The sequence below is a fragment of the Myotis myotis genome, unplaced genomic scaffold (assembly GCF_014108235.1).
Source record: "Myotis myotis isolate mMyoMyo1 unplaced genomic scaffold, mMyoMyo1.p scaffold_m19_p_10, whole genome shotgun sequence".
NCBI classification, from domain to species: Eukaryota; Metazoa; Chordata; class Mammalia; order Chiroptera; family Vespertilionidae; genus Myotis; species Myotis myotis.
In genome coordinates, this window is record NW_023416314.1 from 9,253,502 (window position 1) to 9,325,590 (window position 72,089).

The 72,089-nt window shown below is 40.1% G+C and overlaps 3 protein-coding genes across 9 annotated transcripts in view; all 3 read right to left on the bottom strand.

The window, feature by feature from the left end:
• Window positions 1–9,820: 9,820 nt before the first annotated feature.
• Window positions 9,821–22,569, bottom strand: LOC118664384 (caspase-12-like). Of its 2 annotated transcripts, none has more exons than XM_036324424.1 (12): window positions 22,437–22,569; window positions 20,838–21,086; window positions 18,839–18,895; window positions 18,598–18,675; window positions 18,323–18,400; window positions 15,199–15,293; window positions 14,652–14,825; window positions 13,326–13,560; window positions 12,751–12,897; window positions 11,052–11,161; window positions 10,576–10,675; window positions 9,821–9,990 (listed from the first exon to the last, which is right to left on the bottom strand). In XM_036324424.1, exons 1-11 carry the CDS (start codon window positions 22,441–22,443, stop codon window positions 10,577–10,579), a joined length of 1,329 nt encoding a protein of 442 aa, XP_036180317.1. In that variant the 5' UTR covers window positions 22,444–22,569; the 3' UTR covers window positions 9,821–9,990; window position 10,576. The 2 variants fall into 2 exon arrangements, with proteins under 2 accessions (XP_036180317.1, XP_036180318.1); XM_036324425.1 differs by lacking the exon at window positions 22,437–22,569 and adding an exon at window positions 21,753–21,878.
• On the bottom strand, window positions 22,478–57,302 carry LOC118664385 (caspase-1-like). Of its 5 annotated transcripts, none has more exons than XM_036324427.1 (10): window positions 57,190–57,302; window positions 56,154–56,420; window positions 52,857–52,970; window positions 44,516–44,631; window positions 43,488–43,661; window positions 42,089–42,323; window positions 41,113–41,256; window positions 39,478–39,587; window positions 34,518–34,621; window positions 22,478–22,613 (listed from the first exon to the last, which is right to left on the bottom strand). In XM_036324427.1, exons 1-9 carry the CDS (start codon window positions 57,194–57,196, stop codon window positions 34,523–34,525), a joined length of 1,266 nt encoding a protein of 421 aa, XP_036180320.1. In that variant the 5' UTR covers window positions 57,197–57,302; the 3' UTR covers window positions 22,478–22,613; window positions 34,518–34,522. The 5 variants fall into 5 exon arrangements, 4 of the variants coding, with proteins under 4 accessions (XP_036180320.1, XP_036180321.1, XP_036180319.1 ...); XM_036324428.1 differs by lacking the exon at window positions 22,478–22,613 and adding an exon at window positions 28,844–28,978; XM_036324426.1 differs by lacking the exon at window positions 22,478–22,613 and adding an exon at window positions 31,853–32,080.
• Window positions 57,303–70,961: 13,659 nt separating this feature from the next.
• The window catches only part of LOC118664387 (caspase-13-like), a 20,307-nt gene continuing 19,179 nt past the window's right edge, over window positions 70,962–72,089 (bottom strand). For both annotated transcript variants that reach the window (XR_004970311.1, XM_036324432.1), the window contains one exon: window positions 70,962–72,089. This exon is cut by the window's right edge and continues 110 nt beyond it. The gene's annotated coding sequence lies outside the window, so the exon portion shown is untranslated.

Below are 72,089 nucleotides of genomic sequence, written 5' to 3' on the forward strand. Positions count from 1 at the left end.
TATATTTTTCATTCTACAAATTTAAAATACAAAGGAGAAAGGAATAATGAAATCATGAGGCTCTCAACATAGCAAGCAAGTTGGAAATTCTCCAGTTAGCAATAATTTCAGACTCAGCACTTACTCTACACTTGAAATAAATGCCTCTTTAAATAAACTACAATTTAAATATTCCTCATAAGTACAGAAAACAACAGTCTCAAAAGGAAATAAAATAAAAACATACTGATAGGCAGCTGAGGTAATTGCTATGCTCAAGTTGTCATGTATATTTTTGTTGTTGATGTTGTTAATCCTCACCTGAGGATATTTTTCTATGGATTTTTAGAGGAGTGGAAGGGAGAGAAGAAGGGGGGGGAGAGAGAGAGAGAGAGAGAGAAAGAGAGAGAGAGAGAGAGAGAGAGAGGAGAGAGAGAGAGAGAGAGGAGAGAGAGAGAGAGAGAGAAATCTGAGAGGGACACATGACACATTGATTGGTTGCCTCCACCACCACATGGCCTAACTGTGGCCAGTGATCAAACCAGCAACCCAGGTACGTGCCCTTGACCAGGAATCAAACCCATGACCCTTCTGGGAGTGGGCATATGCTAGAACCACTCAGCAACATCAAGCAGATCTGTCATATATTTTTACATTAAATAATGTATGCCCACTTTTTGTTCCCATCTCCAGAAATGAAACACACACACACACACACACACACACACACACACACACACACACACATTTTTGCATTCTAAATTGAAGCCACGCTCACCTACTCTGAAGATAGTAACAGACACTTAATATCTCATAATATTGGGGAAAATAGAATAAATTCACAATAATTGTAACATAATGTATCTGTGTTAGCATATTCTCTGTGAAAAAAATTTAAAGGATAAATATGCATAGCTAAATATTTTGGCTGTTGGAAGGATGCAAAACTACATATATTTTAAATAGTACTTTATTTCTTATTATTTTTTCATTCAATAATTTGATAAATATGTAAGTTGGAGCCTTTATATTTTACTTTTTATTTTTAAATAATCAAGGTTTTATAGGAAGTTATGTTAATATGTACACAGTGGTTATCAGTTGAAATGGCACAGTAGGGAACTCCAAAAGACTGTTTCACCAACACAAGCAATGAATAAACTGGTATTACTGTTAGAATCAACTTTTGTTAAAAACTTACACCAACCAAGAGAATGCTCAATTAAGAAATTTTAAAAAATGCTGAATCTGAGTAAGAGCATTTTGCAGCATTTTAACTTGCCCTGATCTCGCCTTCTGATCCCCAATTTGATACACCAGCATGCATTCCTGCTACAAGCGTCTAATACCCAAGGGAGTGGAGTGGACATTGCTCTCAAAGAATTGCAGTTGTTCACTTCACCTGTCTGGGGGCTCCCTGAAGGCCTGGCCCAAAGGACTTGACCCTATTCTGTGAAACTCAGTTCTCTGATAGGGTTGAGGAGAAAACCCTCAAAATTACTTAAAGGCAAATGCAATATTGCTGCACTGGGGCAAGAAATAATAAATGGAGCAAGAAACAGAGTAATAAAAAAGTTTACCATAGAATTTTCACTCCTGGGTAATTCCCCAAAGATTTGAAAACCTATGTTAAGCAAAACAAGCACTTGTACATAAATATTTATAACAACATTATTAATAATAGCCAAAAAGTGAAAATAACCCAAATGTCTATCATCTGATTAATAGAGAAACAAAATACATACAATAACATAGCATTTGGTCATAAAAAGGAATGACGTACTGATACCTGGTGTAACATGGATGCTAAATGGAAGAATCCAGGCATGAGAGGTCACATAGGGTATATCTACACATGGTACAATTCTATTATATGAAATGTCTAGAATAGGCAACTCCATAGAGACAGAAAGGAGATTAGTTGTCAGGTTTGGGAAGGGAGAAATAGGAAGTGACTGTTTAATGGGCATGGAATTGCCTTTTAGGGAAATGAAAATATTCTAAAATTAGGTAGCAGTGATCATTTCACAACACCGTGATTATTCTAAAAGCCAATGAATTGTATGCTTTAAAATGGTTAGAGGGTGAATTTTATGTTACATGAACTTAATCACATATACATGCTCACAAACACAGGTACGTTCACACAGGTGAGTTGCTCTGGACCATGGGTGAAAACACAGGCTGTTCAAACTATTCACTTCTCTGCAGTATTTCTGGTCCATAGGGACACTGGCTACCCTAAATCTTCCCTTAATCTGTGCCAACATGCAAAGTCCCTTACCTGTAACTTGTCCTTCAGTATGCATTTGTGTTGTTTAATGTGGTTATTTCATTTGTCTTTATCTACCACACATAAGTCTCATACAAGCTATTGGACACTGAGTTTCCACATCAAGTACTCACTGAATAAAAGTATATGAAATAAGAAGGGAAATGTACAAATATATTCTGTATACCCTTTACCCAATTCCACACAGTGTAACATCTTGTGTAATTGCAGTACAATATTGAAATAAGGAAATTGACATTGATAAAATCCATACATTTTATTTAGATTTCACTACTCTCAACAAGCACTAACTTTATGTCTAAAGTTCTAACTTTAATATATGTGTAGATTTCTATAATCACCAACATTATAATAATGAACTGTTAACTTTTTGTATTTCCTTTCCTTTCCTTTCCTTTCCTTTCCTCCCATCTTCTGTTGACATGTGTAAAGCCTGTCTGATAAATGCTACCTCTCAAGAACACATGTTAAATATTCTTTCTCATGTTCCTCCCAAAAGTTGGGAGAAAATTATCAAGAAAAAATTTAAGGAGCTGAAAACTGAGTCGAATCTTCAATGAGAAATTATTTATACAATATTTCCATGGACGAGAGGGCTAATAAATGAACTAATAGCCCGGTGCACAAAATTCGTGCATATTAAAAGGGAATTAATTGCCCTAACCGGTTTGGCTCAGTGGATAGAGCCTGCGGACTCAAGGGTCCCAGGTTCGATTCCAGTCAAGGGCATGTACCTTGGTGGTGGCCACATTCCCAGTGGGGAGTGTGCAGGAGGCAGCTGATCGATGTTTCTCTCTCATTGATGTTTCTAACTCTCTATTCCTCTCCCTTCCTCTCTGTAAAAAATCAATAAAATGTATTTTTTTTAAAAGGGAAATAATTAGCGGAGATATTTTAATATTGCTATTTGCCCTTTCTCTATAATAGAAGTGTGAGAGATGAAAGGAAATTAGTAAAATGTATATGAAAAGAATATATAAATTTATTAATAAATAAACAGTAACAAAAGGATATAACAACAACAGAGGCATGATATAAAAATGACAAAAACATGATATAAAAACAACAAAAACATGATATAAAAACAACAAAAACATGATATAAAATAACAGTGATGCAAACAATGACTGATAAAGTGATTAAACTTATTCTAATATCTCCCTGTACACTACATTAAGAGTGAAAACACTTTCAGAGTGCTTGATTAATTTCCCTTGTGATGAAGTATTTAGAACTTTAACAGTACCACCGCGACCTCTAATATAATGTATTAAAACTTTATACAGATATGCAGGTGAATAGGATTCCTAGCTGGCAGGCACCTGACAGCAAGCTGGTCACATGCTCTTCAAACTCGAGAGAAAGCAACATATAATTGACCATGTGTCTACTCTGTCTAGAGTTTGTCCTTGTGATTTACTAATAGTCATTACAAATGCTGGCATCATGGGAAACTGTCGTCAAATCAATTTAAATGGGAGGCCAGTGTCAGATGGGGACAAATTAATTCTTGGAATAAGAACAACCTCTCCCTCTGCAGATTCTGTTAATACTTCAGCTTCGATAATGTTAGGTCGTAATCTTTTGTTAATAAATCTGGTACCATTACAAAGACCCCATTTACTATTGAGATTTCTCAATAGCATGATGATCGAACCCACTTTCAATTTTAATTTATGACACAACATTCCCAAAGGAGTACTACTATTAAGAAATTCAATGGGAAAATTTTCCTTTTCAGCATCATCTGTGGAATCAATGGAATCATCACTCAAATATGTGTGAAAATCTCCATCAAGTATATCCAAAATTTCTTCATTTAATTTTTGAACGTGCTCATTTTTTTGGACAAAGAATTGCATGTTTAGATATATTTTTAATATTATTTATAGATATAGTATTTCCAAAGGTAGCTTCAATAATAGATCCATTACAAATTATTTCACAGGGGATTTCAATAATATTCATTCCTAAATGAAAACTGCTATCAAGTTTGCCATCTCCAAGTTTTACTAACCATCCTCTAAAAGCAGAATTCTCTGATCTCATATCTGTTGTAAGAGACAACTTTCTGAAATATCCCCAAACATTGCAGTACTTTAAACTCATTTGTACTATAGCCAATCCCATAGCATGTGGTACAATACTGAGACATTGTTGAAAATGTCCTCCAAGAAGGAGAACTTTCCCACCAAATACAACATTAAGATTCATAATTTCTCTTAGTAATCTGTCTATGGCGTTTATAGCATGACTAGATGCCATGGTGCATTCATTAATAATGAGAAGTTGGGCCTTTTTAATAGTTTTAGCAAGTTCACTATTTATATCAAGTCTAGAAATTGAAGTTTCATTTAATGGAATCAGTAATTTATATTAGGAATGAAAGGTTCTTCCACCGAGAAGTAAATTTGCAGCAATTCCTGTAGACACTGTGGATAAAACAGTACCACCATGACCTCTAATATAATGTATTAAAACTTTATACAGATATGCAGGTGAATAAGATTCCTAGCTGGCAGGCATCTGACAGCAAGCTGGCCACCTGTGGATTCCGTGAGGAATGGGGCTCCCTCCTCCCTCCTGTCAGGGTCCAGGGCACAGGTGAATGGGGTTCCTGGCTGACAGGCCACTGACAGCAAGCTATCCAACAGAAGATTCTGTGAGGAATGGGGTTGCCTCCTCCCTACTGTCAGGGTCTGGTTTGAAGGCTGGCCACTCCCCTGTTGGACCAGACCCAGAGTTCTACCACGCTGTGGCCTCCACCTCAGCAACCGAGGACTGACTGCTGCTGGGCGCTCCTGGTGTTTCAAGGGTGGGTTCTTCCCTCAGGCCTCATGGGAAACAGATCGGGGAGGGCGCAGCCCTTGGCAAGGAGACCCGGGACTCAGTACTTCCATGCTCCACTCCGAGAGCGGGTTCCTGCCTGAAACCTTGCCCTCCAGGAAACCACTGGGGAAGGGCACAGTCGTTTCCAAGACAACCCCTGCAGGACTGACTTTTTTCCGGTTGGTCGCGCCTCCGGTCGTGATGTTACACCCAGGGTTTTTATATAAGTAGATATTTTTCTCATGCTTGCTCATGTTGCTACTCCTAGAACTGGGTCAATTGGCAGTTGCATTTTTAATTTTTTTCAGAAACTCCATATTATTTTCCATTGTATCTGCACCAGTCTGCATTCCCACCAGCAGTGAGCTAGGGTTCCCTTTTCTCCACATGCTCACCCTCACTTGTTTGTTGATTTGTTGATAATAGCCATTCTGACAGGGGTGAGGTGATACCTCATTGTTGTTTTAATTTGCATCTCTCTGATGATCAATGACTTGGAGCATGTTTTCATGTGTCCTAAGAATCCTGAAACATCAGTCAGAAAGAACATATGCACCCTTATGTTCATAGCAGCTCCATTTACAATAGCTAAGATCTGGAAACAGCCCAAGTGCCCATCAGTAGGTGATTGAATAAATAAGCTGTAGTACATTTACATCATGGAATACTATGCAGCCATGAAAAAGAAGGATCTCTTACCCTTTGAGACAACATGGAGGGACCTGGAGAGTATTATGCTAAACAAAATAAGCCAGTCAGAGAAAGACAAGTATCACATGATCTCACTTATATGTGGAATTTAATGAATAAAATAAACTGATGAACAAAATAGATCCAGATACACGGAAGCATGGAACAGACTAACACATCTCCAGACTAACACATCTCAGAGGGAAAGAGGCAGGGGGGCAGGGGGAGGCAAAGGAAAAGATTAACCAAATAACTTATATTCATAGCCCATGGACACAGACAAGAGTGAGGTAGTCCTGGAAGGGAGGTGGGGGGCAGGGTGGAGGGGTCGATGAGGAAAAAAAGGGGACAGGAGACATCAGTAATACTTCCTGAAATAAAGATAATTTTTTAAAAAGAGTGAAATACAAGGCACAAATTGAGGGCAGCTGGGGCGAGGACATGGTGGACCTCCCACCTCACCACCACCAAATCAGCCCTAGATCGGCTTTCCCCAGATTTTTAGGCTTATGCTGTTTATATTACGATGATTTACATCTCTGCTACTCATTTTAATCCTAGGCAAATATTTCTTAAAATGAAAGTCATGCAATAGCTTGTACAGTATGTTTCTAAATATATATGAAGAGAGAGGGAGAAAAACAGCAAGATGAAAGAGAGGGAACATAAATCATTCCATGGAACACAGATTTTCATTTTTTCTTTATAGCTTTCAAATGTAATGGGGTATTTTTACACAGTCTTAATGCTCTCAAGATTAAAACAAAAGCCTTTTTAGTGCTTATACAAATTGGCTTTCATCTACAGATTGAAAGTTAAAATAATGAATACTTACATGTCAACATGGTATATTGGTAATGTTTTAAAATGTTTACACTGATCATTTTTAAAAGCTACTTTTGAGGAATACATCCAGATTGGTCTTTATATGTGTTTTTAGGTGAACTTATAAGTGAGCTATTGGATAAAACATTTTTAGATATGCTAGGGTTCATTAAATATGATTTATAGTTCATTGAAAAATATTATTATAATTAGCCTATAGCCAATTTAGAAATAAATAATTATAAATCAAATCAATAGAAATTAAATAAATGACAATCCAGTTTATAATTTTGGTCATTCTAAATCAATATTAGCAATATTTAAAATAGAGATTCAATGAGTAATTCTAAGTTACAAAGAAAATTTTATTCTAAATATATAATCATTGCTTAATATCAGGATACCTGTGACTGTAATATCAGTAGTTCAAATAGAAAGATAATAACTTTCTTTTTATTTACTATATTCAATGTAAGGGCTCAAAATAGTATTCATTCCTGAGAGGGAGATGAACCATATAAAAATAACAATATAAATGTACATTTTATTATAAAAAATCTACCTTTGATCAACAGGAAATATAGTTAGTTATGAAATACTGTAAGCCTTTCCATTAAAATAATATTTAAGGATGCCCAATATCACTGTTTTAATTGTTTTATTTTATCTAAAGCTATATGATAAATATAGAGCTTCATAAATATAAAATAAAATCTGTGGATATTGGCAAGGAGGAGACAAATCTATGATTTGAAGGTGATGAAATTTTATATGTAGAATTTTTAAAGAAAAACTAAGAGAAAGTTTTCTAGGTTAGTAAATGTTCAAAATGGATTCTGAGTTAAGTTCATATATATTCTTATCTAAAAAGTTAATGAATATATATGAAGAAAATATAAACCTTTGCTTAATGATTTTAAAAAAATGCGGCGTAATGATTTTATAAAATATGATTCTAGGTAACCAAATGAACCTATTTACATCCCATTCAAACCCCATTTTAATTGTCAGAAAATGTATAACATCATTCTAAAATTCACCTGGGAGCATGTACAAAAATAATTAAGGCAAGTGTGAATAAGGGAAGACTAATGAAGATTATAAAACCACAGTGATTAACAGTATGATGTGGCATTGCCCCGAACATTAAATCAGTGCATGTAACAGTAATGACTTCTGCCATAAACAGTTGCCCATTATGTGACAGAGAGTGCAAAAGAGAGCCATCATACACAGTCGGTCACACCTCCTCTATAGAGTCAAGTGTTAGTGTACCTACTTTGTACCTAAAACTGGTATCAGAGAAGTTAACTAATTTATTTTAAGAATGCCACAATTCCTATTTTATAAATAAATGCAAGCTATAAAAGAAGAACTCATTCCACATTGGAGATGCTATTCAGAGAGAATGATTTTCTTTCTATTTTTGTTTTCTTTTTAAGGGAAAATCAGATTACCTATTGCATGCTCACATTAAGGTTGTTGTCTTGTCTGGGGTGTTTTTGATGCTAGTTTGAGTGGACTTTAATCCATTACAGTCAAAGATTCTCTAACATATATACCAAAGTCTAGTATCTTCATTTTACATCCTTCATAAACAAATAGCCAAGAGAACATCCTAAACCAGAGGTGGGAACCTTTTACTTTTCAGGGCCATTTGGATATTTATAACATCATTTGATTAAGATAATTCACTTAATGTAAATTTATCTTGCTATGAAAAACAAACACACACACACACACACACACACACTCCTAGATCAATTGAATTCCAAGTCCTGTCTGCATTGGCCTTGGCAGGGCCAGACCAAATGATGTCACAGGCCTTACATACAGGACAGGTGGGCCTAATGGTCCTCACCCCTGTCTTAAACTAATGTTAAGTACAATATTACAATCTATAAATATTAAAAAATGATTCATGTAGTATATCTTTCATATCCATTGGAAGATATAATGTGGCTTGTAATACTGCAATCAATAATATCCTCAGTATGAAAACCCATAGTTCACAGCAAAGAATTTACATATATTTTAGAAAAAGATTTTTAAAAATCTAAATACAATGATAGGAAAATATAGATGGAGTAATACACTATTTAAGTTTGAAAAATAGAAGCAAACTGAAATAAATGTAAGTGAATTACTAAAATTGTGTGTTTTATATAATATCATACACAACATTTGTTATCAAACAACTAAGAAATGCTTGCTAACATATGACCATGAACTAAAATGTTATTATACAGAAAGTATTTCCACAGTTATTAAGAAAAATACACAAAACTTGTAACAAAATAGAAAGATAATATGAATTAATAATTCACATTAAAAACTAGCTAGTAAAGGTATTAAAAGTCCAGTAATAATAATAACAAAAAATAATAACTAATGAAATTGACTATTTTTCATCTATTATATTAGTAACTTTATTTAAAAGGGACATTTAATTTATTTGTCAGTAGTTATCTTAAATTTCTTATATTCAGAGAAGTGGGCATAAAATTTTGCCAATAAAAAGTGTAAAAATATTTACACTTGCATCTAGAAATTCCACTTTTGGGAATATATTATAAGAAAATAAACCTAATATTATAAGAAATAAACCTATACTTAGACAAAGTAAAATCTTAAAAATATTTATCATCACAGTGTGCAGGAAATCCATATTAAAAAGGACATTAAAAGTAAGTAAAAGTTTAAATAACATATAATAAAATGCCTGATGGAATATTACAAAATCAAAAATAGTATTTAGGGTATTTTTATTGCTATTAGTGAGGGTTATCACAAAATAATAAAACAGAAACAGAATTGATACAAAATCAAGGAACTTTATAAAATTAGCAGGTTATTACAAATAGAGTTAAAAGAAGGTTAAGAAGTATTATTTGTTTTTTTAAAGATATTTTCTTATTTTTTTTAGAGAGAGGAGGAAGGGGGAGAGAGAGAAATATCAATGTGAGAGTGATGCATTGGTTGGCTGCCCCAATAAGGGATGGAGATACAACAGGGTCAGGTGCCCTGACCAGGAATCCAACTGGCAATCCCTCAGTGCCTGGATGATGCCCAACCAACTGAGCCACACAGGCCATGGCAAGAAGTATTATTTCTTCATTAAAAATATTTTTATGTTTCTCTATACTTAAAATTTGTTTTACAGTGAGCATAAATTACCTTTATGATAAAATGAGAAAACAAGCATACTTTTAAAGGAACTTTATTGAGCATTAATTCAATAACAGTAAGATTGTGATTTTAGCCTGGCATTTGTAAAGGGTAGGCAATTGAATGTTTGGTACAAAAATATTCTTCATGAAAAATTGACCTTTTAAAGTAGAAGAATCATAGAGACCATAATGTCTCCATTTGTCCTGGAAAAAGTAGAAAGAGAATGTTGTTATTAGTAACTAGAAGTAAGATATAAATAGAACTAATTTCTACTATGAGACATATCTTCACAAAAGGGCTATGTATCTATCATGCCCAAACAAGACAATCTTTACCAGGGCCTCACTGCCTCAGTGTAGATTCATCAGCAGTCAGTTGACACTGTGGCACTATCACGCCTCATGTCAAACAGAGTAGGGATATGACTCGGCAAAACAGGTTTTTGGGGAAGGAAGCCAAAGCACCAGCTATATGTAACATGTCCCATTTTTTTGTTTCGTGCATGCATCAGAACTAAATATTTCCTACTTACTGAGTAGATTTTTGAGAGAAGTAAGGACTGAAGAATTGTCTATCTGGACTTAATCATTTCTTATGCAGTCATTTTATTTGCATTTATTATGCAAATAAAACCAGGGTTCCTCCAAGGGCCATTAAAAAAGGGCAGATAAGGTGATCCTTAGTGATGACTGGGCAGCAGCACTCTATCATTGCTCTCCATTCTATCTAGACTTTATGTAAAGACTCTGAGCAGGAAGCACCCAAGTCCACTTCTTGGTTACACTTACCTTAGTTCCCAGGGAAGAGGTAGAAATACCGTGTCATGGATACTCTTTCAATCGTTGGCATCTGGGCCAGTTCCTTTGGTGTCTCAAATGAATGTTGAACCTAAAGTAGCCAAGAAAGCCTTTAGAGATTTTTGAAAGAGGAAATTTGAACTTTTCACTTAGGGGTCAGGCTAATTTTTACATGATATAAACAGAAGAAAGGCTATTTTTACATGATATAAACAGAAATTTTAGCATCCTTGGATATAGTGCATACACAATGAAATTAGTACCTTCAAAACCATTCCCTGAATGAGCAAGGCTACTAGAATTGGAGAAACTCACACTGGTTCTATGTATTACTTCAAAAAACAAAAGTAAACTTGGAATACAGGAAAGAGAATCAAAGGGACTTACGGCTTCAGGATTCCTGAAAACATTTTGTAAATGGTTCTACAAAATGTTCTGGGACATGGAATAAAAGGAAAAGATCCTACCTTTCGAAAAATCTCCTCCAAATGATGACACCAAGCATATTCCTTGAAGTGGTAGATAATTTGGGAAATGAAGAAAGAGCCAGTTTTGACCCCTCTCCAAGAGCTATTATCTGCAAATAAAAAGTATAAAAATACTGAGTTATGCAGATATTGTTTAAGTATGAAAGCCTCCTAAAGCTGTAGCTTTTAGACAAAGTTTGATTTTAATGCTTTGGAGGAAAGAGAGAGGCCAAATCTGGATAAAGCTAGGACCACAGGTTTTTATAGCAGTTCAGAGAAAACCACCATGGACCCTCAATCATAAATCCCCTTGACTTTATTAGTAGCAGGGCCAAAGATATACTATTTTCTACACTTAAAGTTTTGTTGTGTGAATATCTATTGAATTAACACTCCTCTTTACCACTGCAAAGTGATCAATTATCTGCTATCATAAAAAAAGCAAATATTCTAATTGTCAGTTTATCTGCAGCTATCTTTCTCTTTCTCCTTTCTTTTTATAGTTAAGTTTCTCAAATATATCTCTACTCACCATCTTCATTTTCTCCCAGCCTCTTCACTCCTGTCTAGCTTCTCCCTCCCACACTATATTTACCAAATGACTTTCTGCAAGGTCACCCACATCCTCCAAGTCATTAAATCTAATGGTAACTCATTGGGCCTCATCTTTACCTGAGCTCTTATTCACATCAGAAACTATTGGTAACTCCAACAGATTCTTTCTAAGTAACTCTGACAACACATACTCCTAGTTTTATTTTTTATTCTCTGACCCTACCTTCTGAGTTGAATTTTTTAAATATATTTTTATTGATTTCAGAGAGGAAGGAAAAAGGAGAGAGAGAGAGAGAGGGAGAGAGAGAGAGAGAGAGAGAGAGAGAGAGAGAGAGAGAGAGAGAGAGAGAGAAACATCAATAATGAGAGAGAATCATCGATTGGCTGCCCCTTGCATGCCCCACTCTAGGGATGGAGCCCACAACCCAGGCATGTGCCCTGATTAGTAATCGAACAGCCACCTCCCAGTTCCCAGGTTGATGCTCAACCACTGAGCAATGCTGGCTGGGCCTGAGTCTAATTTGATGACTAATATTTCTAGCTCTGATCTTGAACTCTAGGGTTCTTCAAGTCTCAGATGTAGGATTCCATCTCATCCTGTTCTCTGTTTCTAGATAAGTTTATCTATTTTTAGAATATTAAATATCAACCTTAAGTGAGCATCTCCCAAAATTCTAACTCTCCTCTGAAAAATACAGCTAGGTAACTCTTTAAATAATAGGCCAAGAGATTCTAGGATATGTAGTACAATTATTATAATTTTCTTGGTTCGCTCATTTAATTGCTAGTACATGATCAGGTAGGCCAAACTATGAGAAGATGATACATTTATGTGCCTGGGTATATAAAAAACAAACAAAAAAACACATAACACAAAACAGAAAACAACCTCTTACTTTATTTATAGTTAGACTATTTTAAGTCTGGATCTTCCTTGACCTTCTGTGTAGTTTGAAAATTTCCTTCAAAATCAAGACTTGTAACTTTCTAGTTATGTAAATTTTAATATTTTAAATATATCTTCCACCAATAATATCCCATTATAGAGGAAATGTTCTTAAAATAGTGATAAAATATTATCATGGCCTAGCCTGTAATCTAGGAACTAATAGGTTGAGAAAGTGTTCTCTATGAAGTCACTTACGTGGAGTTGATGATTTGAACGCAATGAAGTCCTTCTCCACATGGGTCTTTGTAACAGCATCACTCCAGAAACAACACTTCAATGTACGGTTATTGCTACATGCAGAGGCTTCTCCCATGTCTGGCACCCAAACAATCCCATCCCCTCCTGAGAGAGACATCCATGCCATATGAAAGATGTTATATTCAAATACATACATAGGCATACACACAACATATATATTTTTTTTACCATTATACTTTTACTTCAATACATTTTGCTACAGCATTTATTAAAAATGAAAGTATCTTCTTACTGTTAGAAAGACTACCTCACTGACTGTGAACCATACAAAGCCCAATTAACTTTAGAGTAAACTTGTTGATGATATAGTCACAAATGATCGGGGCATTCCTAATTAGGCTACTTATAATTTCTTTAGGAATAATACAAACTTAACACAATTCTGGACTGGGCCTGAGAGTAGTAATGAAATGTTTTTTTCTCACCCATCTCTGGGAAAAAGAAGGCTAGCCATCATACGAATAGAAAAAAAATGTAAAGCCACTCCCTGATTTCCCCCAACTCAGACTCACTTCCTCTGCAAGCCTGCATGATGATGATCTTGGGTTTGTCTCTTAGACTCTGGCAGTTACGGTTGTTGAAAATTTGGAAGATTGTATCATCGTGAAGTATATCTGGTTCTTCTCCTCTGTGTTTTGTCCCACAGATTCCTTCCAGGACACCGTGTGACATAAACACCAAGATTGTACTGTCTGAGGATCGGTGCTCTTTGCGGGCAGCAAACTCACATAGCACTGCTACCATTTCCTGAAAGAGACTCCAGAATCACGATGAAGGAGCTCTCCATATATAGTTTGCAACTGAATAGTAGATGGAGTTAACAGAACGGTGCAGGCAACAAGGGATCAGGTGATTTGGACTCTAGGACGATGCTGGGAGATGAAATAGGACAGCGGTTCTCAACCTGTGGGTCGCGACCCCTTTGGGGGGTCGAATGACCCTTTCACAGGGGTCGCCTAAGACCATCAGAAAACACATATATAATTACATATTGTTTTTGTGATTAATCACTATGCTTTAATTATGTTCAATTTTTAACAATGAAAATACATCCTGCATATCAGATATTTACATTATGATTCATAACAGTAGCAAAATTACAGTTATGAAGTAGCAATGAAAATAATTTTATGGTTGGGGGTCACCACAACATGAGGAACTGTATTAAAGGGTCTTGGCATTAGGAAGGTTGAGAACCACTGAAATAGAATGAAGGGCAAGTGACATGACTAGTCTCCAATAGGAAGGCTTAGTTTTCATCTGTTTCATATGTTGGAGTTTCTGTAAGTTTTCATTAAAAAAGAGAGTTTCCTATTGACAAAAATTATAAACACTTAACAAATTCACTCATCATGGAACAACAGAAAGTTAGTTTTACATGGATTGTCTAAAGTTACCCAGGATATTTTAGGCAGAGCCAGAATCATAACTCTGTGTGTGTGTGTGTGTACGTGTAAACTTGTTTTTTGCTACATATGTGCCTTTACATTTAGACACATGATATTGAAATTATAAAAATCTCATGAGCTCATTCTGTAGGTATCAGGCAATTTTAGGGCCCAGGTCTTTTGTTTCACCAATACTATCAAGTAATAGATTTTCTCTCAGATAGAGACCTTTAGAGAGATACAGAATTTTTAGTGAGATACTACTACTAAAAGGTACTCTGAACCTTTGCTATGTGACTGCACTTGAGGAGGCAGAAATCCAGGAGACCCTATTCTTGAACGAATATAATTCCTATAACATATGCGTATTTTGTTTGTATCGCTGCTAAGGAAGAAGTTCAAAACTGTTTAGAATGGTAGGAAGTTTGTCCCACTTTCTTGAGTTCTTACCAGGGCTGTAAGATTCTCTTTTACAACCACTGAGTATCCAAGGCTTTCTAGCAGGTCTTGCATCCCCAAAAGGTCATCTTCAGAACCCCATCGTTTACAAAGATGATCAAAATCTTTGTTGTGGATGATGAGGGCCAGGCGTGTTCTGCCCTCTTTCTCCATCACTGGATAAATCTGCAATTAACAAACACAGAATTAGTTGTCCCAGGCCTCCTCATTTTTGCCTCCAAAGTGCATAGAAAACAGACCTTTTCCCATTACAGAATGGATGGCTGAAGAGCTTAGGAATGGAACTACTCTATGTCCTTATGAGGAAAGAGGACCATAGACTGAACACATGTAGCAGGATCTTGGCATTGGTTAGGAGTTTAGAATGTGTTCCAGGATGGAATGGAAGAGACAGGAAAGGTAATGTAAGGATCACTTATTAGAGAGCATGATTAGATAACATCCTATGATTTTTTACATGAACTAAAATTCCCAGTATGTCTCCAGTATCTTGTTTAAGTGGGCAAATTGTGTTTCTCCCTATTCCAAAGCAAAATACCTCATCTGCCTTTGTTGTCTTCAGTCTCTGGAAATGATCAGGAGGACAAAGTTTCAACTTATGAATGGGTTGGGAAGACTGGGTTTCCTGAGGAGCTAAAAGAGAAAAAGCAAAACAAAAACAAACCCTCATTAAGCAATAATGTCCACTGCTTTGCAATCATGCATCTCTGTTAAGTGGGCTTTCATTCTTAAGAATTGCTTAACCACCATCTCACCCAACAGCTTAATATAATAAAAATGTTTTCTATTTAAATTACTAAAACAAAAACTTAAATATTCCCCCTCTTTTCTTTCTGCCTCTTAGTGACCCCCACTATATATTTCTGTTTTTGTTAGTGCTCACAGCATTGACTAATCTTTAAAAGCCAACTCATTGCATTCATATAAACACAGTACCTAAGATTTAGAAAGAAACCTAATGTTCATTTGGCCTAGTCAAGTTACCATTCAGATATTTGAATGCCACGTACAATACCCCTATTTATAACTACCATTCTCTGAAATACCTCTACTAACAGGTAACTTAAAACACTCTAAATAACACTCTAAATCATTATTGAATAGTTCTGAATATTGTAAAGTGAGAACCTTCTAAGTATTGTTATGTATTTCCCACATTGTTATCACAAAAAAATCTAATTCCTTTCCCTGTGAAAGCCCCTGAATTCTTCTATGACTTTAACTTATCTCCACATTATTTTATATAATTGTCCCATCTAAAAAAAATTATTGTATTTTACCTTGTGTTTATTGTACTGTAAGCTTAAGTAGGATAGGTAAGTGTCTGTAATCTTTGTATTTCCAGTATCTAGCAAGATAATCTGGCACACATTAATGATATCTGGCAAAGTTTATAACTGCTTGTTAATGAATACAGTAGTTATCGTCAACTTGAAAACAGCTACCAAGTATCTCCTGGTTTCTTGTTTTTCCTTAGTATAACAAACCTCTGTTCCTTTTAAAAATTTCTGCATAAAAATGATTTCATTTTTAACCAACAAATCCATCAGTTCACCTACATATCTACCCACCTACTCTAATTTTCCTCCTACTGCAAATAAAGACAAGTTCTTCCTCCAATAAGAGTGGTACCTCTACTTATGCTCTGAGTTCCATTCCCTCTCACTCACAGGCCTTAACTCAGGCATTTATTTAGCTGTGCCTTCTCCACCATCAACTTCTCTTACTCTTCCCACTGTGTTATCCCCATTGGAATAGTAGCATGCCTTCATATCAAGTTATCTGTTAAAAACTCTTACCCTTGACCTCACTTCCCCTCCAGCTCTTATTGTCCCATTTCTCTTCTCCACTTCTCAGCACAGCTCCTTTTAAGGCTTTGTCTATTTTCACTATTTTTATTTTTTCAACTTAATTTTTTCTCCTGTATTCAATATAAACTGGCTAGTATCCTCACCACTTAAAATACTTGTTATCAAGGTTACCAAAAACCACTTTTTCCCTTTCTCATCATTTAACATCTTATTTTTTGAAAGATGTTTTCTGGGCTTCTGGGATGCTGCATTTTCCAGCATTCTTTCTAAATCTGTCCCCACTGGTGACTCTTCCTCTTCTGCCATACGTCCAAAAGTTGGGTTGTTCTATGTTGTTCTCTATCAGCATTTCTCCCCAGACGGCCTTTGTCAGTCCCACCACTGGAATTCTATCTACCATTACATGCTGAAGAATCCCCAAATGTATTCCCATCCCTGATTCTTCTGCAAAATCCTGTTTACTCAACACCTGCCTTGGATATAGCACATTTCAAACTAAACATGTACTAAGGGCTCCTGATATTTGTCCACTCCTGCAAATCTGTTTCTCCTGATTTTACTCTGAATCACAACTTTCCGCTGTCTCAGTAAGTGGTACCTAGTTGTCCAGCCAAAAACCTAGAACCACCTTTGATTCTTTCACTTCTTTTATTAGCCCACACCCAATTCATCTATAGTTTCTGTTGATTCTACCTCCAAAATAGATTCCAAATTTAATTCCCTGTCATAATCTCTATTACTGCAGTTCTAAACTAAAAGCTATTATCTCTTAACTAAAATATGCAAATAGTTTTCAAGTAGCTTTTCTGACTCTATGCTTGTTTATCCCTCCTCTTAAAAACTCCTTTAAATGTTTTCTATTGCAAACAAAATCCAATTCTTTCCACTCTCTAAAACACCCCAAAATGGCATTGCAGCAATAGTCTGACTCCTTTGCTGCTCTTCTACCACATTCTAGCTAATTTCCTGCTCTTCAGCCAGATTGACCTTTTCTATGACAAGATCATTCCAGACTCAGAGCCCTTGCTCTTGTTTTGCCTTTTCATGGAATGTTTTAGCATTAGAGTTTGGCAAAACTATTGCTCAGGTATGTACTGAAATAGCACCTCATAACTATCCGCCCTGGCTCATGTGCCTTCTACCTACCCCAACATCTCTTTCTATGGGCGAATCCTCTTTTCTCATGTATGTTCCCTGAAATTATGCTACTTCATTTCTGCATGTTCATTATATATCTGCCTTCACTACTTTGTAATTTCCATGTAAGCAGGACCTTTATATTGCTTATTGCTATAAACACATTAATTAGAATAGCATATTGTAGGTTTTCAATAAAGAGATGCATATATGTAATATAAGAATAGATGTAAGAATGAATACAGATTATAAAGTTTTTATTCCTTTGTTTGTTCAGAACTTCTGAAGATCTAATACTCAGAAGACAACACTATCACTACTCCCTTTCTAGACATTGTCATTCTTTAATGTGGCCTCATATATCATCAGGTTCTTTGGTGACCACATAGTATGTGTGATTCATACTGTTTTGTCTTTCTAATGTACTTTTCTTAACCACATCCTTATTCTGTTTTGTGCAGTTGCTAGTTGCTTATATCTTAGTTGCTTTATGAATCCCCTTAAATATGTTATTAATCCCATTTAAAAATTTGAACCTCAGAAAAGCTGAGAAATAGATACCAGAGAACATGTTTAGTTGGTGGCAGATGGACTTAATGCATAGATTTTTTTTAGGGGGTGGGGGTGGTTTACTCCATTTCTATTCCCACTATGCCAAAAGGCCTTTTTATATGCCCTAGCTCAATTAGTGTCCTTATATGTCCATGATATTACCTGTCAGAGGTAGAACCAATGCCTGAGACAAGCCAGCATGCTCCTCAGTTTCATCATCTTCATTTTCACTTCTAGATTCTTAGAATTAAAGAGAGGAATGCAAGTGTTAATCTTACTTTTGAGGGACTTTGTTAGGGGCAGAAGGGGAAAATACCTGATTTCCTGAACCTAAATTCAGTGGTCTTTTCACTATAACATAGGGCCGCTGTATAGCTGCCTTACGCCAAGTAATGTATGAGGGCTCCCATGAGCCACTGGGTTTTGATGGCAGTTACCTGTTGGAGGGAGAGCCAATGTGTGGACTGATTCAGCTTTTTCCTCATCTTCATCTTCTTCACTTTCATTTTCAGATTCTGAGGTGAAATGAACAAAATGTTAAGCATCGATGCTCTACTCTGAAGGTTATTTCCAAAGACGAAAATTGATTGAGAACACGGGTTTTCTAGGTCTTTACCAGAATATATTCTGACGACACTAGAAGTTTTCACCTGTGAGGTGAAACTTGGAGGCAGTTACCTGTTGAGGAAGAAGACCCACTGTTCTCAGATTCACTATCCTCATTTTCACGACAAGCTGCCAAAATAAAATAAATATGCATTAGCGGAAGTAAGTTTCTAGGGCCTACACACTTCAAATTCTTCACCTAGCATTGACAAGGAAATTACTATGTTCAGCAGATGGCATATGAAGCATGGAGATTTGGCTCATTCTTTAAACTCCAAATTTGTTTTAGAGGACTGCAACCTTCTACAAAGTGAAGGAGGAGGCTGAGTTTCCACAAAATAAGGAATAGGTCATTATCTTCCTGTTTATTTAATACAAGGAATCATTAAATTATTTAATCAAGGCTTTTCTGCAAAAGCATTTTTCATTTCAAAGAGGAAAAATACATCTCTATAAAAATTCATCTTGCGACAACAGCAACAACAACAAAATAATCCCTGAGGGATGTTGGAAGGATTTGGAATATATACCCATGTGTATGTTTTATGCTAGAGTAGGAATCAGCAAACTATGCCCTGCGGGCCCTACTCAGCCCTACACCTGTTTTTGTAAATGAAGTGTTATTGGAACACATCCACACTCATTGTGTACTTATTGTATATTGCTGATTGCATGCCACAACAGCAGATTTGAGTTGTGTTCTGGCAGAGACCACATGGTTCAAAAAGCTTAAAATACTATCTGTCCTTTCAAAGGAAAGGTGTGGCTGACCCATGCTCTAGAGAGAAAGACACATGTATGTGTCAAATTGCTTATCTCCTTTTTTAACACATATAAATACAGGTTCTTAGAGATATATCTTTTGGGATTGTGGACGAAAGGGGCCACATGCTGACCTGACAAGCTCAGGGAAGGCCTGCATGGCAGTCTTGCAAACTCAGAGATGTAAAGTAACCACAAAGATGGTCTGAAATTAAACTTTAAAAGCTGTAATGGTGGACAGTAACATCCTAGGCCGGTATCTTCACTGATAAGGTCAACCTTTACCTTAACTGAGTCCATCTGTCTTTTTGCAACTATGATAACAAACCCTTGAAATGTCTGGGTAATTTGTAACTTCCCTTTTTCTGGAGCCCCTAGGGAACAACCAAATGTGCTGGGCACCAGGACAGAGACCACAAATCCCTTCATTACCATGTTAATTGTTCCTGCACCCACCTAAGTGTGTGTCCACCATTTTACTTTTTATCCAATCCCAGGGGTTTCCCTGCTTTGCTTTATCCCTCCTCCTTAATCTATCACCAATGAATTTCATGTAACCTACCTATGTCCCTCCTTTGATTGCAATGTATAAATACAAATGTAACCCCGCCATTCTCTGGAGCATTATCTCAATTCGTTGAGGTTCTGCTTCCCAGAATATGTCGACAATTTGGCTCAAATAAACTCACAAAAATTCCTTACAGGTTTCAATGGTTTTTTTACATTAACAGGCATAGACCACCGCTAAGCAGAAGATAGTGGTTTGTTTTGTGTTTTTTTTTTGGGGGGGGTGTTTCCATTGGATATTCTATATCTGGGAATGACTCTAATGTCTATAGTGTATGGCCAGAGTAGCACAGATTAGCTAAAAGCTCTCATTAAATTTAATACAACTCCAGCACCATTGATTGATTCATTTAACAAATATTTACTCAGCACCTATCAGGTGCCATTTCTGTGGATTGGGATATATTCTTAAACAAAGCAGACATACATGCCTTATGGAGTTTACATTTCAGCAGGGAGAGAGATGCTATAATAAATAAATAAATAAATGTATGTTATGGAATGATTGAAGGTGACAATTGCTAAAGAAAATGTGCATCAGTGCAAAGTGATTGGGGATGTTGGAACAGGGACAGGAGGAGATCAGGGCATTTTGAAATATTAAATGAGAAAATCAGGCAAAGAAGGTACCAGATATGTGGACAATTCATGCTCCACATGTGAATAGAAATGAGAAAAGAAAAAGCGTGTAATGAGAGTAGATAAAGAACTAGTTACTTGCCCTTAGGTCTGAGATACTCACTCAAACTCAGAAGTGTCTTGGGGTTGAAGATATGGTCCATAAGTATTTTGCCTGTCATTTGGGTTTTCTCAGTGATATCCTCAAGTAGACTTTCAGTCTTGTTCACAATGATGTCTAATCCTTCTCCCAACCTTTGTAACTCATCCTTATTTATAACATTTTTTTCTGTCAAATCATCAAAAAAGCTATCGACCATGTTCCTGGCAATTGACTTCGCCTTATAGATGGGATCTTCTTTCTGTCTCTTGTCTGTGAAAACAATACAATTTTAGATATAGACAAGACCTTCCATAGGCAGTGGTTCTCTAATGTAAATCAAGAATCTGAAAATCTTGATAAGCAAGAGCTGCCTATACCCCATTCACAAAAATTCTGATTTCATAGACACTGGTCCTGGGCAGCTCATTTGGTTAGAGCCTCATCCTCATAAGCCAAGGTTGCAGGTTTTATCCCTAATCAGGGCACATACAAGGTCAGGTCACATACAAGAATCAACAAATGGCCCTTGCTGGTTTGGCTCAGTGACTAGAGTGACCACCTGAGGACTGAAGGGTCCCAGGTCCGATTCCAGTTAAGAGTAGATGCCCAAGTTGCAGGCTCAATCCCCAGTGGGGGCATGCAGGAGGCAGCTAATCAAAGATTCTCTCTCATCATTCACGTTTCTATTTCTCTCTCCCGAAATCAATAAAAATATATTTTAAAAAAGAATTAACCAATGAATACATAAATAAGTGGAATAACAAATTAGTGTTTCTCTCTCTTCCTTCCTCTCTCTCTCTCTCTCTCTAAAAATTCTGATTTGATAGATCAGGGTGGATCTATCAAATTTTCGTTTTATTTTATTTCATTCTGTGAATTTTCATTTCTAACAGCTCCTGAGGTGATTCCACAGACCACACTTATAATAGCACATACCTTACTCAAGCCTGTGCCCTTTTATAGATGAAGAAACTGACGTTCACAGACTTGAAGCAACTTCACTACGGAGATCCATGATAGCTGACATGGGTCAGTTTTTGTATCATCCACCATCTATTCACTTCCTATCACATTTATCAATGCTTAAGAACACGTGATATTCAATTTGTATAGCAGTAAACATAAACATATTATACTTGTAGAAGAATGCATTTTGTTTCCAGGGGCAGGGCTGAAAGCAACTTTGTTTGTGGAGACTGAGAGCACGAACCACAGCTGGTTTGCTTGCTGAAAACGAAACATGGAGGAAATGCAAGTTCCTGTGTTTCACAGCAGGGCCTCTCACTCAAACAAGAGGACGCTCTAAACCGGGCAAGAATTCTAGGGCGGTAAGAGCCCAAAGAAAAGCCTAAAATCACAGGAAAGATTTAAGAACACAGATCCAGATTTTTTTGGAATTTCCTATTTTTCCCTTAAGAAGCTCTAACATATTAACTAAAGTACTTTGTGTGTTAGCACAGTCACTTCTGTGACCCAAGCTCCCATCACCCACATCCCAGAGTAGAATAGTTTTGTCTGCTGAGTGCCCCTTTCATGGCTCTGCTCCTCTCCCACAGCCTTCCTCCTGAGCTGTAAGTCCCCCAAACACAGCCATAAACTGTAAAAACTGGAGTCACTCACCAGCCATTGCTGCGCGGGCTCCCTGGGCAGGAAAAATCTTAAAAATGAAAGCAACTTTCCTCTCTCATTGGACACGGATGTGTTTACTGGTATTGCTTAAGTGGAAACTGCTGCTTCTCAAATTCTCTTCTTCTTTGCCAGGATAGGATTGGACTCCTGTGATTCATAGCTTCTTTCCTTTGGAAAACAGAGCAAAATCTATCTTTTAAGTTTGATATAACAAAGTCAGTGGGAGAAAATACACACACACACACACACACACAGTTTCTGTTCTATTTTCCATTTTATTTTTAGCACAGTTAATAAATCAAATTGCCCCTTCCTTGTCTCTGTGCCACCCCTTAACCACTAATTAGAGGGAAGACCAACTTGACTGATGGCTGTTCACCCTTGGAAGTGAAGTGTTAACGTGGAAGGCTCGAAGGGAGCAAGAAACTGACAACTGCACACCTTGACAGGAGCATCCCTTTCAAAACCCAAATAAGTCATCTCTTTTCCTATCTTTTATATTTTAAAGAAAACAAAAAATAACTTTATATTGCATATTGGAAAAGTTAACTTCCATTTTAGTGAAATGTGCACAAGGATTATTGTTCAGTTTAAATACAGCAGTAGTAATAAATAAAAGGAACCTTAGAACTATTACACTGGATTCAAATTCAATGGCATCTGCTGAGCAAGAATAGTGGAGTCTTCAAGCATCTGTGAGAAAAGCCCAGTACTCAATTTGAAAATAAATGGTTAGATTTAAGGAATTCAGTTTAAATTTATTAAGCAATCTTATATAATAAAAGCCTAGGTGGCGTCGCGTTATGTTGTCACAAGATGGTCACTCCCATATTGTCACAAGATGGCCACCACAAGATGGCTGGCAGGGAACCACAGTTGTGGGCAATCAGGCGGGCAGTAGAGGGCATTTGTTGACAACCAGACCTGCTGGGGAGGGCAGTTGAAGCCAATTGGGCTGGCAGAGGAGCAGTTAGTCAATCAGGCCGGCAGTCGGACATCCCTCAAGGGGTCCCAGATTAGAGAGGGTGCAGGCTGAGCTGTGGGACACCCCCCCACCATGCACAAATTTCGTGCACTGGGCCTCTAGTCTATATATATAAAAAGCCAGCTCCCGGAACACCATAACACCTGGAATAACTGGTCACTATGATGCTCACTGCAGCCAGTGAACCAGTTGATCGGGGGTGGGGTTGTCCAGCCAACCTCTGGCAGCCCCTCCCCCTGGCAGGCCCTGCTCCCGATGGGCTCCCACCATCCTGATTGGCCTGCAGCCCCTCCCTCCAACCAGCCCACCCCAGATAGCCCCCCTCACCCCAATAAGGGTGAGCTAACCAGCCAACCACCTATAGCCCCTCCCCCCATCCAACCCCACCCCAGATCGCCCCCCCCCCCCCGCCCCCCGGGAACAGGGGCAGTGCCAGCCAGCCAACCACCCATGACCCCTCTTCCAGGCCCCTGGCTCCTGATCAACCCCCAACCCCATTTTGGGGCGGGGCTGGCCAGCCCACCACCCACAACCTCTCCCAGAGCAAGCCCCATCCCTGATTAGCCCCCACCACCTCAATTGGCCGCCAGCCCCTCCCCCCAGACAGCTCCACCCACCATCGCCCCACACACACACATACCAATCAGGGGTGACGCTGGCTAGCCAACCTCCCACAACCCCTCCCCCAGCCACTGACCTCCAATTGGCCCCCCCACACCAATCATGGGTGGGGCCCACTGGCCAATCGCCCATGCCCCTCCCCCAAGCTGTTAGGGCCCTGATCAGGGAGGGCTGGTCAGCCAACCTCCTGCCATCTCCTCCTCCTGACTGGCCCAGCCCCAATCCGCCCTGATTCAGGCAGGCTGGCAGGACCCCAGTGCAACAAATTTGTGCACTGGGCCTCTAATTACATATAAACATACCTAGAATTGTGCTTAATTTATAGTATTTGGTGAAACAAGATAGTTAATTTTCCCCTACTCAATAAACTTAAGCCAACCTTTTCTCTCTTTTTCCTGATCTCCTTAGTTGTCAGTTGTGGCCATTGTTTATCTATGTATTCATATGTTTATTTTTTTTTATTTTTTGAGTGTACAAAGGACTCTTCTATTTCACTAAAAAATAATAGCTTGCCATTAAAATTAAACAATAGAAAAATTTATAAAATGGAATAAAATCAGTTACCTTTAATTTCACACTACAAAAGTACCACAATTATATGTTTAGTTTGCATATTTGTTAATTTTTTCCTCTGCTTTTAAAAGACAGTTAATACTAATTTTAGATAGCCCAATATTTGACTTCCTCTTTGCCCTGACGATGGACTGGCATTATGACTTGGTTTTGGTGAGCATGATGCAGTGGAGGGACATTGTACCATCTGAGCCCAGGTCTTTGGAAGCATGATGAACCTCTCCCTCATGGCCCCCTGAGCCATCATGTGAATAAGCCTGGGCTAGATAGCTAAAGGAGAAGAGATATCACATGGAGGAGAGCCCAGTCATATCAGCCAAGGTTATCCTAGACCAGCTTCAAGTCAGATGATATTCAAATACATGAGAGATCCCAGCAATGTCAGTAGAGATCCCTACTCTACATGCAGGTGGTCTTAGATACATGAATAACCCCAGAAACAAGAAGAACCACCCAGTTGACTGGTTGAGTTGTGAACAATAGAAGTGTTTATTGCTTTTAGCTACTAAGTTTTAAGGTACTTTGTTATTTAGCAATAGATAACTTACAAATATATATTTACCTATACGTTTTCCCCATATTATCAATATTTTTTAAATTTGACAACAGATGACAAATATTTATAAAAGTCAACACTTTAAGAACTATTTTTGATTATTATATAGTATTAAAAGTGTTGATACATTATAATTTTAAAATGTTTGGTCAAAGTAATAGATATATAAGGCAGTTTATCCAGTAGTACTGAATAGTATATAATGAAAAGTACATTCTCCACTATAACTCTTTCCATTTTCAATTCCACATGCTGCATATCATTTCTTTAAAATATTTTGTTTTTGTTTTCTGGTGGTAATTTTCAGAACTCTCAATAACATGCCCATTTTATCCCTCTATTCCTTAATATTAAATTCAAGCAATGCCTTTGGTTACTTCATATAAAAAATGAGATGTAGTTTACTTACATTACCTCACTTCTACCAATTCTGACTAATATTTTATTACTCGAGGCCCGGTGCATGAAATTCCCTCAGCCCGGCCTGCACCCTCTTCTATCTGGGACCCCTCAGGGGATGTCTGACTGCCAGTTTAGACCCGGCATTCAGACATCCCTCTCGCAATCCAAGACCACTGGCTCCTAACCACTCACCTGCCTGCCTGCCTAATTCCCCTAACTGCTCTTCTGCCTGCCTGATCACCCCTAACCAACTCTGTCTGCCTGGTCACCCCTAACGGCCCTCCCATGTCAGCCTGGTTGCCCCCAATGTGCATATGGCTGGGGTCCCTCAGCCTGGCCTGTGCCCTCTCTAAGTCCAGGAGCCCTTGAGGGATGTCCTCGGGGGAGTGAGCCTAAGCCAGCAATCAGATATCCTTAGCTCTGCTATGGAGGCGAGAGAGGCTCCTGCCACTGCTGCTGCAGTGAGCTCAGCTCAGGGCTTCTGGCTGAGTGGCACTCCCCCTGTGGGAGCTCCTGCATTAAGCGTCTGCCCCCTGGTGATCAGTGTGCATCATAGCAATTGGTTGTTCCACAGTTAGGTCGATTTGCATATTAGCCTTTTATTACATAGGATATGATTTTGAATTATTCTTTTGATTAACTGTTCAATATTAAATACTATTTAACCCTTATTTCTTCTGTCATCAATGTTGTCCAATAACAGTTCTCCTCTATGTAAATTGATGATAGTTGCCTTCATATATTTTCTTCCATTTTTTCTCACGTCCAATTATACCACCATTTTTAACCTATATTTTTCTTTTACATTGTCTAAGTTATTAAAATTTTCATTCATTTTTGTATCCATGACCAAGTCTTCTGTGCTTTGACCATGGAATAACTAAATATTAAGAATATATAATGAAGAACATTTATATTAGTACTAGAGGCCTGGTGCATGAAATTCTTACAAGGGTAGGGTCCATAGGCCTGACCAGTGATCAGAGCTGATCTGTGGGGTGACTGGGGGTGTAATCAAGGCCCCCATTAGCACCCACCTTGACCTGGCACTGCCCACTTGCCAGCCCTGCCCCCCACTGCTGCCACCTGTAGGGCCTTTGGGTTGGGGGCAGCTTCTGCATTGAGTGTCATAGCGACTGGTCATTCTGCCAGTCATTTGCTATTCCGTCAATTTGCATATTAGGGTTTTATATAGATAGATTGGCTATATATGCCTGTCTAGCAAAATTATGTGTTGGGGCTACATTTCCATCTCTTTGGGCCCAATATCACAACAAATAATATTGAATTCAGAGAATATTCTTTCTAATCTCAAGATCTACTAGCTCACCATTATCAGGTCTCATAGAGTTGGTCTAAACCAGTGATGGCGAACCTTTTGAGCTCGGCGTGTCAGCATTTTGAAAAACCCTAACTTAACTCTGGTGACGTGTCACATAGAGACATTTTTTGATATTTGCAACCATAGTAAAGCAAAGACTTATATTTTTGATATTTATTTTATATATTTAAATGCCATTTAACAAAGAAAAATTAACCAAAAAAAATGAGTTTGCGTGTCACCTCTGACACGCATGTCATAGGTTCACCATCACTGGTCTAAACTCTTGCAATTTTATCTAAGGCTAAGCCATCAATTTTTCCTTCTGTTCAATCTCTCTCACCTAGTCAAAGACATTGCTCTACAATAGTCCCATTGCTCTTCTACATTATTCGTTTTCCCTCTTAATCATGTCATTATGATAACCATTAAAAACACTATAAGTCCCCTTTATTAAAAAGAACTCTCGCAATCCCACTTATGCATAACTTCTCAAAAGCTTTATTTATCCTTACTTTCCCACAATGTTTTTTTTATTCTTTCTTGAACCAGTTCCAATTACTATTTCGTTTCTCCCCCTCTATCAAAACAATTCTTGTTAATGCAATCAGTGACTTCAATGTTACTAAAATTAAATGTTTAATGATCAATTATTTTTTGACCTATTAGAATCATTTCACAGTGATTTTTGCACCTTCACCTGAAAACCCTCACATTCATTTGCCTTTCAAATCATCTTTATCTTGATTCTTCTGTTACTTCATTGGTTGCTATTCACATCTTTGATTTTTGCTTTATTTTTCCTCACTTATCTATCAGTGTTTCCAGTATCTTGGCTTTCAATACTGCGTGTGTGTGTGTGTGTAAAGACACTAAAAAAGTTAGCCTCCAGCTTATGCCTGTCCCCTTAATGCCATTCTCATATAACTAATGTCAACTGGGTATCTTTTGAATGTCTGGTAGACATCTACTTTTGACATTTCAATCCCTCCAAACCAACCACTTCTGAGAGTGTATCGTATTTTAGTATTTGAGTTATTAAAGCCAATTTCATGTTTCCAGTTATTCAGAGTAGAACATAGTTCTTTTTTCTTTCTCAAAACTTCATTTAGATCTGTTGGCTATCCCTTAAAAACTTGAAGTCTGCTCACTACCCTCTCTTCTATCATCCAGGTCTGGACTACCATCAACTTTGAATTTTTGCAATAGCCTTCTATGTGTTCTTCTGCTTCAACTTTGGCCTGATCATTGTCATTCTCATCTTAACCCTATAGCCAAATTGACCTTCATAAATATAACCCTGATAATTAAATTTATTCTTTTTCTCATAATTTTCTAATAGCTTCCTACCTTACAGTAAAAATGAAAGCAATTTTATAGTAATGGCATCTTGTATGATTGGGATCTTGGTCACCTCTCTGATCTCATGTCCTAACTTTTCCCTTTGTCGTTTGCCCTGGGATTCTAGCCATATTAATTTCCTTGCTACTCCTCAAACATGCCAAGCACATTCTTTTATTTTTTTATTTTTTATTTTTTTTTTGTTAATCCTCACCTGAGCATATATTTTCCATTTTTTTTTTTCTCTAGAGAGAGTGGAAGGGAAGGGGAGAGACTAAGAGAGAGAAACATCCATGTGAGAGAGACACATCGATTATTTGCCTCCTGCACACACCTTAACTGGAGCAGGAGATTGAGCCCAATACCGAGGTACATGCCCTTGACTGGAATTGAACCCATGACCCTTCAGTCCACAGGCCAACAGTCTAACCACTGAGCCAAACCAGCTAGAGCCCACGCACATTATCTCAGGGCATTTCTACTTGTTTTCACTCTTTCTGGAATGTTCTCCCTTAATATAGCTCATGGCTGGCTCTCTCCCTTTATTCATTTTTTTTTTTTGATGATAAATTATGTGTTTATTTTATTTCTGATTATTACCTTTCTCTTTCTTATGAGATTACATGTTTTCATGAGGACAGGGGCTTTGTTTTATTTTCTTTTAGATGGTCAATGTCTGATGTAGAATCAGGTGCTTTTTTGTTGTTTCTGTTTAATCTTGCTTTCAATGGTTTCTTTGGAGAGAGAGAGATAAGAGAGAGAAACATTGATCAGTTGCTTCCCTTATGTGCCCTATCCAGGGATTGAACCATAACCCAGGTATGTGCCCTGACTGGGAATCAAACCTGTGACCTTTTGGTTCACAGGATGACATTCCAACCAACTGGGCCTCCAGGGCTGGGCTCGAGTCAGCTTTTGTTGTTTTGTTTTTTAACTTAAGGTTGATTGAATGAATGGATCTTTTGATGATTATGTGCATTGTAAAGGGTTCTTCCCCTCATTTCTGCAGCTTTCTATTTTTTCTATCTACCATCTATGAATTCATTTTTATTTATTGTTTAAGTTGTATTGATGTATAATTCTATATAATAAAAGCCTAGTGACCCAAATGGCAGAACAACCAAAATGACCAGACCAAAATGACCAGAGACCAGAATGACTGCTTCCCCTCACCCCGGCTGTCCTACCACCCAGTGGGCACACCCACCATGATCGGGGGCATGGCTGGCCTGCAAACCCCTCACCAGGGCTGGCCCTGCCCCCCAGCAGGGATTCCCACCCTGATCAGGGGTGTGGCCAGCCTTCAAACTGCCTGAGGTCCCACACCCTGGCCATCCCTGCACCCCAGCAGAGACCACCACCCTGATCCGGGGCCCCCATAAGGGCAGGCTGGCTGGCCCCCATCCATGCACTGGGCCTCTATCCTATATAATAAAAGGTTAATATGCAAATTGACTCTAATGGCAGAATGACCAGAACAACTGCTCGATCAGTCACTATGAGATGCACTGATCACCTCCGGGTCCCTTTCCCCAGCTGGCAGGCTCCCATTGCCCAATGGCAAACAGGGAACTGGGAATGTGGGAGGGAAGTAGATGGTGCCAGGCCAAGGCCCACGACCCACCAGTAGCCCCACACACAGAGAGCAACCTGTGGTGGGGGCAGGGCCGGTGAGCAGGCGGAAGTGCCGACCTCTTGGTTCTTTCCCTCCGGCCAGCAGCCTCTGATCACCTGATGGAGAATGGGGAACTGGGAGTGCGTGGCGGTGGGGGGAGGGGCTGGCTGCAGGCAGCTGGGGAAGTTGGCCCTGATTGCAGGCCAGGCCGAGGGACCATATCCGTGTACGGATTTTGTGCGCTGGGCCTCTAGTTTATATATAAAACATTGCATTTATTTCATGTGAATTTTTGATGAGTTTAGAAATATACCTACACTCATGGTACCATCATCACAAAGTCTAACATTGTACACACTGCTCTAAAATTTTATATTCAATTTATTAATCTGTTTCTTTAGACAATGTGCTTTCTGAATCTTGTTGAAAATTTTCCCTACATAAATATCATTAGTATATTTTTCTATAACTTTTCTCCTAATAACTTGAAAGATTTACTTTTTACATTTAGGTCTTTACTCCATCTGGTATATTTTTTTGTGTATGGCTTCAGGTACAAAATGTGTGTGTGTGTGTGTGTGTGTGTGTGTGTGTGTGTGTGTGTGTGTTTCTATAAAATAATATCTTGAATCACTCATTATTTTACCTATGCAACATGACATATTTTATATTGTTCATTTCCAGCCTTTGTATGATTTTCTGTGTATCTATTTGTCTACCCACGTACCAACTGGATTTCATGATTTGTGTTCAGGCAATCTCCCTACCACTTTTTAATTATTTTTTTAAAATATTCTTAGTACCTGACCTTTTAAACAAAGAGTACAAATAATGTGTCAAGTTCAATAAAATACCTGGTTAGATATTCTTTGCTATTCTGTTGTGTTTGTAGATTAATTTGGGTAGAAAAAATGATAAAAGTATCAGAAAAATAAAATGACCAGAACGATCCGTTGCTATGATGTCCACTGCAACCAGTGAACCACCCTTATCAGAAGATAGGACTGGCCAGCCAACCTCCTGTGGCCCCTCCCCCAAGCCTGCCCTACCCCTAATTGCATGCTCCGTCCCAATCAGCTTGAAGCCCCTCCCTGGCTGGCTCTGCCCCTGCATGTGTGTGTTTTTTTCCCAACTGTGTGGTGATGTGTGAAAATCTTTATGTTATTGGATTTTTGATATTATCTCACACTAGTAGAATGAATTATCTATAATATGTGATTTTGGATCATTGTGATGTGTCTCATTTTCCTACACAGACAACTAAGTACAGAAATATAGACATTATGAATCTTTCGAGTGTAAGTCAAACATTGCAATTCAAAAATCAGTTAAATCTTACAATTTAGAACTCTTATAGTTTCTGTTTTTCATGGCTTTGCAGAGACAATGCAAAACAGTGGTCAATAATGTAGATTCTAGAGAGTCAAATTGGCAAGTCATTTAAACTCTATATTCTTTTGTTTTATTATAGGTAGAATGGAGATATTGATAGTAATTACTTTATAAGGTTGCTGTGATGGTTAAATTGATTTCTTATATATAGAATTCTTTACAGTAATCAAAATATAGAATTAATATTATTTTACTAATATTAAATATTGGTATTAACAATTATGTTAATAAATATTAACAATTACGGTTATATTAGAAACTGAGAGCATCATATGTTAATTCAGTTCAGCTAAGTACTCAAATATTTATTCAACATTCTATGTGTATATAACAGAAGTAGTACATATTCTTAGTAGTTCTGATAGCCATGGAGCCAAAATTCCTCTACCAATATTCACCTTTCCAGAAATTTTAATATTCTCTCTCCCATTGTTGACACTCCCCATTCTCTTTCAATTTTTTATCTGATGATATTTGTATTTCTATACAAATACAGTAAGATTGTCCCATTTTGAACCAAATGACAAATTAATTTTTTAATAAATTTTATTGATTTTTTACAGAGAGGAAGGGAGAGGGATAGGAGTTAGAAACATCGATGAGAGAGAAACATCAATCAGCTGCCTCCTGCGCACCCTGCACTAGGGATGTACCCACAACCCAGTTACATGCCCTTGACCGGAAGCGAACCTGGGACTCTTCAGCCTGCAGGCCGACACTGTATCCACTGAGCCAAATCGGTTAGGGTGAAATGCCAAATTATTTAAGACAATTTTGAAGAGCTTGTTAGAGAATAAAATTTTCCTGAAGTTTGGATATATGCAAACATCTGGAAAGAAAATAATAAGAAAGTGAATTAACCGATAGAAAGATACATGGGAATAATTTGCTGAAATAGTAGTTTACTGATGAAAATTATTATCTGAATCTATGATGTTGGTTAAATAATAAATTAGAAAACTTCTCTGAACCAACTAAACTATGGGTTTGATGGGTATAGAACTGAGAAGCTGACCAATTTACAGTTCTTGTGTTCCATCAAGGCACCATCTTTCACCCCACTGCTGAGGGAAAGTCAAGGCCAGCTCTTGTCACTCTGAAATGCGGGTACAGTGGGGCCTTGACTTACGAGTGTCCCAACTAACGAGTTTTTTGGGATACCAGCTGTCACTCTGCCAATTTTTTGCTTTGAGTTGACAGAGTAATTTGAGTTAATGAGCTCCTTAATGAGCTACTTAACGAGCTCGGTCTCAGAACAAATTAAACTCGTAAGTCAAGATCCCACTGTATTCTATGAGTCCTAAGCTAGAAAACCCAGTTAGCGTACTCCACTTCATTTTTCATTCACCCACCATTTTAATTGAAATTCTAGTCTCTATTAAAGACCCAAAGACACAGTTTATGTGTTTTGATTTTTATTTAAATACAAATGGTTAAATAGGTGTGCCATACTGGTAAAGGTGCTTCTAGAAGTTGGTAAAGAAGGGCAGGACTGCCTGTAATTCCCTGAAGAAGGAAAACACACACACACACACACACAAAATACAGAAGGTGAGGACAGTAATTCCCAGAAGCCTTCAATCCACCCTTACCATCTTTCCTCTTTCATCTTCTTCCATGTGCTTTTGCCACTTCCTGTGAGTTCTGTGACCGTTACAGTATATTCACCAAAAGCACACAGGGTGATCTTTGTAAAATCTAATTAATTCTCATTGCTCTGTTCACAAGCACTCAAAGGGTTTCCTATCTCACTCAGGATGAAAACTTTAGAATGTTTACTATGTGATCACCAAAGCCCAGGTGACCAAACTCATCACCATTTTCTGGATTTGTCTCTGCCCCTACCCCCAGCCCACTGCCTTTTGGCAGTTCTTTAAAGATGTTAAGCACAGTTCTGCCTCAGGACATTTGTGCTTGCTAGTCCCAGGGGTGCTGGAACATTGTTCTGCAGAGAATCACAAGGGTCACTACCCGACTCTGCCCACTCTCTGTTCTGACTTATTTTATCACTTCAAAGGAGCCTTTCTTAAATAATCTATCCATTATAGTACAACACCCATCTCTTTCATCTTTTTAACCTCCTTTATTTTTCTCCTTAGCTCTTATCACTATCTGACATATATTTACTTGTCTGTGTATTTAGAGTCTGCCTCCACTGACTAGAGTATGAGCTTTCTGAAGCAAAAGCTTTCCGTTTATTTTGTTTACTGGTATATTCCAACATTCTAGGACAGAATATGGAATATAGTAAGTGCTTGATAAATATTAGTCAAAGAGCTCAATCCCTAATTTGGTTCTCTTATACTAACTAGGCAATGAAAGCTATTCTGATGAACTATCAGGGAATCACAAACCAGGAGTAGAAGAAGGTGGGCAAAGATTTAAAGTAGTGAGATAAACTTTACTATAAAATATAATTTTAATTATGCTGTTGAAAGAGAGATTAACAATACACTTACAATACAGTGTGATATTAAGCTGTTACGAGTGAGTAAATTATTATCTGGGTATAAATTCATTGGACCCACTCTAAACTATATTGACCAAAACAATAAATGTGTGTTAACATGGATGCTTAAAAAGGTTTCAGAGCAGTGATTAAGGATCAGAGAGCAGACTCTGACATGTACATTGAGAGAACAGTCAGAGAGCCAGAATGTGCATCAACACAAGAATTACAGTCCAGGGTATATTTTATACTGTCTTGGTATCCGGAGCTCAAGGTCAGTAATGTGATATCTGCACTTAAAGGACCAATACCCTGCTTCCTTCACACTCATCTCCTGTTTTCTGTTTTGATTTTTGTTTTTTGTTTTTTGTTGTTGTTTGGTTTTTTTTTTGCTTTTCAGGACCTGAGCCAATGTTTGGTAACTCTTTTTTTTTTTGTGTGTGTGTGTGTGTGTGTGTGTGTGTGTGTGTGTGTGTTTGTGTGTGTGTGTGTGTAGTGAGAGAGAGAAATATCAAGTAATAATGCAAGCATGAGTACATTTATGTTTTATTAATTACTACCCTGTGTTCTTGATTGTTTATTACTTCCTGTCTTAGTTTGACTTATCTCTTTGATTGGCTGACTGATTAATTAATTATTGAGATGAGGAGGATCCAGAGTCATATAAGCAGAGGAAAAGAATAACATTTACCACTAAATTACATCAATAAGCAATATTAATTTGACTACCCAAGCAATTGGCTGTCATTAGCCATTGAACCTCACCACCAATATCACTTTCCCCTTTATTATACCTGTCAACAACCTTGATACTTACTATTTTCAATTGCCAGGAAAGAGGTAGAAATATCTTGACATGGATAGTCGTTCAATGGTGGGCATCTGGGCTCTAACATCTGGCTTTTCGAATGATAGTTGAACCTTTTTAAAAAAAAGACATTCTAGGTGAAACGTAACTCTTATGAACTCTCAAAAAACATTTTGTACCATGAGCCAAAATATTCTGGGAATGATGGGACCAAGCCAATGTATATTCTCACTCTGTCACTGTTACCCTACTGTTTAGAAGTAGCGCCCCATGTCAGAATATACTCTTTATCTCAAAATAAATACCTCATGCCTAACCCAAGGCCTTTCAAAGTTCACTTTTCTATTTTGCATTTCAGATCTACAGCTCTTAACTGATTCCTGGAATCAATTTATGAGAACTGGATCTCAAAAAGTTATACCTTCAACCTCCAACATTAATCCTGAATTCAATAAGGCACAAACTCAAATATGGCTCCTAAAACCTGAACTCTACAACTTTCACATCCTAAACAACAAGCTGGCATCTAAAGATTTTGTCATGGACTGATAAATGAAATTTATTGATACCATTGCAATTAACTAATTATTAATAATAGAACAGGAGCAAGGGAAAAGGCAAGACACTTCAGGCTTGTGATTTGGGCAGCTTCACCAGGAAGCTGGAATCTCACCAGCCCATCCCCTGCAGACCACTGGGGGAAGGTATCCAACTAATGGGAGATGAGTGCATGCACAAGGAGTTGGGGTTACAAGGGAAAGCGCCTGTCAGTCAAGCCTGGGGATCAATGTCTTTGGCTAGACTAGGCAGGGCCATTGCAAGCCTGCCCCAATTTGGGAATGCATAAACCAGCAGATAAAGAAGCTCCCTCTCTTCTGTGGCTCTCTTGGCTCTCATGCCCCTCTGGCTTTGTTTCAGCTCCTGTTGTCTCCATAGTTGCATGACCCACAGCCATGTGGATCTCACACGCAATGGACTATAACTGGAAACACAATTTCAGCTAGCTTGATGCTCCATTTGACTGTGGAGACATGGAACAGAAACTCTGCACACTGGCTTTGATCTCAGATCTGCTGAAAACAAACTGGTACTTCTTTCTTGGCAGGGCAAAGGGAAATGCGACCTAGGGAACTCAGGGGTATAATTGCACAGAAATGAAGCTTTCTATAATATATCACCTTCCAATGTGAGCCTCAGAAAATTCTCAGGATATTGCAACACACCCACTCCCACCAGCAAGTGGTGGGGATGAGGACCTCTCCCCACTGATGAAACTATTTCTAGACTTCTCCTAGCAATACCCTAAAGTACAATGTCTAATTCCTATTCATCCAACAGAACTTATTTTCCAAAGTTCCCATTCACAGAGACCCTAATGCACATTACAGTGCAATCTTCTCCTGTTTACTAAAGTTGTGTTCCTCTTTGCTCACAGAGTGCTACTGTTCTCTACAGTTTTTAATTTAAAAACAACCATACAGAAACCAAGATGGCGGCATAGGTAAACACCAGAAATTGCTGCCTCCCACAACAACTTCAAAAATACAATGAAAAAACAAAACGACATCATCCAGAACTACAGGACGGCTGGCTGAGTGGAAATTCCACAACTAGAAGGAAAGAGAAAAGCACACTGAGACCCAGAGGAGCTGCAGAAGTAAAGTGCAGAGGTAAGGAGGCTCGAGCACATGCAGAAAGGGGCTGGCACCTGAGGACACAGCTGTCCTTTTGTATCGGGAGGGAGTCACAAGCTCACAACTGCTCTGAACTCCAGTTCCGGGAAGTCTCTGGGGACCCAGAACTCATATGGGGAGAAACTGGACTGTCTAGCAGCAGGGAGAACTCAGAACTTGAGGGCGGCTTCCCCTCAGAGGTGCTTGCAGCAATTATCAGGACACTGAGACGTGCTGCCCCTTAGGGCAGGGCTGAGGATCTGCCATAGCTGCTTGCTCCGCCCTGTTGATTCCCTGAGACCCCGCCCCACGCAGGCTGCAGCAGAGGCTTTTGCATATGAATGTCCTGGCCCTTTGCAACCTGAAAATTACCTAAAAAATTGCAGCTGGGCCAGACAGACCCAGAACTTCCAAGAGAAGGCCCAAGGCCCCACAGCAGCTTGCATTGCTTCACAGCTGGGCCTCATCTGGGCACCTCCAAACTCCAAACAAGGAAGGGGAATCTGCAGTTCTCTTTGTAGCTCCTGCTGGGTAACCTCAGGCAGAGGCTAAATTAGCACCTCCTTAGTTCCAAGAGCCAGTGTACCCAGTGGTCAGAGTGGGACCATCCAGATTACAACTCCTCAGATCCATAAGGGACACACTCAGGGGGCAGACTCAGTGAGCACCAAAGCCCCACTGAAGCAAGTCTTGCCCCAGAAGGGTGTCTTCAGCACAGAAGTTCTCCCACTGCAGACACAGCTGATTCTCACTGCCAATTGGCCTGGAGGTCAATTCCTCCCAGTGATCCTACAACAATCAAGGCATAACTACAACAAGACTGTGCACAAAGCCCACAAGGGGGTGCACCAAGAGTGTCCACCTCAGGTAACTGGAGAGGCTGAGCCACTGGGCCCTACAGGACACCTAGCACATAAAACCACTCTACCAGCACAGGGAAGCATAAAAAATGCGGAGACAAAGAAACAGGTCACAAATGACAGAAATGGAGGAAAGCAAACAACTGGATATAGAGTTCAAAACCACGTTTATAAGGTTTTTCAAGAATTTTATGGAAACCGCCGATAAATTTAGTGAGACCCTGGAGGATATGAAAAAAGACCAACTAGAAATTAAGCATACACTGACTGAAATAAAGAATAATATACAGAGATCCAACAGCAGACAAGAGGATCCCAAGAATCAAGTCAAAGATTTGAAATATGAAGAAACAAAAAATACCCAACAGAAAAAGAAAAAAGAAAAAAGAATCCAAAAATATGAAGATAGTGTAAGGAGCCTCTGGGACAACTTCAAGCGTACCAACATCAGAATTATAGGGGTACCAGAAGAGAGAGGGCAAGATATTGAAAACCTATTTGAAGAAATAATGACAGAAAACTTCCCCTACCTGGTGAAAGAAATAGACTTACAAGTCCTGGAAGCACAGAGAACCCCAAACAAAAGGAATCCAAAGAGGACCACACCAAGACACATCATAATTAAAATGCCAAGAGCAAAAGACAAAGAGAGAATCTTAAAAGCAGCAAGAGAAAGACAGTCAGTTACCTACAAGGGAGTACCCACATGACTGTCAGCTGATTTCTCAACAGAAACCATGCATGCCAGGAAAGAGTGGCAAGAAATATTCAAAGTGATGAATAGCAAGAACCTACAACCAAGATTACTTTATCCAGCAAAGCTGACATTCAGAATAGAAGGTCAGATAAAGAGCTTCACAGATAAGACAAAGCTAAAGGAGTTCATCACCACCAAACCAGCATTATATGAAATGCTGAAAGGCATTCTTTAAGAAGAGGAAGAAGAAAAAGGAACTCTTACCATTTGCCACAGCATGGAAGGAACTGGAGAGCATTATGTTAAGTGAAATAAGCCAGTCAGAGAAGGATAAATACCACATGATCTCACTCATTTGTGGAATATAATGAACAACATAAACTGATGAACAAGGACTGATCCAGAGAAGGAGAGGCATTGATTGGACTGTCTGGCCTTGGAGGAAAGGTAGGGGAGGGTGGCGGTAAGGGGGAAAGATCAACCAATGGACTTATATGCAAGCATATAGGCCTAACCAATGGACAGGGACAACGGGGGGGGGGGAGGGTGAGGCCATGAGCGGGGGGGGGGAGGAGCGGGGGTAACATGGGGATAAGGACACATATGTAATATCTTAATCAATAAAAAATATATTTTAAAAAAATAAAAATAAAAGCAACAATACAGCCCTAGCTGGTTTGGCTCAGTGGATAGAGCATTGGCTCCAAGTGGACTAAAGGACCCTGGGTTCAATTTCAGTCAAGGCTGATCCCCAGTGGGGGGCATGCTGGAAGCAGCCAATCAATGATTCTTTCTCATCATTAATGTTTTTCTCTCTCTCTCCCCTCTCCCTTCCCCTTCGAATCAGTAAAAGTATATTTTAAAAAGTAGTAAAAAATAAAACTGCCCCATATTCTTAATACCCTAAATGGAGAAAGGTATTAATATTCATGCATTGATTTATTGAATGAATATCAATTCCTACGTGCCTGCATGTTGAGGTGTTGAGCACATTTCTACCTTCATGAAGCTTGCATTCAAGTAAGTACAGGTAAGAACAAACAGAATATATGCCGAATAAGTGGTGGTCAGAACCCTGGAGGAAAACAAATTAGGAGGGAGGCGGGGGAATGAGGAATTTCCTGAGGTGGAAAAGGAATTTGGTCTTCTTTTCTGGACCACTCCATTCAAAGAATACCTTCTCCCTTTTGTTCTTTCACATGCCGTAGATCCTTTGTGTAATGGAGCCTATCACAATCTGCAGCGACACATGTGTTTCCTGGTCTACTTGTTTCGTATCCATCTCTCTCACAAAAAGGTCCTGAGTGGCCTTATGACACAATATCTCACTTACACCTGTGTCACAGGATAGCAATAATTGCCAAGTACGATAACACCCAATATATATTTATTCAATAAAGTAAGCCATACAAGTCAACTCAAAATAGTTTCCATTATTTTACTTAAAAAATGTATAGCTCATAACAAATAAGCTTACAGGTTAAATTATTTGTTCTATTTTGACCTCGTGCAATTTTGTGTTAAATTCTCCTCTTCCTACATCAGTTGTCAACCCCTGGATAATGGAAACCAGGCACTGATCTACATTTGTTTGCCTGACAAAGCCTGACATTGTCATTTGAAAGAAGAAAAATAGTAAAGTCTTCCAGCACATGCACACACACACATACACACACACACACACACACACACACACACACACACACACAGGACTAGAAAAGGAAGAAGAAAAAGCTTACCTTCCGAAATACTTCCTCGAGGTGCCAATGCCAAGAATATATTTGGAAGCATCTGATTAGTTGTGTGATGAAGAGAGAACCTTTACTAGTGTCTCTCAAGGATACATTATCTGTGAAGATAAGGAGTGGTCAGCCTTGGGCTGCACCCTTGAATGTTTTCTTTTCTCACAGTCTTTTTTTTTAATGTAGCTTTTGTGTTTTTTAAGCATAGCTTTGAAATTAACTTGACATGTTTAGGGGAAACACTTATATCTCTACATTAACTAATTTTCCAAAAAAAGGAGAAAATAGTAAAAAAAAAAAAACCAACTGGCAGAGATTTAACTAAAGGAATAACTCACGAGAATTTCATGATTGCATTATATTCTTGGAACTGACTCTTACTGTGGGCTTCATGTTTATTCACTTGGTTTTGAAAAGAGGCTTGAGAGATAACTGAAATTACCCCATTTTACAGAGGAAAGAATAGACGCTCAGAGGATTAAAGAATTCCCCCACACTTATACAGTAAGCAACAAAAATGGCTCCCTGGTATCCAGCAGGTTTACAGAGTGTATAGCATCCTGTCTTTCACAATATTATAAGAGAAGTGGGTGAACAAATCCAAAGGAAATTGTGGTCATGGTTTCACTGATGTTTATTATATCCCAACTCACTATGTTACATACATTAAATATATATAGTATTTTGTATGTCAGTCAAACCTCCATGAGCCTGGACTGGTGTTGCTCAGTTAGAGCGTTGTCTGCACACTGGAGGGTCTCGGGTTCCATTCCTGGTCAAGGGCACTTATCTGTGTTTCAGGTCAGATCCCTGCCCCCTGGTCATGGGGCATGTGGGAGGCAACCAATTGATGTGTCTCTGTCACATGGATGTTTCTCCCTCTCTCCTTTTCCTTTCCCTCCCCTCCCCCTCCTTTCCACTGTCTCTAAAATTAATGGGAAAAAAATATCTTCACTCCTTGTGTGAGGACAAAAAACAAAACAAAACAAAACAAAAAAACAAAAACCTCCATGAAGTGGTTACAAAAAGAAAAGACTTAAAACAAAAATTTGCAAAGTATAAACATTCAAATGTTAGAGGCTTCTTAGAGGACTACCTAGAGGTCAAGGACTAAACATTGATCTCTATTAGTAGAGCTGCTAAGCCGCAGGGTATAATTTTCTACATATTTTAAAGGATCTCCTGGTCCTGCAGAGCCATGCAATGGCTCCCTCTAAAAAGCATCAAATGAGAATCATGGAGAAAAGGAGTTGGAGCTGATAATTTAAGGATGGCAGCCAGTGTCTGGATCCACTAAAACTCTAATCAAAATGCTAAACAGATTTGATTGAAAATGGAATCGAATTTGTTTTTTAAGTGGTGTATGGGGAACGGGGTTCCTTGTACTAGGTTGTTTTAGTATGTGGTATACCTTTGACCATAAAGTGCTGCACTTAGAATAAAAGTACAGTTTTAAAAAGTGGAAAATATAGAATCTCTGTTTCCATAGAATAGGTCAGAAAAATGTAAATTGTTTTGACAGCCCTCAAAATGTGTCTTACATCATTGCTGCAGGGAGCCCATCTCAATACTCCAGAATCATTCTGAGGTGGCCTTAGGCACACAACCCTTGTCTGTAACTGAAAGACATACGTGGGGTTGAGGAGAAGAAAGCAATGAAGTCCTTCTCCACGTGAGCTTTGTGAACGGCATCCTCCTCCAGGTTCTCAGGAGACTGTGAAGAGCTGTCTGTCACGGCTGCTGGAGAGTCACTGACCCACAATTCCCCTCGATTTTCTGTGGAGACATTAATTTTGTGCAATCTGTGTGCCTCTATTAGTATGACTGTCACTATTGTCTACCTCATTCTTTTTAAATGTTTCTCAGAAATTTCATACACACGTGCATACACACACACCCCAAATCCTTGCCCCACACACATACCTTGGCCTCCTCTAGTGTCTTTATGTGCCAATTAATAGTGGCAGCATCTTACCAGCAAATAGTGATGGCATCAGCAAACTGGAAGAACCCCTTTCCTAAGAAGAGCAAAGGATTCAAATCTTATCTGCATAATTTCAGAGCCTAGTTACCATTTTTCACCTAGGCTATTTCTGCTTTTTCTTCCAAACACTACTCCAAAACGCTAAGAGGTGATTGGAAGTCAGAAAAAAGCAAAAGAAATGTTGACAGCAATTCGAAGTGACCACATCAACCTACTCAATTCCCTTTAAATAATGCATGAGGGGAAAGGGGTACTGCTACTATAGAACAGCCTCAATTTGCAATGAAATTTTTCTCAAGCCAGAGAATGCCAAAATGCGTGTAAGACATGTCCAAGTGAAGCTGTCATTAAAATAATCTTATTCCAAGATTTAGATATTTGTGTCCAACTTTGATTTAGGTAGTCTGAAGATCTGCTTCACAATTTACCTTGGATTAAATCAAATAGATTTCTTAGCTGAAAAGACAATCTCTTATGATACTAACTCCCCTTGGCATTTCTCAAGAATTCAATAAGGTATTTGCACTAAATGGGGTCTAGGATTGTTTCCCCTAAAAGCAAGACATACATCGCAATCCATTGCAAACACCTCATGCCCTTTGGTTTTTCCATATCAGAACTCACCACCTCTGCAGGCCTGGACAATGATGACCTTAGGTTTGTCCTTGAGACTGGGGCAGTTGCGATTGTTGAATATCCGAAAGATGGTGTCATAAGATAGCACATCTGGGTTTTCATCGCTGTGCTGAGTCCCACAGAGTCTATCCAGGAGGCCATGGGACATGAACACCAGGAATGTACTATCTGAGGTCCAGTGCTTTGTGCAGGCAGCAAATTCCACCAGCACTTTCTCCATCTCCTGAAAAAGACCACGGAGTCTTACTCTACAGGACAAGCACTAACACCAATCTGACCCCCTGTTTATGGTGAGCAGTATAAGAAACACCTGTCATGTTCCAGTCACTGTGCCTTCAGATAGTGGTTGTCCAGTGATAGGTTTCTTTTTCTTCTGACAATGGAGCTGGGGGTTCAAGGACCTGCTCCTGTTAACTTTATATGAGCTGTCCTCTGGATGTATTTTATCTTTGTTTATTTTCCCTTACATATTTTTTCTTTCTATCTCTGTCTTTTATTTGATTACCTAATAGGACCCCTGCATCATCGATGTATCATACCTTCCATTCAACAACCCTTCCCACTGTGCTTAGAATGAGATAACACTTCTCACATATGTGCTCTCCCTCCTGTCATCCTTCCTAGGCTCTCCTTACACTGGTATTTTTGTATATTTCATGTGCCAGTTTCATATGTAGTTCAGACTCTTCATTGTAGTCATCCCTCTTAGAATGAATTCCATTCACATATTCCCAGACCTGTCTTGTTACTGGTTGTCACCTGTCAGGTCCTATACTGTCTCCTGTCAACGCTTTTCTGACCTTTCCATCCAAGCAATTACTCCCCACTCCCCAATTCACTCCTGTGATTTCTTTTCTCAATTACTTTTCACTTTATTTTCACTCTTACAGAGAGACACGGGACACATCAAATCTCTGAAATTTTCTGTTTTGCTTTTCATATGATTTTCCCCCACCAGTAAACCTAAATCAATTTGAACTTGGAACGTCCTGCTCATTCACAGACCTGCCCTCAGTGCCAAAATAGGCCCTGGGACCAAGTCAGGACTTAGTATTTGTATGGTGACTACATGCCTTTTAAACTTTCATTACTTTAGAATTTTCTGGGAATATTGGGTCTGAATCCCATTCACCTCACTTTGGAAGTGAGAATTATGTGGATATACATGCCAGGCACTTTCTGTCTAGTTTTATGGAATTGAGGATATTTGGAGCACAAAGAGACAGAGATTTCCCCTATCTAATAATTTCATTTTACAAACACGCATACTCACGTGCAGGTGCACACGAAGAGAGATATGTGGCCTAAGGTTGTTAAAGTATTTGGCTATCATTATAAAGTTAGTTTGTTAGGAGGAGGTTGTATACAGTGCGTGAGGAGCCCTTACCTTGGCTGTGAGGTTCTCTTTCACAATCACACTGTAGTCGAGGCCCACAAGCAACTCTCTCATCCCTGTGATGTCAAGTTCAGCCCCTTTCCTGGGCTGAAGGTGATCAAACTCTCTATTGCATATGATGAGAGCCAGGCGAGTGCGGGCTGTTCTCTCCTTTATTGGATAGATCTGCAGGAAATGGATATGCAGTGAGTTTGACTTACCTAAATCTCTTTTAAACCTTCATGTACTAATCTCTGTTGCTTTGTTACAGGATCATGGATCTGCTCTCTCCCCTCTCCTGTACCAGAGACACTGCCTTTTTCTTTGTAATGGATTGAACTAACAAAAGGAAGAAGTGAGAATTGAAAGTGATTTAGAACTTTCAAATTATATAAAAATAAACTGAAAAATAAAATTATGTAATTTATTTTCTAAGAGCCCAGAAGTGGACCTAGAACATATTTGGGATGCTTACTCAAGAATCTTAAGAGACTAGAACAAGTCCTACCATAACTTTCTCCTCTCTCTTCTCCACCTAGACAAATCATTCTCAGTGTTCAAGGTTCAGATAAAATTTCATAAAAACCAGGAGAATTTTCTATTGGCTCTGGCTAAAAATAAATATATTAGAGATGCTTTGCCTTTGGTAACATCATTATTTCAGTATTATTTTTAACACATCAAGATAAAATGGGTTTCAGGCTTTAATTGTGTTTTAAGTCATGTTTTGTGTCTAGGCTTTTCAACTAGTATGAAAATAATTACTAAATATTTTAATCTATAGCTACAGCTTAATTTTAATAAGTCTCAAATAGATTGAACAAATAAATGAAGAGAGAGATCTGTATTTTATCATGGGGTTGAAAGAAAATTGAAATCTGTGTGAGGCTATATGAGTTCCTCCTTGCTCAAAGCATCTATGAAAATGATTACCACTGTCCCCACCCCACCACTCTGCAATTAGTGCTTTAGGGAATCAAGTACTTAGTGAAAGCAGTTGCTTCTCTCTCTGTCTCTATTTTATGGATAGAACACAGTACCTCTCCAGCCCTTTCTTGACACACTTTCAGGAACTCTTCAGGAGGACAAAGCTTGAGGGTATCTGTAGTTTCTGCTGACTCAGCTGGCCCAGTCACTTCTGGAGGAACTGCAGGATCTATCACATGACATCACATGATGTAATTTTAATATCTGCATCTGTTACCCATGATCACCTAAGACATACTGACAGAGAAGGTAAGTCATGAAAAGTTCTTTAAACACTTTTAAATGTAGGAATTTTTTTTTTTTTGTATTTAATCTCTAATATGAAGAAGTGTATTGTGATTGGGGAAAAAAGGAGAAATTCTTGGTAGCAGATCCACCCAAAAATGTGATACTAGATTATGATTATTAAGAGGAAAACACCTTCCTTAGTGACTTGGGTCAAATTTGGCCTTTTTGTATTCAGCTAAAACAGCTTGAGTCTTGATATTTTTTACTCTACTGCACTCACTCATCTAAGTGGACAGTTTCTTGTCACTGAGCAAGAGTATATTGAATAAATATTTAATAGAGTGCTATTCATTAGAAACACAATTAAGTCACATGTGCAATTAAATTTTTTCTAATGTTCACATCATAAAAGGAAAGAAAAACAGATGAAATTAATTTTAATAATATTTTATTTGACATAATATATTCAAACTATTATCATTTTAACATGGGTTCAAGCACTCTGTAGTCACAATGTGGCTGGTAGCTATTATATTGGACTAGAGGCTCAGTGCACAAATTTGTGCACGGGTGGGGTCTGGCTGGACCACTTCAATCAAGGCCAATTAGGCTGTCCGGGTGAGGGGGAAGGGCCGTGGGCAGTTGGCTGGCTGGCCCTGCCAGCTAGTGGAACATCCAGTGGAATTGACAATTTGCATATTAGCCATTTATTTTATAGTATGGTAGAAAATGCCAAGTCTGCTCCTAATTTATACACAACACAGACACAGACGAACACTAAGCACCTAAAAGAATCCTCAATCCTGTAACATCCAGGCATTATTTTTTTCAGGGACCTCAGCCTGAATTCTTAACTTGTCCAGAGGAAATGGGCTTCTACAATTCCTTTAAAATCTGTGGCGTTAGCTATGTCCAGGAGAAATGCTACCAGTCACCAGAGTACTGATTCCAGGGCCAGGGGGACAACATTTTGCTTGGAGATTCTAACATACACTTGACGTCCTTGCCTCCAAATTTCTGATGAACTGACACTAAATTTTCAACCCATGTTTTAAAATGTGAGGGAATAACTCCTCCCTTTTGAAGAAGTTTGTTTCTGACTCATTCTGACCCAGTCCTTAAAGAAACCTTACTGTATCTGTCATAGCTTGGCATCACTTGACAAATTTTGCAAGAGACTGGAAAAGTCCAGCACCCCTCCTTTCTGAGGAATGAGTAAGAATTCATAAACAGCCCTAACCGGTTTGGCTCAGTGGATGGAGCGTCGGCCTGCGGACTCAAGGGTCCCAGGTTCGATTCTGGTCAAGGGCATGTACCTTGGTTGCGGGCACATCCCCAGAGGGGAGTGTGCAGGCGGCAGCTGATCTATGTTTCTCTATCATCAATGTTTCTAAGTCTCTATCCCTCTCCCTTTTTCTCTGTAAAAAATAAATAAAATTTATTTTTTTAAAAAAGAACTCATAAACAATAGAAGAGAGGTTTTCCAAGATCTAATTAACAAGGTTTTTGTCTAGGAACAAACCTTGATGGTTAGTTACATGAACCAATCAAGGCACTCCCTGATTTTCTTTATTTAAAAGAAAAAGGCGATATTATCCTGTATAAATGTTTTAGTTTCTATTTTTTCTATTTTACTCATTTATTTCCATTAGTTTTTTCATAATATTTTTAATAAACATCTTTCTAAGACATATGCTAAACACTGAAGCTCTATAGAAGCAACAAATTGTTAGTCTCTAAGGAAACCAAGCTTTCTGAACATTTTTATACATTAAAAAGAGGCATGCTCTCCTTTATCATTCCAGAAGATTCTGGCAATGTAAAGACACCCCGGGTCCTGGGATGTTCCCTCATTAGCGGGGATGTTTCTCAGCAAAAACCTCCTCTGTTCCCAAGCTATTTGCAAGTTTGGTGAACACTCTTAACTTAAGAAACATCATCTCCTAATGACCATTGGGCGTCTATATATAATTATAGTGTTTGCAGTTAAGATTGGGAGTTATATTTCTATGTTACATCTAATAGTATGAATTAGCATGAAAACAAATCCTCTCATTACAATATAATAGATATTATAGTACAGCCTGCTGCCCTAAAGGAGTTTCTGGCAGTCTTGGAATGGAGCTGAAAGAAATGTGAGAAATAGGAGTTTAGATAAACTTGAAAAAGCTCAGTTTACCTGTTACCTAAGGACACATTCAGGAAACCCCTTCAAATGATATAAAAAGGAAGGGACTGGTATTAGATGAGACAAAACCATATGGGTAGCATTTTGAGTACTTATCACTCTGACTAAATATCAATGCTTGGTACATCGTATGTGTTTATATATGAGTTTGTTTAATAAAATAAGCAATCAAATACCTAGTATTCTTTCTATCCCCCACACAATTCCCTCAATATTATACTAGGGAACCTCAGAATTACATCTATGATATGTCCAAAGGCCTGGCCAGGACCTTACTTGTTCTAACAGCTCATCTCACCCAGCTTCCTGGCCTGCTAGGCTTGTAGACCTTAGTTGTCCTAGGATCACCCTGGGGACTCCATGTGCAGATAGAGCCCAGGGAACCACAGAACACATCATGACAGGATCTACCCCTGCCTCCTGCCTACCACTCTCTATCTCTGCTGATGCAGTAGTTTATCTCAGCTTGGTTTAATGCTTATTGTGATTCCTGGGGTTGCTAAAATTCTTTTATAATTTCTAATATTCAAATGTGATTTCTGTTTGCAAATATTTTATTTTTGAAAAAAAATCCAATTATTCCTACCCCATCCCACATTAAAGAGAAAGTAATAAACCTGTACAAGGAGCAGCGTGAATGTTAGTGAGAACACCGCTCAGGCCACAATCTTGGACATCCTCCAGACAAGCGTGTCCTTCCTGCTGGGGGGAATGTCCCTTCCACCTAGAGAAGGGCTTCTTTCAAAAGCGGATACACATATATGCATAACCCATGGACACAGACACTAGTGTGGTGAAGGACTGGGGGGTAGAGGGGAAAAATGGGACATATGTAATACTTTCAGTAATAAAGAGACATTTAAAAAGGGAAAAGAAAAAACAAACAAAAGCATATGTGTAATTGTGAGGGCTTTATAATGTATTTAGTCTTTTATGTATTAATTTTTTATTATTATTCTATTCTATTATTATTTTATTCTAGTGAAACAGGAATTTTAGGGGTGAAATAGGACAAGTTTAGGAAATATTAGAACTTTTGGAAGTTAAGGGAACCATGGAGGAAGCACAGGGCTGCAGAGCAGCAGAAGGTATATTTCCATAGAATAGGGGAGCTGAAAAGCTGCAACAGGCACATTTCCATAGAATGAGGGAGCTGTGAACAGAAAAGGTCTATATTTATAAAATAAAGAGAAGGAAGCCCTTCAAACAGAAGGAGAGGAAGAAAGCCCAAAGGGAATAGGAAAACAATAGGGAATGAGATGAGGGAGAACTTCACATGTCCCAATCTTGAGCCCAGGAGTTACTATAGTAACCAGTCCAAGGGAATAGTGACCAATCAGAGGGGATATTAAGTCACCAAGATCTGCAGCCATTATAAGCCAGAGGGAAAGGAACTCAGTGGGATCTTTTCCCCCTCCCTACATGGGAGTCCATTCTGTGGGGCTCTTTCCCTTTCCCCTCATGGGAGTCTGTATTTGTTCTTCAATAAATCTCCACCTTTGTCATACCACTGTCTGTCTGTGGATTCATTCTTCAATTCCAGTGGACAAAGAACCTGGGTTCTAGTCCAAAAACTCTGTATCACTAGTATACAGGTTTGGTATTTTATTTTAAACTCTGAAGCAAGCAGAGTCCATCACTGTTGAACTTGGGCCTGAAGACATGTAGTCTCTAGTAGCATTTGTAATTCAATCTAGGTCAAACAAATAAACTAACACTCAGAAGCCTGCTACAGTATTTGGTTGTATAAAACAACTCAAGTGTATTAATGCGTCCTCTGAGGTCACGGTTCATTATACTTGTCAGTTTCATGGACAGGAATTAAATGTAAGGTTTTTAAGTTTTTATAAGGATCTCAATATAACAATACACACCTTAAAAGTTTAATCCAGAAATTCTAAGAATTGGCATGAGCCAACACTTAGAGTTTTCATCCCATGTTACTATTGAAGACAAGATTTCCATAGACAAAATATGGTCCACTTCCCTGCTCTGCATGAGAGAGAGCCATAAGCTGTCTCTCAAAATGCTGAGCCCAAGGCTACAGACTGCAGCTCATCCTGTCCTTCCCATCCAGACTGCTAGACTGAATTAACCATCAATAACTTCAAGAATGTTTTCTGGAGGCTTTGTGGTGGCAGGCGTGTACATGTCAAGAACTTTTTTTTAGAAAGATCTCTCCCATTAGAGTCATTCAAATAAATCATCGAATTACCATATTCTGTGGCCCGGAAAACAATTGCCAAGTAGATGAGAGAGAGACAACGGCATGACAGCCTGACTGAAGAGGCATCAGCTGGCAAGCAGCCAGGAGACTCCAGGTGTTGGCTTTATTAGAGTGGCTTGTCCAATTGCCTCTAGGACTCAAGGATTATGAACTGAAAGGAATGGGGCAAGGAAGAGGAAACTTTGGCTACTAACAATTATTCCGAACCCTTATTGTTAGTTATTGATTGTCTTTAATTTGGGGGAGTGTTAAATAGAAAAAAAAGGTATTAAATAAAAACAGGAAGTCACCCAGAGATGAACTTTGCTATGTCAGTAAGCCAGGCATAGGCTAGTCCCAGAGAACAAAGAGGTCTTGCTTTCAAAGAACAACTTTTCCCTCTGATTGCATTTGGGAAGCATAAAAGAGACCAGGGATTGAGAGTCCACCAGAGCTCCCATCTCGGCTGTATGGGGGACTTAGGGGCCTTGGATAGAAGGGGCAGGTTAGATGCCTGTCTTTTTTGTATCAGGGCCTCAGGAGCATGTGAGGTAGAGGTCGGGCCTTACTCAATGGTCTACAGCCTAGTTCCAAGCTAGTGTGTGAAGGCAAACCCCTATTTTGTAAAACTACTGTTTGGAATTCTCTGCTATTCTTTGGATGGCCTCTAATTCTGAAAAAAAAAAGTAACTTTGCTTTCTAGCCTGCTTGAATAGTGGGGGAGATAAACTTGGCTGTCTGACCTTGTAGGCCAGAGACTGGATACACCCAATGCCATGCCAGGTGCATTTTTTTAATTGGATAGAACTGTATAGTTTTCAAGGCCGCCGCCAGCAAGCACACACAGGGCTGGCTCTTCTATAAAAAGGGAAGTTCTGCTTGTAGCTGTGCTTAGATTTGGATTCATTTCCCTAATCCAACTGCAGTGAATAAAGTCTAACTCCAAACTCTCAGAGCGCTGTTTGGTTCTTGTCCGGTTTTTCTGTAACGTAATTGGTTCCCTGCCATTTTGGGAAGACCGGGGTACCACCCATTGTGGCCTATTGGCCTCTGGTGTGGACTGGGTTTGAGGACCGGGGGAGCTGGATAGGCCCCCAGGAGGCACTGCTCTGCTGATTTAGCAGAATTGAACTGGGGGAGCTCCGGGCGCTCCCGGATCTCAGCCCAGGACCCAGCCGGCATCTGGAGAGCATGGACGGACACTTCTGGACCTGTCTGCAGACTCTGTAAGGTAGGGGCCCCAATCCCCTATAGTCTGACCCGCTCAGAGTGAGTGGAAGGGGAGCTTGATCACCCCCAGGGGAGCCATAGAGCTCCCTCAGGAATTGGGAATCCCTCAGGAATTGGGAATTTGTTTGGAATTTGGAATTTGGAATTTATTTGGAATTGGGAATTTGTTAGGAATTGGGAATTTGTTTAAACTCTGAGTGAATGTCTGGTGAAAGTGTGTGAGTATGGAGGGAGGGGGCCTTCCTTCTCCTCTCCTTTGTGTGGCTCCACGACTTCGGTTATGGAGTCCGAGTGGGCCCCAACCTGCGTTTCCGCTATTCGTCATATGGCATAACAATGACTCATCCCCACATGGAGGTGAACAGGCCCGGGGTTTATATGGGTGCACCTTATCTAAGACGAATCTAAGCTCCCAAGGGATGCAGCCAGGTGGGCATATGAGTGAGGATCTGTGAAAACAGGTCACCCCCTCCCTTGTCTGTCTCTCATCACCCATCATCATGGGGTAGGGACAAAGTAAACCTACTGTTCTTATTGCATGTTCGAAAATTTTAAAAGGGGTACAGTAGAGATTGTGGAATTGGAATGAATGCTGAAACATTGAGGAAGTATGAGTGAACAGCTGTTTGTTTGTGTGGGACTAGCCAATTTGCTACTGAGAAGGAGGACTGGACACAGTCTTAACTCCTCCAGTAGGTTCTCACCAAGACGTTGGTCGAGAATTCTGTTCTAGGACATGGGTGCCAGGAGTGCCCCCACGTCCACCTGGGGAGTTTGGCATTGTTTTGTTTATCTGCTCAGCTCCGGTCGGGGCTAGTCTACTGAGAGAGTTTGAGTACGGGTGTTTGTCTTTCTTGGCTGCTCATTAACTGGTCTGTGTGAAGCGAAAGCTACTTTGATTTATTTTGCATTTCTGTTGATTCATCTGGCTGAATGTTTAGACTGTACCCGTGATGGTCTGCAAAAGTCTCTAGCAGCTGTGAGAATTATTTTTCTCAGAGTCTTTTGCTCACTATTACAGAGGGCATCAGCCCACTTAGCTAATAAAAATTTCTATCTCTCAGTTGTTCTTACCTGAATTGTAAATTTGCTGTATTAAATTAAAATGTTGAAGTTCTAGGGTAGATTTAAAGGCTGGCTAGGTTCCAAGATTGCTTATAAGAAAAGCAAGAGAGAAGTCTTTTCAAGTTAACTATTTGCTTAGCAAATCAACAAAGTAGTAAATTTCAAAGAACTTGTTATTTATGGTTTTCTTTTCTCATTGGTGGACACAAAGGGCTTACAGCTCTGCAGGGAGGAGAGATTTACTGGCCCTGACCCTGCCTGTGACATCATAGTTCAACGTGAGCCACCTGAGAAGGAACTAAGGCTGAAGTTATTATTAACTGTCTATAGGCCCCGTCAACCCCTGGTTGTGTGTGTGTTGTTCAGTCTTTTGTCTTTGTCTTTGTGGTTATATGTTTTGTTTGACTTGCCCTTTTCAGTTATCTATTAGGATCCTCATAGAGTACATAACCTGGTCTTTCCCTTCCTCCTTCATCCTGATTCTGAAAGCATCTGTAACTGGATTAAAGATCTTTTCTTTCAAGAGGCCTCCAGGCTTTCGGTCTGTAAGAAATCTCCCTATGCAAACTTATCCTCATCCACTATCTTTCCAGGCCAACTAAGAGTCATTTTTCCCCACAGGTCAGACACCAGCCTCCAGGAGGGAGGACTACTATAGCAGTAGTCTGCTTTTCTCCAAAACTCCCACTGTTTAAAGGGAGACAAACAACTGGACTGGGGAACAGGAGAATTGGTCGGAGAGATCAAGAGTAAAGAGGAAAAATCTGTGAGGGAAAGCAACGGGCTTGGGCTGAGAGATAGGGGCGGGGTGTCGGCAGTTATTTTACTGGCTGCAGACTGCTCTGCATGTGTAAGGGTCTTGTCTGTAGCTTACTAGCAGGTGCCTTATCAACTAACTTCAAGGTCACAAGTTTTCTGTAAGCACAATTAATCTTTCTCTACCCTGGTTTATTCTTTTTAACCCTTCCAATGCTGATTGCTCACTTTTGGTAATCATTAAAAGACTAAGGTTTCTAAGAATAAGGAATTCTAATACATTAATAACAACTAAACTCCCAGGAGCAAAGTGGAGGGAAAACGGAGCTGGCGTCCGCAGCAGCCCAAGTGATTTAGAACTGGTTGCTAGGCAGACTCAGCCCCTGAGAGCCAGGTCAAAAAAAAAGGGGGCTGGAAAGGGGGCTGGAGGCCTGAGCTGCCCTCTGCGGCCCTGAAAGAAGAAGCAGCAGCGAGAAAAGCAGGGGAAAGCAGAAATTTACCTGCCACTAGAGCTACCCTTCTGCTGCCCAGTGAGTAATGAGTGTTTTGCAACAAGCAATACAAGACTCGGGTCTTTGGCTTGCAGCAGTTAAAACAGAAGCCAGTGACTGCTACTAGCCTTCCTGCAGCCCAAGTATAACAGAGAGCCTGAGATCTATGAAAGCTACAGATAGAGCTAGTTAAAGCTCCCTTTTGCAAATGTATAGAAAAGGTCCAGTACCTGTTGCTGCTGGAAGAGAGGAGGGGCTGATATCCTCTTCCCTTGGAAGAGGCCTGGTTGCTGCTCTGCCACAAAGGGGACTGATGGGAAGACAAGGAAAGCAGGGCCCTGTAACTAATAAACAGGGTTAATAAAAGGGCAAAGGAAAGGCACTCTCCCTGGACCTGGGAGCCATCAGGACTTTGAAATTCTCCAAGAGAGGAGGAGTCTGACTCAGAGACTGGCCGAAACCTCCTTGGGTTAGGAGGACTGGAGGCTGCACATTGAATCTATAGACTGCAGTTTGCTAGGGGTTAAGCTACCTGTGTACAGCAAAACAACTTTCTCCTGTGCCAGAATACATTTTAAGGAAATTGGACAGACTGTGTTTGTAGCTAGAAAGAAATGGCCGCAATGCACAGCCCTGACAGTGGCCTGCAAAAAAATTTATAATAATAGAAGATTTAGCACCTGAAACGACCATGGTGCCAATATTATATTTCATTGTATTAATATGTTGTATTAATCTTTGATTCTCTTACAGGTTTGAATGTAGCTGTACCTGCCAGCAGTTGCTGTAGACCGGTGATGGTCTACAGTCCTTGGTAGTCTTTGGGAGTAACTGGCAAGTGTCCAGATTCCCACACTGAGGGCCATTGTTATGGCTATGTGTAAGCTGTCCTGAAAGGAGACTATGTGGGGTGAACCCCAAAAGTAGAGGGTGCTTAGCTGCCGAGAGGGCAGGTGCCCAACTGGGCAAAGAAGAATACCCATTAGGTTTTGGTCTCTATTGAGAGACAGTTGGCAGTTGGCAGCCTGTATACTGTCTTACAGGCCTGTATGACCATGCCCATGTCAGGGGTGGCACAAACCCTCAACTGTAGGAAACTTGGGAAAGCCTGTTTAGAACAGAGGGAAATAGTAAAGTAGTGAATACTAGCCCTCTGTTACAGGAATTACAGACCCTGTGAGGTCCTGTGACATGTAAGACCCTGTAAAGAAAAATGCTCCTTTAGTCCATTCCAAGAGAACAAGTCAAGTAAGGGGAGCCCTATTACAGGGACAACTGTAACTGTCTATTTGAATATAGACACATTGTAAATTTCTTCTTGCCATTTGAAGACAGTTATATTACTCTGAAGAGTCCATGAAAAGGGACTGACAAAGAAAATCAGGAAATCTTGGAGCAGTTCAATATGTCTTTCTCCTTATATAATTCTTCCGAAATTTGGCAATACTTAATAAATCATGGCAATACTTTTCTTTGCATATATTCAATAAGACTGGTTCTTAATAGTGGTTTTATTAACTGAAAACTTTGACTGGAGTATCATGTTTTAAAGAGACCTGTCTGGACTCTGAAGACTTGAAGCCAATAAGAGTGCCACGGAAAAGCCTGGTATCCTGCTTGGGAGTGCTGAAGATGGCTGGTGCTGGAGCGTCAGGCCCATACCCTACTATCACTGGCGGTTGGACAAAGTAGAAGCGGAGCAATAAGGATGCCTCTGCATCCCTGCAGAACCCCCATGCACTCTGGGCTGCAACAAGTAGGAGGGCTACTGAGATGGGCCTTAAAGCCTAGGGCATGGGCCCAGGTAGAGTTGCTACAGGTCACAAGCCCACCCCCTTCTGTGCCCAGGACAGAAAGGAGCCTGACTAGAAGGTGACCTCTGACCAGACACACCCGCTGCAGGTCACTCTCAAGAAGACAATGGACCTGGCCAATCAACCTGCTCCAAAGGATTCAGAGAACACCCTGCTGAATTCTTCCTTACACTAATCTTTCTTTCTTATCTTCTCTTAAAGGCAAAATGCTCTGGTATTTCTGGATAATCATTGTTTTTATCTTTCTAGTAATTCTCATTTTGTTTTTTTCTGAGGCTAATCCCAGGAGGAGAATTCTTCTGCCCTTGTTGGAATACAGAAACACCATAAAATTACTGCTTCCCACACAGAAAAGGAACAAGATGAATAATACAGGAGTTATCTGAGACATGGGCTGCATTGCGGGCGGGTGGGGGGGGGGTATCTGGAAATGGCTCCTTCCATTGACAAGACCACTGTTAATGCTACTCATGGCCATAATCCTAGGACCATGTCTTCTCAATCTGTTAACTTGCTTTATCTCATCACGTCTAGATGCCTTTAAACTTCAAATGGTCTTACAAGCCAGAAGAATTCCCTACAAACCTCTCCAAGAGGAAGAAACAGAATGTTAATCCCTTGGACATCGTCCTTTTTCAGCAGGAAGTAGTAAAAGATCGATCAACACCCCTGTTTACCATAACATCCCGCAGTTGTACCACAAGGCTGAAAAGCTTGTGGGACAAGGAGGGGGAATGTGAAGGTAAACCCCTATTTTGTAAAACTACTGTTTGGAATTCTCTGCTATTCTTTGGACGGCCTCTATCTAATTCTGAAAAGGTAACTTTGCTTTCTAGCCTGCTTGAATAGTGGGGGAGATAAACTTAGCTGTCTGACCTTGTAGGCCAGAGACTAGAGACACTCAATGCCATGCCAGGTGCATTTTTTAATTGGATAGAACTGTGTAGTTTTCAAGGCCGCCGCCAGCAAGCACACAAAGGGCTGGCTCTTCTATAAAAAGGGAAGTTCTGCTTGTAGCTTTGCTTAGATTTGGATTCATTTCCCTAAGCCCGCCGCGGTGAATAAAGTGTAACTCCAAACTCTCAGAGCGCTGTTTGGTTCTTCTCTGGTTTTTCTGTAACAAGTGGACAACATCACTCAAAGAAAATGCAAGAGGGAAATTAAATGAAAGAGTTCACATTTAAAATCCTAGCTTTTCTGTCAGGATTGAATTTATTCTCTGAGTGCTTCACCAACATTGAAGTATTTTATTCCTTCTGGAAAGCAAACTTTTGGAGAGAAATTATAAAACTATTCAATGACAGACTTTAAATCTTCATGTCAGATAGCTATAACATTTTCTAGGAATTCTTAGACTTAAGTAACTAGCTGACTAACTACATAAATAAATAAATAAGTAAAGTGCCTTGCCAGGGGGACTAGAGAATGTGGTATGAAGTTTATCAGACTGTTCTCATAAACTTCAACAACTGAGCTACCACATACTCAGGATGGGAAGTGAGTTTTAATTATTAGAAGGACTCTGAGGCTAAAGGAATAAGAATAAAGAGTAACAAGACAGGGGATATACAGTAGTGCCACTGACTTAGAAATGGGGCCCTGAAACCAGGTGTAAACACGTTGTCTGCAAACTAACATGACCAATGAAGAAATCCTAAGTGGATGCAAAGACACGGGGCCTGCATGGACTTTAGTCTGAGCTGTAGACCTTACCTGAGGGCAGCCCCATCTTCTCTGCAAGGTGGGAGTCGATTTCACGGATGTGATGGATACATACTTGGCTTGCCTTGTCCCCTTTCCGAGTGACTGAGTCAATCAAAGCTCGGGCCTTATCCATATCTGTGGCATTTTCACATCTTACTTTCTCCATCTCCTCCTGGTTCAGAACTCTTTCCTTTAATAGGTCATCCAACAAGCCATTTATGGTGCCCGAGGTCACTGATTGGATAAAAACCTTCCTCTTCTCCTTCAGGTCTTTGTCTGTTTGAAGCAAAAGAATCCCTCTTGTTACTAAACAGCTTCATTTTCCTCTCAAGTCAGCAATAGTCTCCTTTATTTTTTTAACATATTTTTTATTGATTTTTTACTGAGAAGGGAAAGGGATAGAGAGCCAGAAACATCGATGAGAGAGATCGATCAGCTGCCTCCTGCACACGCCCCAGTGGGGATGTGCACGCAACCAAGGTACCTGCCCTTGACGGGAATCAAACCTGGGACTCCTGATCCGCAGGCCAACGCTCTATCCACTGAGCCAAACCGGATCGGCAGCAATAGCCTCCTTTAGATGTAATCCATAAAATGTCCCTCTCCACGCAGTTCAGTCATCCTGAGCTACCCACATCCCTCACTCTTCCCTCAGTGTTACCCAGGGTGCTCACTGAGAGCCTGAAGTCCCAGATGCCTCCTGTTTATTCAACTCTGCATAATAAAAGAAGGAAACAGTGATGGCTTATTTCCCTTGGGGACAGCAGCTGCTGGTACCCATCTCATGGGGATCCTGCACCCTTTGGCAGATTAATTCAGTTAAGCCTTTAAGGCCCCTTCTCTCCATTCCTTCCTCCTCCCTCTTCTTTCTTCCCTCTCCCTCAGTTAAGTTCACCCAGTTTACCTAAACATTCACAGAACCTAAATATGGTTTCCCCAAAAGCCAGCCACTTTCCCAAAATTTTCCCCAAGACCTATCCTTCTAGAAAGTAAACAAACAAACAAAATAGAATAACAAAAACAAGAAAAAAAACCCAAAACTCACCAGCCATGGCATTTCTCTCCTAGCCTTGGCGTGCAATTTGAAACTGAGAGCATGTTCCACCTCGTTTTAAGCAGGGTGTGTACACATATTACGAAATACCTATTGCTCATTCATATGCATGTCTTTATTTTTTTCTCCAAAGTAATAATCTTATTGCTTAACTTCAGAGTGTCTCTGGGTGTATATCCTTGGAAAATTTCCTTCACCAGCACTGGATGAGGCTGGGGTAGGAAGGGAGTGCAGCCTAGAGGATAAGAAAGTGAAGAGAAAATATGCATTCACTTCAACTCACACCCTAATGAATCTCTCATTCATTAGGGAGTGTGATCAGGAAAGCAACTTATCCTTTGGTGTCTTAATCCATTCACAGTACTGTTACAAAATGCCACAGACTGGGTGGCTTATCAACAAGAGGACTTTATTTCTCACAGTTCTGCATCTGGAAGCGCAAAACCAGGTGCCAGCATGGTTGGCTTGTGGTGAGGGCCCTTTTCAGGGTTGCAGACTGCTGACTTCTCACCATGACCTCACCTGGCATAAGGGTGAGGTAGCTCTTTGGAATCCATTTTAAGGGTGTGAATCCCATTCATGAGGCTTTTGCCCTCATGATCAGTTCAACTGCTCCATACCTCAAATCCTGATATTGTCACCGTGTGCCTTAGGTTTTCAACATCTGAGTATTGGAGGGACACATACATTCAATCTATAGCATTTGGAGAAGTTGAACCATTGTGATCCTTGTCCCCATCCTGCAGATCAAATAAGTCCTAGGAACTATGTGTTTCTGAGAAGCAGCTCTGCTGTTAGGAGTGAAAACATTTTCCACCAGAATGAAATATTTTCGTATCTAACACTTTCTTTCCAGATGATTTAGTTTTGTTGGTTACTGTAGAGACCAATGACTCAGATTCTGGACTCAGATGTCTGATAGCATTTTAACCTTCCTTTCTTGGGCAAGGTATTGAATTTTACCATGCTTTTGGTTCCTCTGTTGGCAAAACAAGTAACAGTACATACATCCACACCATTGAATATTAAGTGAATGTAAATGTGGAAATTGCATAGCACATCTTGAGCACACAATGTTATTATTTGTTATTAATATTGTTTTAATTTAAATATTTCTAAATTAAATCGCCAAGGTTAGTTATTTGCAGGTTATCTAGTTAAATTTCTCTCTTGTGAGAATCCTCCTCCATCTCATTCATTCATTCAGTCACTTAGCATATATATCTGGGTGACCTACTCCATGTTAGACACTGCTCTAGGCACCAAGGGTTCAGTCAACACAGCCAATGGTCCCTTACCTCAAGGCTTCACATTTAAGGTGAGAAGACAAACATGAAACCATTATGTGACTCGGATAGTGTGAGAGTGTGGTAAGTGCTAAGGAAAAATTAATTAAGAAAGTGATTCATGAAATATGGAGGATGTTAAAATTGAAGACAGAGGAGCACAGGAAGCCCTAAGAGTCACTGCTCTTTGTACGCACATGTTTAATTGCTCGTCCTAAAATAAACTCATCATAACCAATTTATTTTGTAGATATGATTGATGGAAGATAGACTAATAACAAAATGCCTATTAGTCTTTCAAAATTATCAATTTATTTACTAAAAATACTGATGGGAATATTACCTTAGTTTCTTAAGAGAATAGTAACACAGAGTTACTAAAACATTCAGTGTGTGTATGTATGAACGTGCACACATGCAGGAAATATCTAAATAAAATATTTTGAGCTATACTATTACTGTTTACTATTAAAAGCAAACTTATATTTTGACACGTGGACCACCAGTTCCTTGTTGTGATGTAGGCTATTTGTTAACTTTATTTTTTCATTAGAATAAAATCCACCTTATAGATTTTAATGTAAGACTTTTCTCAGTGTGTTTTTATTTTTACGTTGCTCCTTACCCAATCCAATATGCAGCACAATCTTGTGATTTTTGGCACAGGGAGGCTTGTTGTAGGGAAGAAAGCAGAATTGCATGTATATCGATTCATTTATTCATTTATTTCTGAAATGCCTTATGGATTTCACATGAGGGTTCTCTACAAGCCAGGGCCATACACCAATGAGTAGAGACATGCTGAGGTAGCGCTTCAGCCCCATCCGGCCCCACCCCACAGTGGGGACCCTCACCTCAATTAGGAATGTGGCTGGCCTGCAAATCCATCATCTTGGCCATGCCCCCCAGTAGAGAGCCCCAGCCCAATTAGGGGTGAGGTCATCCTTAAGACCCCTCAATGCTCCTCACCCCAGCTGGCCCCTCCCCCCTGTGGGGACCCCACCCCTATCCAGAACCCTATCAGGGCAGGCTGGCTAGTCCCCAACCACGCACCAGGCCTCTCTCCTATATAATAAAAGGTCAATATGCAAATTGATCCTAATGGCAGAATGAATGACCAGAATAACTGCTCAACCAGTCAATGTGAGGTACACTGACCATCCCTCGATCTCTTTCCCTGGCGGCAGGCTCCGATCACCCAATGGCGAACAGGGAACCAGGGATGGGTGGCAGGGGACGCAGGTGGCACCAGGCCAAGGTCCCAGCTGCACCAGTCACCCCACACACAGAGAGCAACAGGTGGCAGTGGCAGGCCTGACAAGCGGGTGGAATGGACGACTTCTTGGTTACCCCATCTGCTGGCAGGCTCCCATTACCTGATGGAAAACCTGGAACTGGGGGTGGATTGTGGTGGGGGGAGAGGCTGGCTGCGAGCAGCCAGGGAAGATGGCCCTGATCACAGGGCAGGCCTAGGGACGGCACCTGCTTACAAATTTCATGGGCTGAGACAGTAGTTTATATATAAAACATTGCATTTATTTAATGTAAATCTTTTCATGAGTTTCGAAATATGCCTACATTCACGGTACCATCACCACAAAGTCTACCATTGTACACAGTGCACTAAAGTTTCATATTCAATTTATTCATCTGTTTCTTTAGGCAATGTGCTTTCTGAATCTTGTTGAAAATTTTCCCTAGCAAAATACTATAAATATATTTTTTCTATATTTTTTCTCCTAATAACTTGAAAGATTCGCTATTTACATTTAAGTCATTACTACATCTGGTATATTCTTTTGTGTATGGCTTCAGGTACAATATGTGTGTGTGTGTGTGTGTGTGTGTGTGTGTGTGTGTGTGTGTGTGTGTTTCTACAAAATAATATCTTGAATCACTCATTATTTTACCTATGCAACATGACATATTTTATATTGTTCATTTCCAGCCTTTGTATGAATTTCTGTGTATCTATTTGTCTACCCACGTGCCAACTGGATTTCATGATTTGTGTTCAGGCAATCTCCCAACCACTTTTTAATTATTTTTTCTTAGATAGCCTTACTACTTGACCTTCTAAACAAAGAGTAAAAATAACTTTTCAGGTTCAAAAAAAATACCTGGTTAGGTTTTCTTTGGTATTCTGTTGTGTTTATAGATTAATTTGGGTAGAAAATTAAAAACCTTACATTTATTTGTCTTCTTATTAATGATGTGGCATATCCCTCATGCCAGTTAAATTTTCGTCTATGTCACTCAATAATTTCTTAAAGTAGTTTCCCATATATGCCTTGTAACTATTTGTTTATAATTTTCTTTAAGTACCTTGTAAGATTTGTTGTTCTTGCAAACAGAAACTTAAAAAGCAAAATAATTTCTACTTGTATGTCTTTTGAATAGAAAATGGTATTAATGTTATATATTTATCAAAATTCTTGCAAATGTGGGGAATTTATTATTAATTTTGTGAGGTTTCAATAAGGAACTCTGATCAAGATGGTGGCATAAGTAAATGTGGTACTCAAATCCTCCCACAACCATGTCAAAAGTGCTACTAACTACAGAACAAGCATCACTCAGAGCCACCTGAAATCTAGCTGAATGAATATCCTAAAGCTAGGGATTTAAAGAAGCCACATCAAGACTGGTAGGAGGAGGAGAGACACAGAACAAGCTGGTCGCATTCCCACATACAACAGATATAAATCGGGAGGATATCTGTTCTGCAGAGGTCCCCGCTGAGAAGCAAGCAGTCCCACCACATACTAAGACATGCAGCCCAGGATTCCAATGGCAAGAAGAGAAGTTTCAATTATTTCTGGCTATGAAGACCAGTGGAGATTGTGGCTGAATAAAATGGAGGGCTTCTGGAGTCCCAAGAAGTTCTTTTAAAAGAGACTGTGAGTAACCCTACTTGGGCTCATTGGTTCTGAATTCCCGCACTGGGACAACAGATTTAAAATCACTAGGGACATACAGGAAGGAAATGAATTGTCTGGCATCAGAATGAGAGGTAGCAGGCTGATTTCTGCCAGAAGAAATGCTGGCAGAGGACATTGTTCCTTTTCTGAGACCCCTTCCAGAGAGAGTGCAGGCAGCATACCTGGATCTCCATCAACCTAACCTGTCTCACACTGTCTTCCCTGCCCAGGTGATTCCCTATACCTTACCACACTCAACTTGAGGCCCCACCTCCCCATGTCATTTCCAGTGGCTTTTTCATAAATGTGTCCTCTCTTGCCTCACACTTCAGACACTACTAAAAAATCTCAAATAAGCAGCATCAGGCCTCTGCACACACTGTACCACTTTCTATGTGGCCCCAGGCCCAGCACTAGCAGTAGCTGGCCTTGGTTCACATGTGACCTTTCTTGAGCACCTTCAAGCCCAGCACTAGTAAAAGACATTTGCAGATTCTTCTGTAGCATGTGCTGGGTGGCCCAAGGAAAGGCAGAGACAGTCACTGATTTTAAAGCTCCTGTGAGACCCTAAAGCCAGTGTACACAGCGAACAGCTTCAGACTACATTGGATTACAGCCCTGAACTCCATAAGGGACACAATCACCAGCAGACTTAGTGGGCACCAAAGCCTCACTGAAGCAAGTCCTGTTCAGTAGGTTCCACTCCTGCACAGCAGCTCCTCTGTTCTAGTGGCAGCTGATCCTCAAAGGGGCAACCAACAGTAATCAAGGCTCAACTATAACTGAACAGGGGTGTACCTGAAGCACATAGCTTGGGTTACTGTGGAGGCAGTGCCACTGTGTCCTACATGACACCTACTATACGAGGCCATTCCACTAAGTTCAGCTCTACATAAAACATAAAAACAAACCTAGAGAGGCAGCCAAAAAGGGGGAGACAAAAGAACAAGTCACAAGTAAAAGTACAGGAGAAATATCCAGAAAAAGAACTAAATAAATGGAGGCAAGCAACCTATCAGATACAGTATTCAAAGCGATGCTGTAGAAACTTAATGAGTACAAGGAACTTAGTAAGACTTCAACAGCATGAAGAAAACAACACATAGAAACACTAAGAAAACAATCAAAAGTTAAGCAGAAATTAATGACACAGCAACTGAAATGACAAATAATTTACAGGGAATCAACAGTAGAATAGATGAAGCTGAGAATCAAATCAGCAATTTGGAATATGAAAAGAAAAAAAAACCTAATCAGAATAACAAAAGGAAAATAAATAAATAAATAAATAAATAAATAAATAAATAAATAAAGAAAGAAAGAAAGAAAGAAAGAATGGGGAGCATCTAGGACAACTTCAAGTGTACCAACATTCACATCATGGGTGTTCAGGAAGGAGAAGAGAGACAGCAAGAAATTGAAAACCTATTTGAAAAATAATGAAAGAAAAATTCACTAACATGATGAAAGAAATTGTCATACAAATCCAGGAAGTACAGAGCATCCAAAACAAGAAGAACCCAAAGAGACCACCAAGACACATCATAATTTAAATGACAAAGGTTAAAGATAAAAACAGAATGTTAAAAGCAGCAAGAGAAAAGCAATCCATTGCCTACAAAGGAGCTCCCATAAGACTGTCAAATGATTTCTCAATAGAAACCTTACAGGCTAGAGTGGATGGGCAAAAAATATTCAAAGTGCTGAAAATCAAAGACTGTAACTAAGATTACTCTATCCAGAAAAACTATCATTTAGAATCGAAGGACATATAAAGTGCTTCTTACATAAGAAAAAGCTAAAGGAGTTCATCACTACAAAATAAGTATTACGGAAAATATTAAAGGGTCTTCTTTAAGACGAAGAAGAAAAAAGATAAAAATATCTGAACAATAAAATGACAATAAATACATATTTATCAAAAATTGAATCTAAAATAACAGAATAAATGACCAAGCAGAATAGAAACAACAAACTCATAGATATAGAGAACATTCTGACAGTTTCTAGATGGGAGAGGGGGTTAGGGGATGAGTGAAAAAGGTGAAATGATTAGGAAGTACAAACTGGTTGTTACAGAATAGTCATGAGGATGTAAAGTACAGCACAGGGGATATCCTATCTAATAAAAGACAAAAAGAGTAATTAACCATACCTCAGCTACGCTACCCATTGGCTAATCAGGGCGATATGCAAATTAACCACCAACAAAGATGGCGGTTAATTTGCATATGAAGGCTCCAAGCAGTGGAGCGAAGCCAAACAGCCCCCAAAGCCACAGAGCAGCAGGCCTCACCGCCCAGGGATCAGCAGAGCCGTGAGGACTCCTAGCACCCGTGTCAAGCGGAGCCATGAGACCTCCCAGCACTGGGATCAGTGGAGCCCTGAGGCCTCCTGGCACCAGGATCAGTGGTGCTGCGAGGCCTCCCAGCACTGGGAGGCCTCCGGCCCCTGGAGCAGCGTGACAGGGGGCAGCGCCACAACTCCTGATCTGCCCTGCTCTGTGTCTGACAGGGGGCAGCGCCCCAACTCCCTATTGGCCCTGCTCTGTGTGTGACAGGGGAGAGCTCTGTGGGGGGCTGTTTCTCTCTTTTCCATGTCCTGCATGGAAAAGGAAACAGTCCATTTGCTGAGTGGAGGAGCTGGGGATTAAGAAATTAAAGAAAGACCAAGACGCGAAAATAGATTTTAAGCTGGGGCCAGGTGGGCGCCATCCTCTCTGATGGAGAGGCGGCAAAAAGCGGGCTGAGCCACACAGCAGGTTTATTTTAAAGGCCTAGATTTACCTATCTAGTTCCGCCCCTGCCTGATTAACATGTCCAGCCTTATTGGGGAAGCATGTTCCTAGGGAGTGACTCTGCCTATGCTCTGAGTTCAGCTGACAATAATTGTAAGAAAATGCCTAGGTGCCTCCCTGGCGGCCCTCTACAGAGCTCCCCAACCCCCTGGGCGGCCTGACAGGGGAGAGCTCCCCTGACCCCTGCGCCCCAACCACCTGATCAGCCGGCTCTGTGCATGATAGGGGGTAGCGCCCCAAATCTCCAATTGGTCCTGCTCTGTGAGTGACAGGAGGCGGTGCCCCAACACCCCCTCTCCCCCCATCGGCCCTGCTCTGTGCGTGACAGGGGGCAGGGCCCCAACCCCCTGATCGGCTGACTCTGTATGTGACAGGGGTGGCGCCACAACACCCCCCCATCAGCCCTGCCCTGAGTGTGACAGGGGTGGTGCCACAACACCCCCCCCATCAGCCCTGCCCTGAGTGTGACAGGGGGTGGCTCTGCAACCTCCTGATCCGCCATGCTCTGTGTGTGACAGGGGAAGGTGCCCAGCCCCCTGATCCTCCCTGTTCTGCGTGTGACAGTGGGTGGGTGCCACAACCTCCCCATTGGCCCCGCTTTGAGTGTGACAGGGGGCGGTGCCAATCGCCCCAATCGGCCCTACCTTGAGCATGACTTGGGGTGGCATCACAACCTCCCGATCCACCCTGCTATGTGCATGACAGGGGGTGGCGTCCCAACTCCCCAATAGGCCCTGCTCTGAGCCCGACCAGGGGCTGCGGGGCAGGCACCTAGGGATTGGGCTGGCCCTCAGCCACCCAGGAGTGGGCCTAAGCCAGCATGTCGTTACCTCCTGAGGGGTCCCAGCCTGTGAGAGGGCACTGGGCCTTTAGTATTTAATATTATATTAAAATTCTTTTTTTAATCCCCATCTGAGGATTTTTTTATTCCATTGCTTTTAGGGAGAGTAAAAGAGGGGGAAGGAGAGGATAAGAGAGAAAGAGAGAGAAAGAGAGAGAGAAATATCATTGTGAGAGAGACCCATCGATTAGTTGATTCCCACATACTCTCGGACCAGGGCCAGAGATGAACCTGCAACCTAGGTATGTGCCCTTGACCAGAATTGAGCTTGCGTTCGTTTGGTGCTCAAGCCAATGCTCTAACCACTGAGAAACACCAGCCAGGGCTCAATGATACTCTAATAACTATTCATGTTGTCAGATGGGAATGATATTTATTGGGATTATCCTTTAATAAGTTATAGAAAGTATGATAGCTAGAGTGTACACCTGAAACCAACATAATATTCTATGCCAACAGTAATGAAAAAATGATTTAAAAAAATTTTAAGTGAGTTATTTCAATGAATCCAATCATGTATTCCAGGAATAATGGAAGGATGTGTAAATATACTGGGAATTAACGGTAGAGTAAATGATTTCTTGTGCTACAGACATTTTTATTTTGCTTTTAATTTTATTTTCTTGGAAGTCTAATGCAACGTTTCATACAGTTGTTTTTTACATTTTACTTAAAGACTAAAGGCTCGGTGCATAAATTCCTGCATGGGTGGGGTCCCTAGGATTGTCCAGTGATCAGGGTGCATATGGGCCCTCTAGCCCAGATCAGATCAGGGCTGGGCTCAGTGGGGCCTGCCAGCCAGGAGGAGGAACAGGGGGAGAGACCAAGGGAGGTATGTCAGCCAGGGAGAGGGTCTGTGGCAGGTTGGCTGGACAGCTAGGGGGAGGACCCAGATGGGGGGAGGGACAGCAGGAGGTTAGCCAGCCTCCATAGATGTGGATCAGAGCCAGCTGGCCGGGGGGAGGGACCAGCAAGGGGGAAGCACTGGGCAGGGGGGAGGAAGTGTGGGAGGTTGGCCAGCCAGCCCCATTCGAGGTGATCTGGGTGGAGGGACAGGGGGAGGGACTGGCTGGGGGGAGGGACTGCAGGAGGTTCTCTGTCCACAAGGAAAAATGCAGGGAGGTTGACTGGCCGTAGGAGTTTGGCTGTGGTAGCACACTGACCACCAGGGTCCAGCTCCTGCATTGAGCATCAGCCCCTTGGTGGTCAGTGTGCATCATAGCGACTGGTCAACCGGTCCTTCTGGTTGTTTGGTTGTAACGGTTGCTTTGGCTTTTATATATACAGACTAGACGCCCAGCATGCGAAATTGAGTGGTAGTCCATTGGCCCACCCACCCATGTGTGGCCTGCCCACCCACCTCCCCACCACGCTTGCTGACCCACCCACCCAACCACCGCTGCTGAGAGCATTTGAACTCTCTTGAGTGTGGTTGTGAGGGAGTTTCCAGTCCCACTCCTTTTCCTCTAATGGTTTTCCTGCCCCTCCACCCTTCCCTTATGCTGGTCAGGAGAGGCTCTGGCTGCTCCCCTCAAGGGCTAATCAGGGGAAAGAGCCTTTGACCTTGGCTATAAAAGCACCTGTCTAATCACTGAGCTTAGGCCACCTGGAGTCCAGATGCATAAGTTACTGCAAATAAACATTGATGGAGGGTGTGTGTGTGTGTGAAAGTTTAGGTCTGATATTTGAGAGGAAAAATCTATTCCTTTAAAATAATGACAACACTTATTTCAAGTATTGTAACGAAAATATGAAAAAAAAAACACCTCATATAAAAAGGCTGCAAAAATATTATTTTACTTTGAAGACAGTAATAACTGAAAATAACAGGTTTCTTTTAGGCCACATCCTAAAAAGGTAGCTGCTTTTTTATGTCTTAAGCTTATACAAAGGTCTTAAAAGACCCCTGATTCTGCCTTCTGAAGATTTTAGGTTAACACGTTTGTCTTAAAAGCTGTGAGATGCCTGATTTTTAAAAACAACCGGCCACCCCCTTCCTCAAGCATATTGTCACATCATCCAAGTTATACTTTATAAATAGCATTCACGTGCTACACACGTGCAAAAAGTGGGTAAACTACTTTGCCTTAGAAGTATATATTTAGTAATCACTTAGTTACTTTATTTTATTTTTGTGAAATGAGAAGTGATAAACCAAACCTTTTAAAACACCCACCAGATGATCAATATCACCATATGTTTGATTCACAGTACATTTGGGCATAAACACTTCAATTACAGCTTCGTGTTTAGTATCAAAAACCTTTTCTTGTGTGTGTGTTTTTGCTACAGATCCCTTGCTCTGGATTACATTTTGAAAACTGCCTATTACAGACAAAGCACCTTTCAAGGTATGCTTCTGAGAAACAGGTATTTATGCACACAAAGGTGTGCGCACCCCTTTTCATGCACAAATATCCATATGATGGCTGCGCTGCGCTCCCAGCACAAGCCCCCTGCATGTGTGGGGATGCACACCTGGGTCCCAGCATGAATAGGCTGCCCCCAAACACATGGGAGCCCTGCCAGTTTTCCCAGCAGAATTATCCAGAGTCACTACACCAACTGTGGTGCGAACCTTTCCACCCACAAGGGGCCTGGGACCTGGGGCCACATGGCCCACACCCACCCGAGTCCCTCCACCTGGGGCTCCTCCTGGGGCTCTGCTTCAGAAGGGAGTGGGGGTGAGGAAGCCAGTGCCAGGAGGTGCCTTGGAGTGCCAGTGGGTCTTCCTTTATTTTTAAAAGATTTGCACCACACACACCCAGCCCCCAGAGCCACCTCTGCCTGGGCGAGGGGCTGCCAATGGTTTGCAGGCTGGCCACACCCCGGATTGTGGTGGTGATCCTCGCTGGGGTGCTCCCCTGCCAGCCTGGTTGCCCCTAACTGCCTCTGCTTGGCCCCTGCCACCTTGGCTTCTTCCAGAAGGATGTCCAGAAGATGTCCGATCTAATTAGCATATTACCCTTTTATTAGTATAGATAAGTATTTGTCATATTATTCTCAACTTTTCTATATGTATTTAAAATACTACAGAATATTTTAAGTAAATAAAAAATGGTCAAGTTGCAGATGAATAATAGTTTTGAATTACAACCTGGTAGGCTTGAAAGCAACAGCTGCGTAAAAGGGCATAACTGGCGGTCGGCAACAAACTTGTTGTTAGGATTGCTTGGTTAATATTCTTTTGTTGGAAAGGCGTGGTTTGGGCAAAGGAGAAAAGGAAACCAGCCCTATGAAAGGGAATTTCTGATTGGCTGTTGCCACAACAGAGAGGGGCAGGTGCGCCAAAGGTTCAGGCTGTTCCTCAGGCAAGGATATCTGTGTGTATGGGACACCAAAGGACACCTGTCACACCTGAAACAATTTGGTAACACTCACAATTGTGGAACTCAGGAAGAGTCACTGTTTTTAAAACTATTTAAAACATAGTTGCTCATTTGACTGTTTGCTTAGGAAAAATTCACAGACATGGAACTCCTGGCCCAAAGCTAATTCACTTGAATTGTGAGCCACATTTCTAAATTAACTTTCTAGAAAGTGCTTAGTCCATTGGTTTTAAATCAGATTACACCCCCACAAACCGGTTAAGAGAAAACTATAAATGTGCCTTGGACAAATTGCAAACTCTTGCTGAACTTGAGCTTCCTTGGGGTCTGGATCTGGAGGATCCAGGCTGGAAGTGAAGTCCAGGGAAGCGTGGGTGGCGTGGTCGAGGGTCCTGTGTGGGTGTGGGCTTGTGAGTGTGTGTCGCTCGGGTCCATGCTCATGCACACACCCACACGCCCACACTCCCACTCTGCACCCTCAGCCACCAGAAACGTCACAGGGTTCAGCCTGCTCGCCAGAACCCACACACTCAGTTGAGCCTAAGGTCCTTATGGACCCTCGCTCTTTATATAAATAAATAATTCTGTAATATCTCTATCTAATAATAGACAAACATGTTAATTAACCATACCTCTGCTATGCTTCCCATTGGCTAATCAGGGTGATATGCAAATTAACTGCCAACCAAGATGGCGCCCGGAAGTCATGCAGCTGAAGTGAACATGAGGCTTGGTTGCCCAGGCGATGGAGGAAGCCAAGGTTCCCCACCTGCTTTCAGCCAGCAGACCTCGGAGATGGAGCGAGCAGGATCACAACAGTGTTTCAATTATAGAAGCTAAACAAACCTCGGATACCTGCTTTCAGCCAGCCAGCCTTGGAGCTGGAGCCTCAACAAAGTTTCAATTACAGAAGGTAAATAAATCTTAGAATTAAAAAAAAAGAAAAAAAGGAGAGACTGGGAGCTTCAGTTGCAGGCTTGGCCCACCTGAAAACAGCCATCAGCCCCTTATCCAGGCTGGCCAGGAACCCCAGTGGGGACCCCCACCCTGAAAGGGGTGCGGGCAGCCTGAAAACAGCCATCAGCCCCTCACCCAGGCTGGTCAGGCACCCAAGCAGGACCCCCACCCTGATCCGGGACACCCTTCAGGGCAAACCAGCTGGCCCCCACCCTTGCACCAGGCCTCTATCCTATATAGTAAAAGGGTAATATGCAAACTGATCCTAACAGCAGAAAGACTGGGAATGACTGGTCAGTATGACACACACTGACCACCAGGGGGCAGATGCTCAATGCAGGAGTTGCCTTTTTGTGGTCAGTGAGCTCCCACATGGAGGAGCTCTGCTCAGCCACAAGCCAGGCTGATGACTACCAGTACAGCTGTGTTGGTGGGAGCCTCTTCTGCCTCCTCAGCAGCGCTAAGGATGTCTGACTGCAGCTTAGGTCTGCTCCCCGCTGGCAAGTGGACATCCCCCGAGGGCTGCCAGGCTGTGAGAGGAATGTCTGATTGACAGCTTAGGCCCAATCCCCTGGGGAGCAGGCCTCAACCAGCAGATGGTCATCCCCCAAGGGGTCGCAGACTGTGAGAGGGCACAGGCCTGGCTGACGGAACTTTCCCCGAGTGCACAAATTTTTGTGCACCAGGCCTCTAGTAAGATATATATATATATATATATATATATATATATATATATATATATATACACACACACACACAGACATATAGGGTTTCTCAAAAATGTATACACACACTTTAAATAATTATAAAGGAAATGTTTATTAAAATACATTTCATTTTCAAAATTGAGTTATCAGGTCTTAATATTTATTTTGGGGGGGGGGACACCCTGTATTTTCTCATATTGGTTTTTTGCTCTATTCTTATGTACTATTAAGTTTTTATTAGGTACATGTTGTTTATTTCAGGAATTGCTTTTCTTCCTATTTATCTAAGGTTTAATTTTAAATCACTAATGAATATGAATACTATTAAATGCTTTCCTAAACATCTTAAAATATAGGTGTTTTTTTTAATCTCTTAATTTGAGTAATGTATGCATAAATATTTCTGTTATTCAACTATAAATTCCAGAGCAAATACTGGCTAAAAATTATTAGTATTACAAAATTGTGGCTGGATTTGTTTTTCTAACACCTTATTTAGAGTGTTTACATCAATGTTCCTGACAATCAACCTGTTTTTTTAACTTTGCCTCCACCTCTCTAGTTTTGTATCAGTTTTGTACTAGCCCCATAAAAGAATTTAAAGAGGTTACTTCTATTTTTATTATATGGAAGTATTTATATAAAGTTAAGCTCATCACTTTCTTAGAGGTTTTGTAAGATATTTATCGATCTATGTATGTATGTATGTATGTATGTATTATTTATGTCTGTTAACTTCTTTGCAAGTAGATATAACAAAATATAATCTGTTTAATGTTTATTGATACATTTGGTTTTTTATTTCTTCATGGATTAATTTTTTGATTTATCTTTTCTAGAATTTCATCTATATAATGTATGGCAGACAATTTTATAATTTTACTGTATTTATGTTTATTTGTATTTATGGTTCATTTTTATCTCCTATATTGCGTTTCTACTCATTCTTATTTTTCATACTCAATCTTACTGAATGTCTGCTATTAGTATTTTTTAAAGACCAGCTTTTGCTTTTCTTGATCTGCTCAATTTTTTTTGTTTCATGACATCTCATTGATTTTTGTGTTTCAATATCTATTTTCATTTTCCTATTTCCTTATTGGTTCAGTATTTTCTGACTTCTCAAGTTTAATGCTTAGTTCATTTTTTTCTTTTTTGTTTTTATATGTTTACATGTGTATGTAACTAGTATATGCATATGAAATATTAATATATATGTGCATGTGTTTGTGTTTTTTTCAACTCTGTGGTGATGTGTGAAAATCTTTATATTATTTGATTTTTAATATTATCACACAGCAGAAGAATGAATTCTCTAGAGTATGTGCTTTTGGATCTTTGTGATGTGTCTCATGTTTCTACACAGACAGCCAAGTCCAGAAATATAAATATTATGAATCTTTGTAGCGTAAGTTAAACATTACAACACAAAATTTGGTTAAACCTTACAATTTAAAACTCTTATAGCTTCTGTTTTTCATGGCTTTCAGAGACAATGCAGAACAGTGGTCAATAACTCGGATTCTAGAGAAAGTCAAATTGAGTTCAAATCATGGTGTATACACCTACTAACTGAGTGACATTTGGAAAGTCATTTATACTCTATATACTTTTGCTTTATTATAGGTAGAACAGAGATATTGATAGCAATTACTTTGTAGGGTTGCTGTGATGGTTAAATTGATTTCTTATATATAAAATCCTTTATAGTAATCAAAATTATTAAAATAATATGAATATAGCGTTCATATTATTTTAATATTAAATATTGATATTAACAATTATGTTAATAAATATAGACAGTTATGGTGTTATTTGAAACTGAGAACATCTTATTTTAATTCAGTTTAGCTAAGTACTCAAATATTTCATTAACATTCTATGTGTATATAACAGAAGTAGTACATATCCTCAGTTAGTACTTCTGATAGTCATGGTGCCAAAATTTCTCTATCAATATTCATCTTTCCAGAAATTTTAATATTCTCTCTCCCATTGCTGACACTCCCCATTCTCTTTCTGTTTTTTATCTGAAGATATTTGCATTTCTATA

Coding starts and splice junctions, on each gene's coding strand:
- LOC118664384 (XM_036324424.1), bottom strand. Junction 18,401..18,597: donor ATTGGCTCTCCCTCCAACAG/GTAACTGCCATC, acceptor TTTAATTCTAAG/AATCTAGAAGTGAAAATGAA. Junction 12,898..13,325: donor CATGCAGGCTTGCAGAGGAA/GTGAGTCTGAGT, acceptor TGTCTCTCTCAG/GAGGGGATGGGATTGTTTGG.
- LOC118664385 (XM_036324427.1), bottom strand. Junction 42,324..43,487: donor AAGAGAACCTCACAGCCAAG/GTAAGGGCTCCT, acceptor GGTCTTTTTCAG/GAGATGGAGAAAGTGCTGGT. Junction 39,588..41,112: donor TTTCTTCTCCTCAACCCCAC/GTATGTCTTTCA, acceptor TTATCTTCACAG/ATAATGTATCCTTGAGAGAC.